The sequence below is a fragment of the Adiantum capillus-veneris genome, chromosome 7 (assembly GCF_014529385.1).
Source record: "Adiantum capillus-veneris isolate H3 chromosome 7, ASM1452938v2, whole genome shotgun sequence".
NCBI lineage: Eukaryota > Viridiplantae > Streptophyta > Polypodiopsida > Polypodiales > Pteridaceae > Adiantum > Adiantum capillus-veneris.
In genome coordinates, this window is record NC_140937.1 from 17,406,366 (window position 1) to 17,478,454 (window position 72,089).

Below are 72,089 nucleotides of genomic sequence, written 5' to 3' on the forward strand. Positions count from 1 at the left end.
TGAAATAACCCTTGAATCTGCAACAGCATTTGCAAAATTTTGTCCACACTTGTCATACAAAGTGAGCTTATACAACCCACGGCACAAAAGCCCAGATGCAACAATTTCATCACCAAAACTGAGATCATGAACTGTACATCTGTCATCCACAAATTTGACTACAAGTCCAAGTCTAGCAAGTGCGGATACAGACAAGAGATTCTTCTTGATCCCAGGTACATAAAGTGCATCAACAAGTGTGAAGGAACTGCCATTAGCAGCAGTGAGCACAATCTTTCCAACTCCCTGAACTGGATAAGAGGCGTTGTTGGCACAAGTGACTGAATTCCCATGAGGGACAGACTCAAGAGAGGTAAACAATTCACGATGTGAGGTAATGTGATTTGTAGCACCATTGTCGAAATACCACACATGTGAATCTGCAGTAACTGACAAGCATGCATCATGGACAACAAGATTGTAAGTGCACTCTGCGCTAAATGCCCATTCTGCATCAACATCAGCAACACAGTCTCCTTTCACAGAAGACTCAACAATGGCTGCATTTGTAGTGGAACCAGCATTTGCAGTGGAACCACCCTCTTTCTTCTTAGCCTCTTTGGCCTTCAACTTAGGACACGAGTTGATCAAGTGATCATTGGCTTTACAATAATGGCAACTCATCTTCTTTTTGCCCTTATCACCAGAATTTCTAGACAAAGTACTGCCAGCAGAAGCATTAGGAACATAATTTTTGCCACTCGCAGCAGAACCATAAGAAGTTGCTGCATTGTTGTAACCACCGTTTCTTTGAGAAGCAATAAAAGCCTGTTCAACTGCACGCTACCTAGTCCTGTTTTTTCTAGAAAGTGACTCTTGCAACAGCAATGTGCATAATGCATCAAACTTGACAACTTCAGGATTTCCTTGGATCATCAGTCTCCAAGTACTAGCAAAAGTCTGGTAGGAATCTGGTAAGGCATCAAGAACAGTCTGCACAAGGGAACTGTCTGAAATGACTTCACCTACAGAAATAAGCTGCTCATAGATATCCTTGACACTAGCAAGGAAAGTGTCCATATCATCTTCCTCATGCATAATCTTCGATTCCAGCTCTTTACGCAGCAAAGCAATTTTAGCCTCATTGCGGCTTGCATAAAGACCTGCTAAAATATCCCAAGCCTGTTTTGCAGATTTTGCTGAACGGATGTGAGGAACAATGGTGCGCTTCACAGACAACGCAATCAATGCATGAGCCTGCGTATCCTTAACATCCCAACGAGCTTGTTCTGCCGTAGGCAAAACAACTCTAACAGCTGCAATCCTTGCAGCAAGACATGCAACATCCTCAACATCGCCTACATTCTCAGAACCGCGACGTACATCAATGCCCTACACAATGTTCCAGACACCCTTTGACACAAGAACATGTTGCATCATATAAGCCCACATAGGGTAGTTGTCCCCATCCAACTTGTCCTCAGCAGCAAACATCTTGAACACATCTGTGTTGTTGTTGTCAGCCAAGGTAAATGTTGCACCTGATGTGAAAACTGCCCGAAAATAGGAGAAACGGAGCGGGAACAACCTGTGCTATATAGCACAAACCGTAGAAGACTATAAGGCACCTGTTATGCAGAAAATGGCACTGACAGAAATTCTGCACAAAATGACGAAATAGCCTGTGCAGTACTACCTGTAGTGGAAACGGAGGCCGAAATGAGCCCAAATCAAAATTCTGAGCAGACCAAGCTCTTCGAGTCTTCCCAAAATTTTTGTCAACCTGCGAACGCTCGCCAAAGCTCACTGAAATCGGAGAAAGTGAGCAGGCTTGTGCTGGAGCAGCTGGCGACTAAGCCCGGGAGGACGTGACCTGCTCTGATACCAATTGTTGGAATTAGGGTTGCAGAGAAACACACACATCTTGGAGAAGACGAAGGAAGCTCAAGGCACACAATAGAGAGTGTGTTACTTAGTGTGCAATGGAAAGATAGATAGCCCTAGAGTGATGGGCGTATATACAATGCACGGGGAAAAAAACCTCCTAAAGAGGGAAAAAATGCCCCGGCGGTCCTAGTGTGTTCACACACATCACTACCACATGTATATGGTAACATTCAAGAGAGAGGTAATGTCATAATAACTAATATATAATTCTCCTAAATGATTTTCTCATGTTAAACTGATCATTTAATATGGGGAAGTGCCAGGGGAGAAAAGGCTAGAATATTGGTTAAGCTGGCAGACCGGCCACGGTAGGGATCCAAAGGGGGGCCGTCTGCAAAAGAGCAATGTGTAAACAATGGGCTTCAAAGACCTAAGGTTCATCCCATTAGGACTTCCAAAATGCGAAGGTTCCAAAATTCAAAGGTTAGGTCCAATGGTCAAAACCTAGGGCAAATTGGATGCTTGTGGGAAGACTCAAAAGTCTTCCCACATCCCTATCTTGGAGGGGGCAAGCCTTTCTTGTAGGGGATGATGTTGAGATGTCGAGCTCTACACCTTGAGCTGGCATCCACTACGGGTCTTGGCCGCTTACGGCATTTACTCACTGGTGCGTTAGGTGACCGACACGGAGGATCTCTGCCAGTGATTCTACAGCTGGACTACACTTATAGTGCCAGCCTAGTACGCTTCTAGCGAGTTCACACTTAGTGACCGCATGTACATATGTGCTACTTTTTAGCTTTAGCACTTAGTCATTTTGTACTCTCTTTTCTGTGAAGAAGAAGAAGAAGCTTTCCATCTCTGTGTGCTTTGTGCTTGCCTTGTGTAGCTCTCTTGCATCCTCATTCTTTACAGATGAGAGAGAAACTCACACACACTCTAGCAAGCTCCCTTTACACAAAGGGAATAGGGGACACATGTCAGCTCCCTAGGCTAGTTGTCCCCAAGATGCATTCAATTCCTATTGGATGACCATAGAGGTGGATCAATGAGAATTACGCTAGAGTACATTTAGTTTAATTCATTTTAAAACACTTGATAAAAGAACCAATAGAAATTAAGCTCTCTAGAAGACTATTGGACAGTCTCCCAGTAGCCCAATGGCTTGCCTGATTCCTATTGGCCATAAGACTAAGGGGTCCAATGAGAGTATTAATTAATTACCTAAATCTCTCACAAAAGGGAAAAGGGGGACACATGTCACAAGGCTATCACTTATGCTTCTTAATTATCATTGGCTAAGCTTTGCAGGGTCCAATGGGGTGCCAACATGAGTAAAATGCAAGAGGGGTCAACCAAGAGAGAGAGGGGGCTGATTTTGGCAAGGCATTATCACACACACACTCACACAATCTCATGTGTGAAGCAAAGCAGACTCTCTCTCCTTCTCAAGCTTTAATGGAAAGCTCATCATCTACTCCAAGCTTGTGAGAAGGGAGGCCTATACCAACAACTCTTGGCTTTGTGATGCAAATCCAACCAAGAGCCAAGCTCCAATGCATGCTCATCTCCTGTACCATGATAATTACTAAGCTATGCTAAGCTTTTATGAGTGATTATGTGAGGAAATATACTTCTTTCTCGTAAGACTACTCCTTCCTCTCAATCTACTCTCATACCTCGCTAGCCCTCACCATCTTCGAAGGTGTGTGATGTCTTGGGTCTAAGACCGTGAGGGAATTGATGTTGTGTTTTATAAGTGAGTGCATGGTGCTTGAAGCTTCCATCTTCATTGCACCAGCAAATTATTGAAGGAACACAAAGTATTGTATTGTAAAATGTCTCCCTTGATGGGGGAAACCTATAATACAAAGCCTTGATGGGGGCATGCCAGAGATAAAATAACACGAATCCGTAGGGGTTTGTTTCTACACATGAGCAAGGAACCAGATAACGCGATCCACGAGCAGATCACGTGCATCAAGTGCCAAGAATAGTGAAAGGACTGCAACTTAAGCATGGGTGTGTGGTGGGGCGTGGTTTGAGGGGGTGTAGACGAGCGATATCTGAGTATTACACGTCAAAAATCAAGAAAGGGAGATGTATGTCGTCTAGCCAAAGCAAGAGAAAGGGGGATAAGGTTAAAAATAGAGGCCTCTGAATCTCAAAAAAGGATTATCATTAAATCTTCAACCAACCTTAGAAGGTCATGAGCCCATGTGCACTCCATTGTGTATCCCAAGGAGGTTGATACAACTGTTTCATGCATGTAGCTGATACTGCGAGTCAGAGCAAACCAATTAGATGTTCAAAGGATGTCATGATTGCATCTGAAGCTGCACGCTTCGGTTTTGTAAGATTGATATTCTTTATGAGAGAGATAGGGAGAGAGATGACCGGCAATGTGCGAGCATGACTTGCTTTATAGAGAGCATGTGTGGGTACAGACTATAAAGAGCTCTCATCTACTAAGGGTAAAAACCAACTGTCATGTTTAAATGTGTGTGTGTGTGCGCGCGCATGCAGGGGCATCACGTATTTTAATTATCCCATACTGCAAAAGCAGCTTCAGCGAGTGTAGGTTGCCGACTCTCCATGCAGTTAGTGCAGGAAGCAATAAAAAACTTTAATAATCCACTTTTCCCTCCATAAGAGAATGAAATTTGAAAGTGATTAAGTACTCGGTGAAAAAAAAATCGCTAAAAAAAGTTGACAGGGTAAATTGCCATAGGGGGCTTCCGTTTAATTTAAAGTATCTTTCCCGCTGAGGATCGGTAGGCACCAACTAAAAAGCCTGAATTGTATTTATCTCAGTAGGAGTTTCCTCTAGTGGAGTTAGAAAAAACTTGCATCTACAAGCTTGGAGGAGAGTGATTGTTTGTGAACTTCTTACAATATTTGCCTAGAATACCGTCTAAGACTTGCCGGTAAAAAGCGGTTTTAAATGTGAAAAGGCCGGTGAGTTCTTGTTGGTTTTTTTACACACACACGTTACACCGGTTCAATGCTCCTAACACCGTATGGCAATGGGAGGTAAAATTTTGAGTAGTTGTTAGTGAGGGGAGGTTTAGATTATAACTTAGTAGGAACCTTCTCGTATTTTGAACTCCCGGGTTCGGTGTCCCCAATCCATATGAAGCAATAGGAGTAATAATTTTGTGCATGAACAATGTGTGCGTGTATGTGTGTGTTCATATGTCTATGATATCTTGGAATATGTGCATTTTCCGAGATATCTGAATGACACTAACAACTAAAGAAAATAATCTTTGTATGAAGTAAATGAACTTAAGCAGATAGATACTGCATCTCTAGCCTTTGTTTTCTTCACTACCCTGTCAACTATCAATCTCTAAAACATGTCACCTTGGATACCAAACAACAATCCTCCACCGCGACCACTTCAGCTATGGAGCTGAGAGAAATTTTAACTCCACTGAAGAAACCATCAGAATCCACGATGGTTTTCTCCTCCTATAGTCACACTAAAACACTTGGTATCACAGAAGAGTATCAAGGTTGGTGATCTAGTGGGATGCCCCGCCACCAATAGAGTGGCTTACTAGAGTCTGAAACTCATAAATTATACCCAATGTAAACCACCAAGGGCAAGTTTTGGCGACGGCATGTGCAATGTGCGTTTTTTTGTTTTTTTTTTGTGTGAGAGAGAGAGAGAGAGAGTGTCTGTGCGAGAGTGGGATAAGAACTAAAGCGATGGTGGCTGGGTGATGGGCAGAGGAGGGGAGAGCGGCTTGCGCGGGCTATAATGTGAGGATGAAGCACTGAAGGTGGGAATCGGGATAGGCAGGGAGGGGCGTGCAACAGGTGGGCAGCGTCACATGGTGGGTTAGCAATGTCACTAGGCCGGGGGTTCGATTAGCGGGAGGACGGTTTGAGCACTAGGCTATAGGATGGGGTTCAAAGGCTGCAGTAGACAAATAGGGATTGCAAACATGAGCGATAGAAGGTTCTCAATTGTCAATTGTGACACTCTCTCTCTCTCTCTCTCTCTCTCTCTCTCTCAAAAATGATGGCTTGTACACTTTACATAAAGGCAAAGATGCCAATTACAACAACAACTGATAAAATCACGAGGCCTTCCATTTCAAGATAAGCATGTTGTCATAGTAGCTTTTATACTCATTGGGAACAATTAGCTCAACATCAAAGATTGGCACAAAAAAAACATGTTAAAAAATACATATGATTAGTCTCTCAAAACCTCACCTTATCCTTTTTTCTTGTGGCTTGCGAGAAGGAACAAACCAAAGGAAGTTGCGGTTAGGCCTTTGTGATTCAAGGGTGAAAGGCCTTCATGCATAGACAAAGAGAGAAGAACCGACAACAATTACAAGTGCAATATTGAAGGAGACTCGAGGAGGGGTGCTACCAACATGCTAGGGGTGCTACAAAGAGATATAACCTCAAAACCCCAAGCCTACACCAAGCTCAAAAGGTTGCCTCGATACCCATCATCCATGAATCTCCGAAGCTCTCGTCGCAATCCACCACAAACTTAGGAAGGTCACCCAAATTTTCGACAATAACATCCTCCCATAGCCAACTGCAACCTTTTGAGAATCAGTCAACCTAGCTTCATTGTATCCATTTTGTGGCAAGTACGAATAAGAATTTATTCCAAATCGATGATTCATGATTAGAAATTGAAAGGGATTGGAAGAGACACCCTAAGCCCGAACCTTGCCATTAACTTGTGCTACGCATGCGATTGCATGTTCTCCCAATGCCAACTTTTTGCTTAATCCCACATGCCTTCAACAAGCAATCAACTTTGTGGAAAGGCATCACTTTTGGACCCGATGATATCATACTAAAGCTTCTTTTCTCTGTCAAGATGGTGACCAGATCCTACAATTAGTACCATCCAAGTTTCAAGAAACAACATTCCAAGTAGAGCTCGTGACAACCTCTTGTACTTTCAAAACGTACGACATTATGCCTTCAAGTAGACCAAAGCATTTTCAACAAGAACATAAATGTACATGTTGATTATAGTTGGAGAGAAGCCCAATGCTCAAGCAAAACTTTTTCCCAAAAACTTGGAAAGCCTACATATAAGAAACTTTAGAGGAAAGAACTCATGAAAACCTACATATGCACAAGAGAGGAAGGCACATGTCAACAAATCAAGAAACAAGACAATTCAGATAGCAAGGCAACCAATGTTAAGGACTCCTTAGCCTTGAGTTGGTTCAAAACAACCAATCTAATGGATAGAAAGAAGGAGAAAATCCACTTGAAAAATTCAAGAAAATAGAGTTAGATTGTAAAATATGCCGATTATTTTGAAAAATTTCCTCTTTGAATTCACCCAAAAGGGAATTTTGTATGTTTGTGAATTGATATTTTGCAAACATTGAAGGCAACAGACGGACTCTCTCTCTCTCTCTCTCTCTCTCTCACTCTCAACAAAGTTGCCTACTAATGCCAGCAATAAGTAAACTCTTTGATTATAGAACACTTTGCTGAGAAGTTGACCCCAAGTGACAATGCTCATGCCATGCTACTCCATGAAGTTTAAGGGTGAGCAGAAATCTTGTGTCATAACCTTGTTTGTTTGCCATATTAGAATTTTTGGTTGGCATGACTGCGACAACTCCACCTTGCAGAAGAGTTGCAGGACCTCTCTCTCTATCTCATTCTTGACACAAAACAAAGTGACAGTTTTTAGAGAGTTACATACAGATATTAAGTAGAACACAAGTTTCTGTGCATGAGCAGGTATAGTTGCTTGAAACATGATGGTGATGACTGCAGACAACAACTTTCTCTCTCTCTCTCTCTCTCTCTCTCTCTCTCTCTCACACACACACACACAAACATAAATCAAAGTGAGTGCAAAGGCGATGAGAGCGAGCTACGTGCAGATGAGGAGGGATGAACGTCCAACTTTTAACTTAGCACGTGCTGCAATAAATTGATGCAGCTTCTACTGTGTGCTTGAGAGAGAGAGAGAGAGAGAGAGAGAGAGAGAGAGAGTCCAAAATGCAACACTTTTGAACCAGAAAGAGAGGCGGGCCGTAGTGCACTCGGGTAGGCACGAGCTACGATCGCGATGGTCACAACTGAGTACTGGGCTTGAGCCTCTCTGGCTTGCACTTGGAGGGCCCCATCTCCCCTGCTCTCTCCAACCTCACCTCCCTTCGTTACCTCAACCTCTCCCACAATCAATTGACCGACAAAATTCCGCCTCAACCACCTCGTCACCTGCAATTCCTCATCCCGATCCAGAACCACCTCCACAACCCACCTGTCTCTCCTCCCTCCCCAACCTCCAGGAGCTCACCCTTGACCTAAATTGGCTCCATGGCTCTCTCCCTCCTCAACTCTCGAACTGCTCACAGCTTGAAGAGCTCAATGTTGGCTAGAGCAACCTCACCAACACCATCCCACCTACCCTCGGTGACCTTCCCGACCTTAACAACATCTTGCTCCGGTTCAACATTTTTACTGGCACCCTGCCTCCATCTCTTGTGAATTGTACCCTCCTCTCTCAAATGGACATTGCCATCATCCCCACTCTGGGCGGTGCCATAATGCCAAAATACGATCAATTACAACAGTTTCTTATACTCCATCTCTCCTCCAATAACCTCTACGGCACACTACCTCATGCACTCAGCAATTGCACACAATTGAGAGACCTCTCTCTCTTCTCCAATCGCCTCAGGGCATGGACCTGTCAGACTCTTTTGGCAACCTGAAAGTGCTGCAAGTCCTCAACCTGCACAACAACAGCGTTGAGAAGACCTCCTATCCCTTTGAGAAGACCTCGTCACCACCTCCGATAATATGGTATCCGACATGGTAATATGAGCTTTCAACTCCAGAAGAGCCTCCACCTCTGAAGGAGGAACCGAGGGCACATTCATAGACAGGCTCAGCTCTCTCCGCCCAGTGCCTAGCACATCAAGGCTCCTGCTCGCCATGACTACGTTGCTCATCGTGTCTGAGACAGTAGGACACAACTGGGTATTGCCCGTATGGCACTATACCCTAGACACCATGCTTAACATCATACTACTTTTCTAAAAAGGGCAACTCAGTCACCTTCCTTTGCACATGCAGAGAAGACATTGCTCGATGCCCACCCCGTGTCACCCCGTGTAGAGAGAGAGAGAGAGAGAGAGAGAGAGAGAGAGGTTTACAACCTGCCATAGCGCCACACACGAACACTTCAACACAACAACTCACAAGTAGCTATGGATACGCTCTCCTGTATCCGGGCACGCACGAGAGAGAGAGAGAGAGAGAGAGAGAAAATGAAATGAAATGAAATGTTATATTAACGTCTTCAAAAGGCCATAGTGACCTATGAGACCAAAAAGTTACAAGGTGGTGGATCTGATACAAAGTCAGAGTAACAAAATAACCTAATAAAGAGTACAAAACAAAGATATATATTATGGGATTCTAGATAGGTCGATGTGAGCTAAGCCGAAAAACTAAGCAAGAATGGGCGGCTAGTTGGGGTAGCTGAATCACAAAAGATCTAGCATCGATCATTGGTGGATCTCATCAATTTCCTCCATGGTTAGTAGTCTGACCGGGCGCTGTGCATGCCTAGCCAGCGTGCTCTGAATCTTTTGACGAAGCCTCCGTCGATGCTGTGTAGTCCTGCGCAGTCGTGGGCGCCTAGATTTCCCAGTTCAATCGCTCGGTCAATCAATGTGCCTTTGGTGTGAGAGGGGGGGGGGGGGGAGCTCTGCTGTGGGAGTGGCTCTTGCGGCTGTCTCGTGTCTGCTCTGAAGAAGTCTGTAATCCGTCTTTGAGACTGGTTAGCCTCGCCATTCATCAGGCTCTCTCTGTGTCTACGTAGCTCGAGCAAGAACAGAGCCAGGCATCTTTGATCTTCGTATCCCATTACTCTTGAGAGTGGTCCAAAACCCTCTCTGAACAAGCAATGGAAGCGGCCTCGTATCTCGTAGTAGACGGGGCAGCGGCATGTATAATGCAGCTTTGTCTCAGGTTCCATGTCACACAAGGGGCATGTCCTGGCCTCTGCTGGTACTCCGCTATATCTCCCGGTTTCAATCCGCAGCTGGTGAGACGATGTGCGTAACTCGCCAATAGCACACCGTATCCCATGAGACAGGTGGGTATCCATGTATCTGGGTCTCATCACAAAACCATCTTCCGTAAGCTGGAGAAGGTGGTCTCTGTAGAAAGCCATCTTCGTGCCCAGTTCTTGTGCTTGTTGTATTCATGTCCTCCTGGTGTCTAGCTGGGTCAGGTCTTGGCGAATGAGCTTGGTGATCTCTGACTGTGTAAGAATGAGAGATGGTGCATCCAATGCATACTGGAATGGTGGTAGCCTGTCTATGCTGAACCCATGCGCCTGAAACCATGATGTCATCTCCCCATACCAGCATGTTGTATCTCCTTGTATGGCTAACTGTCGGGAGGACTCAAGTGCCATGCGAGCATATCTGTCTCTAGGAAGTTCCCATGTGCGGTTTATGAAGGAGACTGATCTAGTGACCGCCTCTACCACTAGTGGGGGGGGCGCCAGCTCTGCACGAATAATGGCCCGTGGTACTGATGCCTTGGCTCTAATGAGCCGCGAGATCATAGAGACGAGAGGCTTCTCCATGTTCCCCCATCCGTATGTGCGACCCGTCCTCCCGTGGTGATCCAATGAAGGTCCCCATATCTCAGCCCCATAGAGCAATGCTGAGGCCACCAAGGTGTCAAAGAGCCAGAGCTTTGTCCGGGGTTCCTGAAACTGAACCTGCGAACACATCCTCTCCAATCTACCCAATGCTGCGTGGGCTCTAGTCAGTCTGGTCTCTACTGCTCTTCTGAGTGAGAATGTGGGTCCAGTAAAAACCACTCCAAGGTAAGTGTAAGCGTATGTGTACTCCACAGTCTCCTGGCCGTATGTGAATGTAGGTGCTGATCTCCTGATCCATTGTGGGGTGGTATTAAACACCATAACCTTGGTTTTACCAAGGTTGACAGACAAACCACTTTCGTGGGCAAACGTATGCAGAGCATCCAGTTGGCGTTGCATTCCCTCTGGGGATTCGGAGATCAACACAATATCGTCCGCATATAACAACAGTGGAATCCATGTCCCTGCCAACTGTGCACCTTTATCCCCGTCCTTGTCAATGTAGTCAGAAACCTCATCCACATACATACCGAAAAGAGTAGGAGAGAGTGGGCAACCCTGCTTCACCCCAATAGTGGAGTGAACCGGTATTGAGAGTCCCTCCGGGGTGCGTACATGCCCTACTACTGATCTGTATAATGCCATGATCCCCCAAATGAGCTTTGTGGGTACTCCCATTTCCTGTAATCTGCGCATCAGTCTAGCTCTAGGTACCGTGTCGAAAGCTTTGTGGAAGTCCACAAAGCTACAATAGATCCGTCTCCCATGAGATCTACCTTCCTCGATGATGGCCCTGAGTGTTAGGATATGGTCAAGAGTAGAGAAGCCTCTCCTGAATCTTGCATGCCCAGTTGCACGCATTCCTTCCCTCTCTGCCCATCTACTCAGCTGTTGCTCAAGAATGGATGCATACAAACGTGCCAGCGTGTGCCCGATCATAATAGTGCGATAATTCCCAGGCTCCATGGGGTCTCCTGATTTGAAGATAGGTACTATCGTAGATAGGCTCCAGGTGTCCGGTAGGCCCTCACACATGGCACGGTTAAACATAACTGCTAGAAGCTCTGCTAGTAGGTCTTTGGCATGTATGAAATGCTCAGCTACTAGGCCCTTATGATCATATGCTCTCCCAGTCTTCATCCTGTCAATAGCTTTCTTCACCATCTCAATGGTGAAAAAGACACATGTATGTGGGCATGGGTCGGGGGGGTTGGGGAGGGGCGGTTGTTCAGGTGCTGTGTACAAAGATGATGCGTACTGACCCCAGGTCTCTATGGAGGAAATAGCGGGGGGGGGGAGGGGGGGGGGGATTGCTCATGAAAGAGCCGCCACGCCTCACGCGAGTCTTGACTCATGAATAGCTGATATAGATCCTGCTCGAGTCGGGCCAAAAAAGCCCTCTTCTTCCGCCACACCAGGCGTCGAAAGTCCATTTGTGACTGTCTATGAGTGACGTCCCCCAACAGCACCTCCCTTTGAAGCCTGGCTCTAGTCTGGCGGCACTCCTCATCGTACCAGCTGTTCTGAGGCATGCTCCCAAATCGGCGGCTCTGCTCAGGCTGGGTGTGTGGGTATGCTTCTACTGCTGCCTCATGTAATGTTTGTGTCAGTATAGTAGTTAGCTCCTCCAGAGGTCGCCCCGGGTCCTCAGTGCATAGGCGTCTGTAGATTCCGTCCATGTATACAAAGTCCGTCTCCCTTGTGAATGTGTAGCGAGTAGGGGCTGCTACTCGTGGCCTGTGTGCTACACTGAATTGGAAAGAGATGGTCATTGACACCAGAGCATGATCCACTTCCACCCCGGCCGGTCTAGGCCCAACTGTGAGATCCTGGATACTAGAGATGAGATTCGGTTGTGCCATGACATAGTCCACCGTGCTGGCTCCATGTCTGTGTGGGAAGCATGTGAAACTTCCCGCAGCAGGAAATCTCTGTAGGCCGTTCAAGATGGCCAATCCATGTGCAGTGCCCATGTCTATCAGGTGTCGCCCATACTCAGTATATTCCTTATCGTGTGATAGTCTGGAAAGGCCTGTACCTGCCACATCTATCTCTCTTAGCATCTCCTCTGAAGTATCATAAAACACTGCCTGGTGATGGGCAATCCTAGCATTGAAGTCCCCGAGGATGATAATGTCACCGTCTCTAGAGAACTCCCATATGTCGTCATCTAAAATAGAGAAAGGGGATTGTCCCTTAGGTGGTGCATAGAGGCTAGTTGCACAAGAGGTCGACCATGTCGAGCACATGAGAGAAGGAGAGAGAACACCCACAATGCCCTAGAGGTTGCAAAAGAGAGGAGCTGAATATAACACATGGCTTCATGAAGAGAGGGAAAGAATTATTAAACGATTCTCTCTAGTTATTTTCCCAGTGGCACCACATAAAGCCACATTTGGATTACTCAATAGCCCAATGGGATTCTATGCTAGTAACATTTTTAACCGGCCACTACCTCAAAAATCGAGCAAATAATAAAAACCTTCACAATGCTCACTATCACTTGGAACCAATCAAAAATTTTAGCGACCAATCGTCTTTTAATGAGTGTCTGCAAAGCTCTATAATCTTTATAATGAGTGTCTGCTTTGGCAACCAACCAATCAAAAAAATGTACATTAAAACAACCTCTCCTTTGTCATTAGGTAAAAGGGAACACATCACTATGGCCTTAGCCCTTTGGGCAGGCCAAAAAGCTACAACCATAGATGAAAATAGACAAGATCTTCCACAGGAATAAAGGTGTGGAGAAGACCCTAAAGAATCAGGACACGGGAAAAGGTACACGTAAATGGGGTTGAATAGGAAAACCAGGAGCTAATATCCACAGGGGAACCACATACATCGGCCTGCACCACCTCTCCAGCACCAAGGGAGGCACCAAGAAGATAAATGACCTGCTTGGCTTTCCCCACTAACCAGTGGCTAAACCACTGGATAGCATCCAGACCACGAAGACCAGCTTGTGCGGAAGACCTTGCCCATCAATCGTTAAAAAAAAACCTGGAACTTGCAAAAAAATCTTCAACGCAACAGGACAAGTAAATGACAAAACCCGCAACAACAAACTTGCATACACATCTTCACGATTGTAGAAGTAGATGAATAACTGCCTGGCATAAACATCTCCAATCCGTGGAACAAAGCATTAAGCCCCCATGCCACCACTAAACAACATTAAACTGCACGCATCTTAAAAACGAGCTTCAAATGCTGATTAAACAGGACTTTTTCTGCTTTTTTACAATCAGTCCCAACCTACAGACGAGAAAAGTTCCCCAACAATCAATTTCTTGGAAAGGAATTGATAGGCAATAGATCAAAATCTGTTGTATACAACCAGACAAACATTAGATTTCCAGAGTATCCTTTTTCCCTCAGTCCATCCTACAGGGCATTTATTAATTTTTTCATGTCACTTCTCTTCCTCAAATTTGGTTCTTTTATAGCTCTCTCTGTCAGCACTTGCTTCAGCCGGCACATTGATACTCTCACCTGCAAGCACCAAATTTTCAATTAGCCATATCAAAGCCTGGCAGCACAAAAACAAGGAACATCGAGCAAATCAGCTTTCTTTTGAAAGCCTGCATAAGATCTCGGTACTTAACCATGTCCCACGTGAAACTAGCCAAGTCAAAATAAGAGATAGCAAGCAATGGCCCAACCAGTTGTCAAAGTCGAATAAAGCTAAACATAAGAGATCGCAACAAGCACAAAGAGCATAATCAATCACCTGGGGCAGAGATCTTTCCCAAAAAAGGCAACCCTGGATGTTTATAATCCATAATGAGCCAGCCTAAAAATAACATAAACATCCTTTAACAGTTCAGTTTTAAGGCGCTCAATGATACGCGCGTAGAGGGTGGCGTTAGAGGCTCCCTTCCCGGCAGCTCTTTCAAGTCCCCCTCCAAAATACTGCATACACAACTGCAGCACCATCTGCTATAACAAGCTATAATGGCAAGCAACAGAAACCATTGCTTTGATGGTACTTTGTTAATCATATGCCACATTCACCTTCAAAGGACAGTGCAAGGTATAGACTCAGGGTAGTCATCCACAAGACAATATAGCCATCAACTCCATCGTGCATAGTATTGACTAAATACTACGACACCCCAGTGGTCAGTGCATCCCTATCAATGGCTAGTTACATTTGAGAAGCGGAGTATATATTGAGCTGCACTAGGTTAAGGCAGCCCATGATTAAAAAGTAAGGGGCAACAAAAGTTCTCACCTGATTCTCTAGTGTAATAACTGCACATTACAAAAGCACAACGAGATGGCCTGCAGGCACCGTGACTACTAGCAGACTTGGCTGCATGAGTGTGAGGGAACAACCATGATAGATCCTGCTTATGAGCCTCCATTGTGCTCTGCTCTGCAGTAGACTACATGATGAATTATCAGAACCAACTGACTTGTCCATGGTAGGTGCCCATCTGTCAGGTCATCTCAAAGCTCAACTTGCCAATCTCTCTGCTCCAAGTTCTAGGCTCCGGTAGACTACATTTGTATGCCTGAAACACTCCAGTGCGAGATGGTCAATCACAATCACCTGCAAATCAGTGAAACTAAAATTCTAACCTAAATCAAGCAGTAAGGGTGCTACTCAGAGAGATGTTCTGGCATCAAAACAGCACCCCCGGAAGGTATTTACAGTGCTCAGAAGAGCATCACAAGGTTTCTCCCATGCTCTAGAAACTACAAATATGGCCAGAGTCCTCTTGTTACAGCTCTGCATGAAAAGCAACATCAACCAAAAGCATACGGGATATTCTGGAACTGAGGGCACCTTCACAAAAAAGGTCAACAAACTCCGACTCTCCCCTGCTTTTGCTCTACATCGGCGAGTAGCCATGCCTCTTCAACGAATGGCTTCGCCTTTACGCCGAAGGGTCACGACTCTACAGCAGAAGAACACGACTATTGGCCTAGAGTCATGTATCTTGACCTATGGTCATGTCTTTTCATTGTGTCTCTTCAGTTTCTATATAAGAACACCCTTGTAACACATTTCAATCAATCAACACACATTCAGTCTCTTGAGTCTTTTAGTTTAGTTTCAGTTTTTATCTAAGTTCGGTTATGAATAAACACACATAGTAAGAGTTCTTAGCAAATGTTCTCCCAGATTGCACTCCAAAACAAACTCGTGAACCGGGAATCTCTGTCCAAGACTATCGACTCAAGCATGCCATGTAGCCGGAAAATCTGGGAAATGAACAGTCTTGCCAAATGATCGGGCTTGACCGTCTTCTTTATTGAAATAAAATGAGCTTGCTTGCTAAATCTGTCAATGACTGTCCAAATGTATCGAGCCCACTTTGAGTCTTGGGAAGATCAAAAATGAAATCTGTAGCAATGCTTTCCCAGGGGCGGGAGGGAATGGGTTAAGGCTGTAAAGTCTTGGTGCCTTATGTCTGTCAAACTTGACCTTTTGGCATACTAAGCAACTGCGAACAAAGTCGTCCACATCCTTTTTGAGCCTCAACCAATAGAAGTAACACTCAACACCCTTCAAGGTGGTATCTATGTCGCGATGGCATGAAAAGGGTAGACAGTGGCACTCTGTCAAAACCTTTTCACTCAACAGCTGTGTAACACACAACATCGTTTTCCGCATCAAGTAGCCATCCCGTATAGAATAGCCTGTAATTGTCTCCCCACTCTGTATCTGGCTAAAAGTCAAGATCTATTGCGTACTGATCTATCGTGTCCTCAAAACTTCGATACTAGATCGTGGAAATAGCCAGATCTGCCACTAAGTACTTCTGTCCCTGTATATGGACTATCTAGAATTGGAACTATGATAAGATGTTAGCCCACCTCAACTGCTTTTCCGAAAGTTGCTTCTGCGACAAGAAGAGCGTAAACTCTGATGATCCGTAAAGACTATAAAATCAGCTCCAGTAAACAGTGTCGCCACTGCGTAAGAGCATGGATAATTGCCAATAGCTCTTTCTCATAAATCTGTGCTACCATCTCTAGACATGATGGCCTTCTTGCATCAAAACTGCTTCCAGACGACGACCACAAGCGTCACAATAAACTTCGAATGGCTTTTGCAAGTCGGCAAGGCCAACACCAATCCGATAATCTCGAGCAACACTGATAACCAATCTATGTTGCCGCGATGCTTGAAAGACTTGTAGCAGATGATGTCTGTGCTCTGCTTCATTCTTGAATAAAACTATAATATCGTCAAAGAAAGTGCCCACAAAAGATCGGTACTCTCTCAAAATCCTATCCATCATTCGATTAAATGTTGTTGGAGCATTCGTAAGTCCAAAAGGCATCACCAAATATTTGTATAAACCAAAGGTTGTCCAGAAAGCTGTCTTGTAAACATCCCACGGAGCAATTTGGATATGATATATGATGATATCCACTCTTCATATCAATTATGCTAAAACAAGAGCATCCCTGCAATCTGTCGAGAATATCATCAATCCTTGGGATAGGGAATCTGTTCTTGATGGTGATTTTATTGAGAGCTCTATAGTCAATGCACATCCTCCAAGATCCGCCTTTCTTTAATACTAACAATATCAGAGAACAGAAAGGTGAAGTGCTAGGTTGGATGAGACCCTTTTCTAGAAGTTCTTTTACTTGGTTCATTATTTCTTCATTTTTGGGCTCCGCTAACTCGATATGGTGGCCGGTTCGATGGTGTACATCTGGGAATCAAATCAATCGTATCGTCCTCAGGACGAGGTGGAAGTAACTCGCCTAGTAGACCTTCACAGAAACAATCAGCCTGTGTGTGCACTGTGCAAAAATTCTTGTCGTTCTTTTTCCAATTCAGACATATTTGATTCGTTGTTCATCATTCACTTCTTTCAAGATGTCACGTGCGCACTTTACTTGCGCCACGTAGACACGCTTCTGCCATAGTCTAGCATGAGTCTTAGCTTAGGATTGAGCTTGGCACCTTTGTGAGCCTCTAGCAGGACGTGCATGTCCAGGCCGGTCATAGTTGCATCCCTCTCTTGCACAAGAACAGTCAGTTCATCATGCAGGCATTTTACCGTGTGAGCCACCTCTTATAAGTCATTTTATTAAAAGTGACTTTTGGAATTCTTTTTGTAAGTTTGTCGGAAAGTAGGTAGAGCAAATTGCTAAAGATCTATAAAAGAAACCCATTGGGCACTTAGGAGAAGCAGAAGAAGCAGGGACACAAGGAGGCAAGCAACACCTCAACAGGAGCCCTTGCGTTTTCTTAAGAAGAAGAAGAAGACCCAGATCAGCATGGCATTTTCAGATTTCAGCAGGCAGCCCAACGTTTTCAGTTTTCAACCTTGACGTCGTTGTCGTCGTCGTCGTCGTCACCATGGTCGTCGTCGTCGTAGTCCCGGACTTGACGACGACACCATCGTCGTCGTCATCACAGTCACCATCATGACATAGACCAGCAGTACCCGTTGTCGACATCATCGTCTTCGACATAGACTCCATCGTCGACATCACCGTCTTCGACACAGAACCGTCGTCGATTTCACCGTCTTCGACACAGAAACATCGTCGACTTCACCGTCTTCAACAAAGAAACGTCGTCGACTTCGTCGTCGTCAACAAAGACCCTTAGTAGCTCGTAGTCAACTTCGTCGTCTTTGACATGGACCTTGTTGTCGACCTCCCCGTCTTCGACATAGAACCCGCAGTACCCGTCATCAACATCATCATCTTCGACATAGTCCCCTTCAGTACCTCAGTACCCATTAGCATTAGCATCTCAGCATTTAGTCATTGTAGCAGCATTGTGCAAGAATAAAGAAAGTACTTGCTCTCGCAACATTGTAAGGGGTCCATTGAGGGTTGGGACCCGACATCCCTGTGTCATCTCTTTTCTCTCTCTCGTCGTCTCTCTTTCTGTCAGTTCAGTTCAGTTCTTTCAAGTGAAGTAAAGTGTCCCTTGTGTTTGTGTGCGGAGTACTAGATCCGAGCAAAATCCTTATTCTCTTCCGCTGCACCTGACATTGGTATCAGAGCTCTGTGCGTGCTTCAGCTTCGCAAACTCAAGGGAAGAACCATCAAGAACGTAAAGAAGAACCCCAAGTACCAAGAACCTCAAGAACTCAAGAACCCCAGAAGAATTAAGAACCTCAAGAACCCAAGTTGAACCAAAGAACCCAAGAAACCTCTCTCTGTTTTTTTTCCTGAAGAATCTTTGAGTCCCGACCATGGACTTACAAGATCCCATCTTCATTGCCATGTCTTTGAAGAAAGATCGACATCGGATCCACGAAAACCCAGATCTTGAGTACCAAGATCTCCTAGCTTTGTATGTGGATATGGAAGGAGTTGGAGACCGGATCCCTAACCTCTTTTGCATTCTCATTCGCATGTAGCGTGCATCCATTTCCCTCGTCATTGAACCTTTGAAAAGGACTCCGGAACCAAACCTCACTCCATCAGCACCGGTAATGTTTTAACCAAAGTCAGTGTTCGGGAAACAGCTCTTCATACAGCAGGCAGAGTCAACACTATCTGGTATAGAGCCCATGCTGATATTCGGCAATCGTAGTAAGGCTGGACAGTGACCCTTACACGGTGTTTGCATCGCCATCAGTATCCATAGCATTCGTAGTACCATCAATCCTTGGTTTCGGAGGAATTTTCATCGGTGATGCATCCACAGCATCAAAAGTACAGATAGAAGTTCGACAACTATGCCTCACTTTTAACGGGGGGGATGTCGCGTGCGCACTTCACTTGCGCCACGTGGACACGCTTCTGCCATAGTCTAGCATGAGTCCTAGCTTAGGATTGAGCTTGGCACCTTTGTGAGCCTCTAGCAGGACGTGCATGTCCAGGCCGGTCATAGTTGCATACCCTCTCTTGCACAAGAACAATCAGTTCATCATGCAGGCATTTTACCGCGTGAACCACCTCTTATAAGTCATTTTATTAAAAGTGACTTTTTGGAATTCTTTTTGTAAGTTTGTTGAAAAAATAGGTAGGGCAAATTGCTAAAGATCTATAAAAGAAACCCATTGGGCACTCAGGAGAAGCAAAAGAAGTAGGGACACAAGGAGGCACGCAGCACCTCAACAGGAGCCCTTGCGTTTTCTTAAGAAGAAGAAGAAGACCCAGATCAGCCTGGCGTTTTCAGATTTCAGCAGACAGCCCAACGTTTTCAGTTTTCAAGCTTGACGTCGTCGTCGCCATGGTCATCGTCATCGCAGTCCTGGACTTGACGACGACACCATCGTCGTCATTGTCACAGTCACCATCGTCGTCGACATAGACCAGCAATACCCGTCGTCAACATCATCGTCTTCGACATAGACCCCATCGTCAACATCACCGTCTTCGACACAGAACCGTCGTCGACTTCACCGTCTTCGACACACAAACGTCGTCAACTTCACCGTCTTCGACACAGAAACGTCGTCGACAAAGACCCTTAGTACCTCGTCGTCGACTTCGTCGTCTTCGACATAGACCTCGTCGTCGAACCTCCCTGTCTTCGACATAGAACCCGCAGTACCCGTCATCGACATCATCGACTTCGACATAGTCCCCTTCAGTACCTCAATACCTAGCATCAGTAGCATCAGTACCCATTAGCATCAGCATCTCAGCATTTAGTCATTGTAGAAGCATTGTGCAAGAATAAAGAAAGTACTTGCTCTCGCAACAGAGGAAGGGGGCCCTTGAGGGTTGGGACCCGACATCCCTGTGTCGTCTCTTTTCTCTCTCTCGTCGTCTCTCTTTCTTTCAGTTCAGTTCAGTTCTTTCAAGTGAAGTAAAGTGTCCCTTGTGTTTGTGTGCGGAGTACTAGATCCGAGCAAAATCCTTATTCTCTTCCGCTGCACCTGACACAAGAAGATCGAGTAAACAAAAAAACTGGACTTCATTAATTTGGAAATGGCCGAAGCGATACAAGTGGGACAGACTCGCCCTTCAATTTTACATCAAGTACAATTTCTCGGCCCTTCTCATTCTTCAAAGTCGCTTTCTTGGCCCTATAATCGACCACTGCACTGTTCTTGTGGAACCAAGGGATTCCTAGGAGGACGTCACATCCTTCCAAAGGCACGATGTAAAAGTCCTCGTGCCCTAAATACGCTTGACAATGCAAACGAAGTTTGCCAATGACAGGTGTAATGGCAAACATCTCGTCTGGGTGCTGCTAGAACAGCTTCTGCCTGTGGTCCCATTTTGTTGGGCGTAATTCTAAGTCGAGCCGCCAATTCAAGTAAAATGAAGTTGGCCTTGGCTCCTCCGTCAAAAAAGACGAGGGCTTCTTGATCTCGTACTTTGCCCCATGCGCAACAAAGTTCTGTGCTTTCATCCATATGATCTGGGTCGGTCCCCACACAATCTAGTATCAGTCTTGCTTTTATCTTTCCTATTCTACCACATTCTTCGGCTACTCTGGAACTCTCTGGCCTGTCTTTTGATGGTGCTCTGTGTGCCTTTTTGGAGCACCATGTGGCAATATGCCCTGGTTCGCCATAGTCAAAGCACTTGCCTTCTTTGAGATACTCATATTTCTGGTCCTCCGTCAAACGAGGACGACTATCTTTCTTCTTTTGGAATTTCTTCTTCCTTTTGTTATCATTGGTCGAATTTTGTCCGGCCCTTGGCGTCAACTGTTGATTTGTGGGGTAAGTCAAGTTACCCGAATGCATAGCAAACCCTTGCTTAGCATGTCCCATCAGTTGTTAGATGGACTCGAATTTCTATAGGAAACAGTAATCTCGAATCTCCTTAGGGAGTCTACAACGAAACCGCTCAATTTGCTGCTTAAAACTGATCTTTTTGAAGGAAGAGGCAGGTAGAAAGGCATCCCAAAACCTTTTGCAGAATGAATCCAAAGTGTCTCCCTTAGTCATCCGAAAATGATTCCAGGCTGTAATCACATCGCACTCGTAATCTTGAGTGAGCCAAGAGGAAATAAAAAGTCGCTTGAATTTGAGTCACTTGGTCGGCGCTTCTTTTTGTAAGAGAAGAGTGGACCATAATGTTCGAGCGTTTCCTTTCTGATAAGATGCCGCCCCCCTTCTAATCTTTGAGTGCTCGGAGTAGCACCCTCCAGAAAAAGCTATGTCAAACTGCTGAATGAAGGCAAGTGCTCTGTGGGCATGTCGAAACCCTGAAAAGGTATCGAACTTATCCACCTTTCTTGAATTGTTTGATCTTCTTATTCTTGTCGTCAAGAAGGTCATATTGATTTGCTCTGTAAAAATGCTTCCTCTTCGAATAGAACATCTGGTCCTCGGAGTTCGAACTCTTAGAAGAGGATGAATCCTCGTCAAAACTGTTAGAAAAGTGTCGGGATCTGCGGTTGGGTCTTCTTTTCTTGCCCTTTTTGTCCTCATCACTCGAATTAGAAGAGGTTGAGCTATCCGAACTGTCAAAAGAAGATGAGGACGAATTGGACAGTCCTTTGAAGCGTGCATGCTTCTTTTGTTTTCTTGCTTTTGCAAAAAAAGATTGACGACCCAAATAACCAGGGTAGTCAGCTCCCTTGTTGCGTTTCTTCGGTTGCTTCTTTGCCCCCAAAAGTTGGTTGACTCGTCTTTCGACAACGTCGTCAAGTTCATCAAACATCCATGGGACAGGAGGTTTCTTGAGGGCTTACTTTAGTGGGGAATCGATGGCTTTCTGCCATCGGATATGCTCTTCATCGATCGGGTGCCAGGTCAAAAATTTGGCTGCGGATCCTTTGCAAATTGGAGCATCTGCTTTGCGCAATCATCAACTTGCTGCTGACGCTGCATCACCATTAGTTGACACTTCGTAGGCCCACATGGCCATATTCTTTATTTGCTATTCCATTTGAATTTTCCGAGCTCTCTCTTGTTCTAGAAGTGTCGGGAGGGTTGGTTTGATTCTTGCGAGAATCATCACCTGAATCCATGTGTGTCGCGGGAAAAGGGATCGGATTTCCCAGTAGAAGAGAAATCGGCTAAGCTCTGATACCACTGTAACAGACTTGGGTATCCCAAGTCGAGAATCTGGCACGACACACAAGAGAATCACTTAAAAATACTTCACACGTAAATCACAGATCAATTGAGTCGACACGGCCCGGCGTAGTTTCATGCCCAGAGAGATTGGCCCAAAGACTCGTGCCCCTTTTGGTATTTATTGTTTATATTAATGCCTAAGCAAAGTTACAATGCCCGCGGGTCCTCTATGCTCGAAGGCTCGTCAGTAATCTAAGCCAGAGAGTGGCCTGTAAAGTGTGAGCTTTGTCCTAAAGTGTGAGTCAAGGAGAGGAGAGTGGATTTATCCCACATGCTATGGAGCAAGGCTGTAGAGCTACTTAAAGCTCATTTCATGAATGAATAAACACAACTCTATTTTGCACTTGTCTATGGTGAGCTTGTGCTAAGCTAAGTCAATACTCAAGATTGTGTTTGAGTCCAAGCTAATTCTATCTTGGAACCTAATTCACTTGAGTGATGATCTTGCTTACACACACACTCACGCATTGACACTGTTTCTCTTTCATCCACCATAGCTAGCTCGATCCAATTCCTAACATTTGGTATCAGAGCTACGGTGTGCTAGCTAGGATTGTTGTACTTTTGTGTGTTAGTTTGATTGGCATCTCCTAATCATCATTAGGATCCTTGGTATTTCTCTTCTTCTCTTCCCATTGCATACCTTGTGACTAATTAACATCAATTAGTCAGTGTGAGCATGTTCTTGGGTTTGATTCCCTTGGGCCACTACTCTCCTGGCTAATCCTGAGGTTAATTAGTATTATGCTTAATTATTAGGTGTTTCTCTCAATATTTTTCTTATCATTTTTTGTGTTCCATTACTCCCAAGTACGGCACTACCTTGCTTTGTCACTTATGAGCATCCATAGCCGATGTCATGAGCTTCGCAATGTATCCTCTCATGCTCCAATTGGACATCTCATGTGAAAATAATTGCTTAATTAATTTTGAACTTTTTTGAGATTTTATGCTACTATTTCTCTGTATTCTGCGGCAGGGAAGTGTGTTTAGGGGGGGGGGGGTGTGTGTGTGTGTGTGTGTGTGTGTGTGTGTGTGTGTGTGTGTGTGTGTGTGTGTGTGTGTGTAAAGTTGATGCATTGAATGCTCAAACACTCTCTGCTGGACCCGCGAGAAGGAACCCTATTATAGGGTGTTGACCTTTAAGGGGCCCATCCTAACCCTTCTCCACTTCTCCACTGGCGGACCTCAGCGTGGCGGTAAAGCGCGTTGAAGTAAATTTTCGGGTCCAAATGGACCCCGGCCGGTCGCACCAAAGCTAGGGAGTCCCCGGGCGTCCGTTCCTACCCCCGCGTGCCCGAAAAATGGCTGACTGGCTACGTCCGACCGGCGCCTGCCCGTGCTGCACTGCTTGTGCCGCCCAGCACCCTTATGGGGCCCCGCTTCCCACAACCCGGTTGCCCAAAACAAACCCCTAAGAAGAGCCTGTTCTTGTGAGCTTGCTGCCTCAAGCCTCCGAGAGCTTTTTAAGAGCCTGCTCCCACGGAGTAGCAATTCCAAGAGCACCCAAGCTCAAGGCCTTGTTCCCACTGTGTGGGCAGCTCTCCCAAGCACAAACCCAAAAACTCTTAACTCATTTGTACTCTACACCCTCTCAAGTCACTCTAACCCCCTCAAACCTCAAAGATTTTCAAAGCCTCTACACCGGACTTCAAAGGCGTCCATCAAACAAGCATCCGAAAGCTTCCGCACCAAGCATTCAAAAAGGGATCACTCCTCGTCGGCTTGGCTAAATATCAAAGCAAAGCAAAAGAAGCATTATTTCTTTCTGAAGAGGGGCTTCACCGACAGTGAAGAGGAGCTTCACAAAGAAATAGAACTTACTCTCTTTCTCATTAAAAATTTTCAAAATCTTGCAGCCAAGCACAATAACTTGCAAATAAATATCGTCTTTCTTTATTTGTGCACCGTGTAAAGAGGCAAGGCACTGGCTAGGAGAGTCTCCTCAGCTAAGACCCCTCTATTAGCACAAATGGGGGACAAGGGAATAGAAAAATTCAACGGGGTAGGGTTTCACACCTGGCAAACGAAATTTAGAGGTTACCTTATGAAAAAATGTTTGTGGTCTGTCATCAGCACTGCCTTCGAACCCGATGGAGTGCACACTAGGACATCTACACTCATAGCAAGTGCACAGAATTTGGCCAAAGACGAACAAGCGTTGGGAATCATCATCACCTCGTTGCATGACAACTACGTGCATTTCATAGATGAATGTATGCATGCACATGATGCCTGGCATGTCCTAGAAAGTAATTTTGGAGCTAGGGCCAAAAGAAGCAAAGTTAGTCTTAAAAAACAGCTTTACAAAGTTATTATGATTGAAGGGGAGGACATTGCTAGCCTAGTGAATAGGCTTAAGAGCATTGTCACGCAACTCACTTACATCCAGGTTGAAGTACCATAAGATGACAAAGTGGCCATACTATTAAGTGCACTTCCACCTTCTTATGACCACTTAGTCACAATTCTTCAAGAAAAAGAACCAACGCCACCATTTCAAGATGTCATTAACTCAGTCCAAGCAAAAGAAAGAAAGCAAAGAGGTTCACTCACCTCATCAGGAGGAGTTTTTATCGCAACATCTTCAAGGGGAAGATATTCACCATCGACATCAACAAACGGAAGAAAATGTTATGAATGTGGAAGAATGGGACACGTAGAGAAAGACTGCTACACAAACAAACCTTGCAACAAATGTGGTAAGAAGGGACACCCTCCTTCTCGATGCTACTCAAATGGAGGCAATAGCAATGGAGAAAGCAGCAGCAATAGAAGCAACAGCAGAAGCAACGAAGGCAAGAGACCTGACAGAGGATCAGCCCACATAGTAGAAGACAAAAAGGATGAAGACGAGAGCAATATTGTCTTTTATGAAGACCCATTTTGAAGATGCAGCCTCTCTACCTGTAGGGGAGGACTTTTTCCTGTGTGGATTTTTATCATCCTGTGTGGATATCACCATCCTTTGTGGATTTTTTCTATGTGGATTTTATCATCCTGTGTGGATATCACCATCCTATGTGGATTTTGTTAGCCTGTGTGGATTTTACCATCCTGTGTGGATACCAACTTATCATCCTGTGTGGATACCAACTTATCATCCTGTGTGGGTCATGCATCTTCAGTATCTTGTCATAGTCCAAACCTCAAGGGGAGGATTGTAAAGTGTGAGCTTCGTCCTAAAGTGTGAGTCAAGGAGAGGAGAGTGGATTTATCCCACATGCTATGGAGCAAGGTTGTAGAGCTACTTAAAGCTCATTTCATGAATAAATAAACACAACTCTATTTTGCACTACATGCTTGTCTATGGTGAGCTTGTGCTAAGCTAAGTCAATACTCAAGATTGTGTTTATGAGTCCAAGCTAATTCTATCTTGGAACCTAATTCACTTGAGTGATAATCTTGCTTACACACACACTCACGCATTGACACTATGTTTCTCTTTCATCCACCATAGCTAGCTCGATCCAATTCCTAACATGGCCCTGTGGTCTTATTTAAAGGCCCTTGGTCATGGAAAAGCGATTACATGAAAAGCTTCAAACTCAAAAGCTTCAAGTCCCAAAAGCTGGAAGCGTAGAACGCGGAATTCCATACGTTGTGCCACGTCAGCAGTCAACGCAATTTGCAAAAGTCAGTATGTTGTGCCACGTCAGCATGCCAGCGCAAATTGCGGCGTCTGTACAGCTCTCGCTAGCCTTTTTAATCTCCCTAGTGTCCCTTGGGGCCGTGTCGACACGTGCCCAACTCTTGGTCCTGTTAGTTGGGCATGCCACGTCATAATTTTGTGACAGCTAAACATGGCTAAACACATTTCGACATGAGAAAACTACCTCACACTAGCCGAGCACAGCCACAAAACAACCCTCACTCCCTAACACCTGTCCCTCGAAGAAATTGGGACCAATTGAACAAATCCAAAGAGATGCTTGAACTCTAACATGTCCTTATCCTTATCTTTATCACTCTTTAGATTGAGATGTAGATGGAGAATTAAACTCAGAAGAAAAATTTAGAGAGGTCTTTTTATTGGTACCATTCCCATTAGCATTTTTGTCTTTGCCTTTAGAGGAGTCAGTAGAGGAAAAGTTACCATTACCGTACGTTGTCTTGAGCTTACCCTTGTGCTTCATTTCTTGAAGTTGAGCCAAGCATATCACCTCTTGTATTGTCTTTGGATCACCAACTTCCATGTCAAACTTGTCGATAGTCCAATCCAAAGAGAAAAGCCTACAACCTTTCCTCATCCAAGTTCCTCGATTGTCCACCTAACTGGGACACGCGATTAGCATACAAAATCATAGGATTACCTTGTTGAGACAAAGCCCGAAAATCCTCTTTCCATCGCTTGAGATACTGTGGAGGCAAGAAGCGCGTCTTTAGATCCTCCTCGAACTCCTCTCAACTAAGCTTGAGAGGGAGAATGAGGAGAGGGCCACCTTGTGGGGGTCCTCCATCCACATCCTTCCAGGTGATGGCATCACCCGTGAGATGCATGGAAGACGAGAACTTTGTTATTGTTAAACTTTCGAACAACGGCAAAGTAAGATGTAAATTGATGCAACCAAGAATAGATGACAATCGCATCCATCTTACCGTCGTACTTACTGAACGTAATCTTCTCGAGAATTGATTCGTTGATGGTTTGTGCAGCAAAGTAAGATGTAAATTGATGCAACCAAGAATAGATGACAATCGCATCCATCTTACCGTCGTACTTACTGAACGTAATCTTCTCGAGAATTGATTCGTTGATGGTTTGTGCAGCATTGGTCGCCTCCGCCATGGTCTTGGTATAGCTTTTCATAATCCGGCTCCGATGAGGAGGAAGCGGATCGAGCTGCAAGAGAGGTGATGAGATCACGCATGGCTTCCCTCTCCTATTGTCTAACCTCCGCGTCTACCTCCACTTCAGTCTACGAGCCTCGGCTTCAGTCCACAATCGACGTTCCTTTCGCTCCGTCGCTTTCATACGCTTTGTCGTCGTGCCTCATCTTGCCACATCATCATCTCCATCATTATCCGCATCATAAAATCCATGAAATTGGGTGGCAAGGGTGGAAGGGTAGGCGGAGAACTGGTGAAGTATGGGGAGGGCTCCTTGGAGGATCCAAAGGAGGAACTTGCTCGCCTTCTGGATTGTGTGAGGTCTCCATACCGCTACAAGTCTTGACCATGCAAGGATTTCCGCCCTTGTGTTCAAGGAAGGTCGTAGACTTATCTTAGGGACGGTCATCTACCCCCTCGTCGGCGCACCAGCATGCAACACCCGGTATACACTTAGCTGCTATTTTCCAACGCTCAAGGCACACAGTCCTACGCGCAATGGCAAGCATGTTGTTCCAAGAGTGGCACGAGTGTCCCAAAACACTGCAAAACACAACCACAAACACAAGAGAGATTTTTTTTTTTGGGATTAACGGATTAGTGCAAAATCTAGAAATAGTTGACAAGATCTAGACTTTACACTTCCATAAATCTTTACTTCTTTCCTTGCTTGAATGTGTGCTACTTAGCACGAATGATGGTTCATTTTAGAAAATGAGAGAGAGGTAGAGATGTGTAGAGAGAGAGAGAGAGAGAACGACACCCGTCGTCGATGGGGTCCCAACCAACCCTCTCAAGGGCCCCCCACATCATTGCCGATGTGGTATTTGCTTTTGATTGCGTAAATGGCATGTACACACATGCAATACCTCAAATGCAAACTCTAATAACTGGAATGGGGAATGTCGCCGTAGTAACTCTGTGAAATGAAGCACCTCCGGGACTGATTTGACGCACCTTTGGATCCGTGTCACAAACTGGTGACGTGGCATGGCCTTGGACAAGTGGGACAGCAAACCCGGACACTCACTAGCTAGACAGGCCCGAAAAATGCGGAAGACAGGCTGACGTGGCAGTCCGGAATTTCCGACGCAAAATGCAGAGGCATGCTGACGTGGCAGAGCATACGGATTTCCGCTTTTTACGCTGACTGTACGGACAAATTCCGCAAAACGCGTTGATAGCTGTATATGGCAGCTTTTGGGCTAGTTGCTTTATTTTTGGAGAAGCTTTTGATTATAGCTTTTGGGGCTCTGATTTTGGGGATCCCTTGTAACCTATAAATTAGTGGGCAGGGCCTCACTTCTCAGGGCATCTGGACGCAGAGTCTGAGAGTGAGAACCCTCCCACTCTCTTGTACTTTGAACACATATTGATACAAAAAGAAATACCGAAAGGGGCGCCAGTCTTTGGGGCCAATATCTCTAGCCACGGAACTCCGCTGGGCCGTGTCGAATCAATTGTGAGTTGTGAATTGTTTTGAAGTGAACCTCTGCTGTGTCGCGGAAGAATCTTGACTTGGAGTGTCCAAGTTTGTTACAGTGGTATCACAGCACGGCCGATTTCTCTTCTACCGGGAAATACGATCCTTTTCTCGCGACACTTATGGATTCCAACAAAGAACGATCGACTTCCTCTGCATCTGGGGATACGGGAAGAGATCACGAAGAAGATTCGCATGAAGAGTACAGCCCACCTCTGCCTACTCAGGCAGAGATTGAAGAGATGGAACGTTGACAATTGGTTGACGACACGACAAAGATGATGATCAACCTTGCAAAGGACCCAAAATTTGCAAAAATTTTGACTCAGACATCCTTCGACGAGGTGCACACCCAGTGGAAGAAGGCCACAGAGCCACCCCTCAAACCGGCAATCAAGAAACCTCCTACTCCAAGGATGTTTACAGAGCAAGAATTGGAAGAGGTGGTGTCACGTGACACATCCCAACCCTATGTGTCCGTGGACAAGCTACACCACAGCAAGGTTCAGTTAGTCCGATCAATTTAGATTAGTAGTGATCTGGCACTTTTGTGAGTCTATTCGTAGACCGTGCATGCTCAGTCACTTAGCATAGATGCATATCCTCCGGTTGCACACAGCATGATCATCGGAATTCCCATCAGAATCCATTAGCATCAGTTAGGGGAATTTTCCAGTGCATTTAGCCTATTTTCCTATTTATTGGTATTTTCACTTATTATTTTTAAGTGACTTTCAAACAAAAATAGGTAGGGCAATTTTGCTAAGTTTCTATATAAGCAAACCCAAGTTAGCACTAAATGGCTGAAGAGGCAGCAGGAGCACCTTGCTCAACAGGTAACTTCTCAACAAGACCAACCCCCGCGACTACTCTGGCGTTTTCTCCACAGAAGACCTAGAGTTTTTGCATCAGATCAACCTTGGCGATTTGTGCACAGCAGATCAGCCCCGGCGTCATCACGACACAACAGGTCAGCCTAGCGTTTTGCATTTGCAGAACCCCGGCGACAGAAGGACCAATTTCAGCCCTGGCGTTTTTGGATTTCAGCAGCAAATTAAGACCGGCATTATTCACCTAAAGTGTAGCAGATTCAGCCCGTAAAGACCATCAGTTTTCAGCCCTAAGAAACCTCATTTTCAGCCAAGAAAACACAGCCAAATCAGTCAATTTCAGCCACCGAACAGTCCCGAAATTCAGCGACTAGAAGATCTCAGATTTCAGCCATCGTCGTTGTCGTCGTCGGTATAGACCAAGTTGCATAGTCCATTGCATTCGCATTGTACACCGTTGTGCAATCGAAGTAGACCACTCTCGCCAACGTGAGTGGGGCCTTCAGAGGAGGGTTTTACAAACTCTCGGGTGTCGTATCTCTTCTCTCTCCTTCTCTCAGTCTCATTCACTTGCACACACAATATCCACCCACTTTGTTTGTGACCATAGCACTCTCCCCAAGACACAAAGCTCTCTCTTTCCCTAAGAACTAAAAGGAACCTTGAGCAATAAAGATCACTAATCTTGAGAAAATACAACATTCATTCAACTGCACCTAACATTGGTATCAGAGCTTTGGGAGTGTTCTGCATTACTCAAGAAAAAAACCACAAGAACCACAAGAATTTTTTTGCTTGTTGAGATCGCACGAACCCAAGTTTACTTGGGCGTGGCGATTCCTAATCGTGTTTTGTTGAAGAGTGACAGGAATCCCAAGAAAGAAGGGCTTGTCCAGCCTCCCCTTGTGTCTCTTTTCACTCATTGAGAGCGGACCGTGCACTTAGCGGCCGGCCAATGGACGTGAGGTGGGAAAAAGCAACCTTGGTGTGAGCGCAAGGCCGCGAAGGGGTGCGCCCGCAAAAAGGAGTAGAACTCGAGTGAAGAGAAGATCCTTCTCCAACGCGATTTGCAAGCGAAAGAAAACCTCAAGAACCTCAAGAACCCAAGACCCTCAAGACTCAAGAACCTTAAGAACCCAAGTTCCTCGTGAACTTAAGAACCCAAGACCCGCAAGAACCCTAGTTCCTCGTGAACTTAAGAACCCACAAGAACCCACGATTGTAGAATGGTCATCACTCGAAGCGGAATGGATACTTCGCTTGGAGGTGATGAGCATGAGAGAGGCGAAGAAGAATTTTCCCCACCAGGAGGTTTTTCCGACCCTTCCCCATCTACGACAAAGATTGCACTAACTCCTATGGAGGAGTTGGACCAAGAAAGAGAAGCAGAAAGAAAAGCCTACGAAGAAGATATGGCAACCATCGAGCGTAAGTACCAAGAAAGAAGGGCAGCCATAGAAGCAGAATTTTATCGCGAGAACAAAGCACAAATGCAAGAGTTATTGCGACTCTTTTCTCAAGCTCAGACACAGATGCAACAGAATCGGAAAAAGGAGATTCTCTCAGTCTCTCTTTCTCCACAGCATGACACACAGGATTTGCATGATTGTGTGAAGCATGATGATGATTTGATTGACAATGATTTGCATGATGTTTTGATTGACAATGATAAGCACAATGATTTACATGATGATTTGGATGCCAATGATTTGCATAATGATTTGGATGACAATGACAAGCATGATGATTTGCATGATGAAGATGTGATTTCTCACGAGTATGATGAATTGCATGAAGATGATGTGATTGTTCACAACGATGATGTGTTAGTTGATGCTTTTTCTAGCGAAGTTAACCTCGTTGTAGATTCGATCAATCACCAAGAATCGATCTTGGCTTTCGAGTCGAGGTCCACACATCCCCCACAAGATGATTTGATAGATCTCGAAGAAGCGATCTTGGCTATCGAGCCTTGGTCCAAAGAACCATCACAGGAGGTATTATGTGTTCGCATGATTGATACGCACGCAATGTTTGAGTGTTTCATTCGTGACGGTTTCCTGTATTTTAGTCAACATCGTTATGTGATCCCTTTTACTAGGCATGACATATTGTATGTTGAGCACGTTTCTCTCATGAATGAGCACGAATGTATGCGGATTGTTCATGAAAAGTTGAAAAGTTTGTATGTCAGGAAGTCACGTTCCATGTCTCTTCCTTGGCATGACACAGTTTCCGAAAGATCACATGAAAGTATGAGCACCAAGCATGGGCATTTCCGTGGTGAATTGCCACAAATGATTGCTCTAGATCCTAAGTGAACGATTCGATCTCATTGTTTGCATGTGTTTGATGAACGGTTTGTCACTCTGTCTCTATGTTCATCGACATTGCATACACAGTCTTTAGAGAAGACAAAAAAAATTTCCTTCACTTTACATGGAATGGGTATGTTCATGGTTTTGTGTTGGAGATGGTTTCAGGAATTTTCAGCCATGGAGATTCTTGAAGATGAAAGAAGCAGGACTCTAGACAGTTGAAGCATCGAAGGAGCCACAGAAGACTTTGTGTCGCTTTCGGTGCGGCCCAAAGAAGCAAGCGTTGCAGACCTTTATGAAGTTCAAGTACCGCACGACCCAAACATCAGAGTGGGCCGGCGAAGAGTCCCTTCCAGGATTCCGGATGCTGTTGGCGATCTCCCTCGACGCCATACAGTTCGGTACCAGTACCTCACTTTGAAAAGGAGGGGATGTCACGTGACACATCCCAACCCTATGTGTCCGTGGACAAGCTACACCACAGCAGGGTTCAATTAGTCCGATCAAGTTAGATTAGTAGTGATCTGGCACTTTTGTGAGTCTATTCGTAGACCGTGCATGCTCAATCACTTAGCATAGATGCATATCCTTCGGTTGCACACAGCATGATCATCGGAATTCCCATTAGAATCCATTCGCATCAGTTAGGGGAATTTTCCAGTGCATTTAGTCTATTTTCCTATTTATTGGGATTTTCACTTATTATTTTTAAGTGACTTTCCAACAAAAGTAGGCAGGGCAATTTTGCTAAGTTTCTATATAAGCAAACCCAAGTTAGCACTAAATGGCAGAAGAGGCAGCAGGAGCACCTTGCTCAACAGGCAACTTCTCAACAAGACCAACCCCCGCGACTACTCTGGCGTTTTCTCCACAGAAGACCTAGAGTTTTTGCATCAGATCAGCCTTGGCGATTTGTGCACAGCAGATCAGCCCCGGCGTCATCACGACACAGCAGATCAGGCTAGCGTTTTTGCATTTGCAGAACCCCGGCGACAGAAGGACCAATTTCAGCCCTGGCGTTTTTGGATTTCAGCAGCAAATTAAGACCGGCATTATTCACCTAAAGTGTAGCAGATTCAGCCCGTAAAGACCATCAGTTTTCAGCCCTAAGAAACCTCATTTTCAGCCAAGAAAACGCAGCCAAAACAGTCAATTTCAGCCACCGAACAGTCCCGAAATTCAGCGATTAGAAGATCTCAGATTTCAGCCATCGTCGTCGTCGTCATCGGCATAGACCAAGTTGCATAGTCCATTGCATTCGCGTTGTACACCGTTGTGCAATCAAAGTAGACCACTCTCGCCGACGAGAGTGGGGCCTTCGGAGGAGGGTTTTACAAACTCTCGGGTATCGTATCTCTTCTCTCTCCTTCTCTCAGTCTCATTCACTTGCACGCACAATATCCACCCACTTTGTTCGTGACCACAGCACTCTCCATAAGACGGAAAGCTCTCTCTTTCCCTAAGAACTAAAAGGAACCTTGAGCAACAAAGATCACTAATCTTGAGAAAATACAACATTCATTCCGCTGCACCTAACAGGTGGTTGATACACGGATTACTCAGCTTTTTGACGCGAACAACAAAGCCAAAAAGCACGAAAAAAAGCAAAAGAACTGACTTCCCGAGTTATTTGGGTCGTCAATCTACTTTTGCCTTGGCAAGAAAGCAGAAGAAACGTGTGCAATTTAAAGTAGTATCCACTTCTTCTTCTTCTTCTTCTTCTGACAGTTCTTCTAGCTCTTCTGACTCAAGCGAAGAAGACAAGAAAGGGAAAAAGCGAAGCAAAAAGCAAAGCTTCGAAAAGGACAAGAAAAAGGCAAAGAAGCCTAAGTTTTGCCCAGTTTCTGACAGTTCTACAGAGGACTTGTCTTCAGATAGTTCGGACTCCGACGATCACAGATTTTACACAAAGAAGAAGCATTTCTATAAAGCCAACCAGTATGACTTCCTCGAAGATAAAGGCAAGAAAGTTTGAGAATTTAAAGAAGGTGGACAGTCAATTAAGTTTGACACTTTTTCTGGATTCCGAGATGCTTCGAGGGCTTTGGCCTTCATACAGCAGTTTGATATAGCTTTCTCTGGAGGGCATTACTCAGAGCACTCCAAGATTCGAATGGCTACCTCTTTCTTCAAGGAAAATGCTCGAACATGGTGGTCCACCCTTCTATTAAACACGAAAGCGCCAGTTACATGGCTAAAATTTAAAAGGCTTTTTATTTCTTCTTGGCTGACTCGGGAGTACGAACAAGATATATGAACTGCTTGGAATCATCTTCGGATGACCAAGAGAGATTCTTTGGACGCATATTGCAAGAGATTTTGGAGCTCTTTTCTACCAACTTCTTCATTTAAGAAGATCTTGTTTAAAGAATAGAATAAGCGGTTTTACTGCGGACTTCCTACAAAGATCCGAGATCACTGCTAAGAACAAAAGTCAGATTCTATTCAAGAACTGATGGGTCATGCGAAACGGGGTTTTGCCATACATTCAAGCAATCTGACTTACCCCACAAATGAGATCATGACTCAGAGAACCGAGCAGACTTCTAATAATGAAAGTAGAAAGAAGAAGAGCCCCCACGAAAAGAAAGATAAGAATGCACGACCCCGGCTCACTCTTCAGGAGAGAGCCAACTTCATCAAAGAGGGAAGTGTTTTGGATGCGGGGAACATGGGCACATCTCCACGAAGTGCCCTAAAAAGGCACAGAAAGAACAAGATGAAGAAAGGCCAAAGAGTTCAAAAGCAGCTAAGGAACGTGGACGAAAAGGTAAGATGAAAGCAGGATTGGTTCCAAATTGCATGAGTACTGACCCAAGCATGATTGATGAAAGTACAAAACTTTGTCGAGCTTGGGGCAAAGTGAAAGATCAAGAAGCCCTGGTTTTCTTTGATGGAGGGGCCAAGGCCAACTTCATTTCACCTAAATTGGCGGCGTGGCTCAAAATTACACCCAATCAGATGGGACCACAAGCAGAGGCACTTCTAGCGGCACCAGGCAAGGATTACACCTGTCATTGGCAAACTTCAATTGCATTGTCAGGGGTATTTGGGGCACGAGGACTTCTACATAATGCCCTTGGAAGGTTGTCATGTCCTCCTGGGAGTCCCTTGGTACCATAAGAACAACGCCATGGTCGATTATCGGATCCCTTGTAACCTTTAAATTAGTGGGCAGGGCCTCACTTCTCAGAGCATCTGGACGCAGAGTCTGAGAGTGAGAACCCTCCCACTCTCTTGTACTTTGAACACAGATTAATACAAAAAGAAATACCGAAAGGGGCGCCAGTCTTTGGGGCCAATATCTCTAGGCACGGAACTCCGCCGGGCCGTATCAATTGTGAATTGTGAACTGTTTTGAAGTGAACCTCTATTGTGTCGCGGAAGCATCTTCACTTTGAGTGTCCAAGTTTGTTACAATCCATCTCGACGTGGGGTTGCACATGGCCACCAAGCCGTAGATCTGGGGCTGAATTGCGCTCCCGATGTGAGAGAAATGAAGGGCTGATGGCTGGCTACAAAACGTAGCAAATCTGCCGCGGAGGCTCGATGGGCTACCAAAATGTCTAGGCTGCAGCAAGGAGGTTAGCGTTAGTGGATGCGAGGCGTTTTCGGCGAGGGAACTAGGCCAAACACCAAAACCCTGGGCTGCTGGCTGATCCGACGATGTGCTTGCAAAACGCCGGGGCACTGCTAAAAGCAAAAACGCTAGGCTGATCTGCAAGCGCTCCAAATTGATGAAAAAACGCTATGGTTGTAGGTTCCTTTGTACTGACTTTTTAGGTGCCAAGTTGGGAAAATGTGCAAATGTGCGCATATATGAATTTCAGGCAATAACTCACTAATTTGTGAGCCATTTGACAAAAGAACTAGACCCACACGTTCCTCTAGCCTCGACCTACATGCACATCATGTCAGATGGCCACCAAAATGTAATAACATTTGTCAAAACCCATGTACAAACCATTTATGCAAGAGGGTTCAAAAACTGGAAAACCTAATCTAATAGACTCGTCCGGACACGTAGGTCCTACAAGCAAGCTCCCAAAATACTGGTACTAATCCTCCTAGGATTTTAGACACCCCTATCTAGAGATATGTATTGAATTGGCTTTGGAAGTCAATGAAGCATGTCCACGTGGCACACAAAGCCATGTGCACGTGACAAGATACAACACAAGGAGCCTCTCTACAATCTGCAATCGTGCACTCATTAGTAGAGTGCTCCCAAAGCACTAAATATAAAACCACTCAACATGCAAAAGCAACTGCTAACAAAAGCTCGCACCCCAAAAGTTGGCACCAAAAACGTCAAATGATTTCATAATTGGCCAAAAAGCAACCCACATCACCAACATCCGTACTATAACAAGCTTGGACACCCAAGCAAGAAATCAATAGCAACACATGAACAAAAATCAAATTGAACTGAAGAGAGAGAGAGAGAGAGAGAGAGAAGTCGACATGAAGCGACAATGTTCCGTTGCCCCAAAGCCTGGCACCCTTTCGGTATTTCTTTCTTGATTGAAGATCACAAAGTACAACTACTCGGAAGTATAGACATCTTCATTCTTGGCACCATTCAAGTAGGATTCTAACATCTCACTAAAATGGGCATATTAATCATTATTAAGCATTTTATAGCATAGTGCCCTCCCTTATCGAACAAACTTACCCTTTTACGTCATGCTAGAGGTAGGATGCATGGGGACAAGACCTACGAACCACACATAATACCCACATCATCTTGCCACTCGTCTCGTCTCATAGGACAATTTCACCACCTACAGAAGGCCATGATTAGACAAATTGGGAAGTGCATACTCTACAAACCAAATGGACTGATAAATCATATACCCAACAAAATGATTATCACGTCACGGGGACATAAAGCTTCCTACTTCCAAAAGCTGGTAAAGCCTTCAAAGCACAAAAGTGGATTACCTTTGGCATTCTCTCTGGATTAGGAAAGTTCATGTTGTGGGAGGTCAAAATCTGCTTCTGTGTCAGAAGCATATTCTTCTCTTTCACCAGGACATACCAGAGTTTGTGCAGATCCTCCCAAGATTTAAGGCGCAACTCTTTTGCTCTCCAAGCTCTACCTGCAACAAACCCCAAAAAAATAAAAAAATCAATATAAATATATAAAAAAATTTAACACAATTCTAAATTTCAGGGTGCTTGCAAATCACGCCAATTCAGGCATTCGATCCAACAGCACTGAAAGTGCATAACTGCAGACCAAAAAATAGGCACTAAATGTGCATAAATGCAGGCCAAAATTTCAGAAGAAGGGATAACTGCGACATAGTGCAAAGAGAAATCAGACATTATTCATACGCCTTGCTGCTGCATCTCTCATTCAGCTGATTCCAGAATGATGCTTCCGATAGAAATTCTGTGTGGATTCATCTCCTCTCCGGATGGTGCATGTCTTTACACTTTTTACTAGTGATCTCTCTCTCTCTCTCTCTCTCTCTCTCTCTCTCTCTCTCTCTCTCTCTCTCTCTCTCTCTCTCTCTCTCTCTCTCTCTCTCTCTCTCTCTCTCTCTGACAGAGTTGCCTGACAATATAAACTGAAGTAGAATGCAATTATGGGGTGACACACACAGATTGAAGAGGCAAACCGTAAACAGGAGGCTTATCGAACTCGGGCCCGCGTCCAAGTTCAAAGAAATCTTGAAGGCCCGCCCTGAGCTTGTGGGAAGCTGTGGAGGACGCTACAACAGGCCGACGAAACACCCTCGCCAGAAACATACTTCCCGTCTTCTACCGTAGCCCGCTACTCAGCATTTCTTCATTACATCGAAGAATTCTGCATATTTCACTTGATAGGAACCTTCACTTTAAAATTCACTTAATAGTGAATAAAAGGTTCAAACCTTCCAAAAGGATAACCCTCTAAGGGTCCTCAAGAGTCTGCATATTTCACTTGATAGAAACCTTCACTTACATTACCCTTTAGAATTTAACGAGCGAGACTCCCACCGCCTCCGGCAACAAAAAGAGGGAAGTTATGCTTTTGTAAAATACATTGAATAAAAGAAAAATAAGAATTTATATCCTTCAAAACTTTCCATCCACAATACCATTGCGAGTGAACAAATACCACTTGCCTTCATGCTGCAAGAACAAATGATTGTGTGTGTGAAGAGAGGCCCTCACTTACCTAGAGCTTCTTTGTGGACTACCCATGTTGAACATACCATATCGAAATCTTGTCAACAACTTGTTGGGAATATCAATGTACTCCAAGAGACAACAGTCCAAACATGACGTTTGATAAACATTTTTTTGTGCTTTCAACGTGTTTAAAAACCATACATTTTTATCCAAGATGCCTTTACTAACAATCTCATCATGGATTTGTTAGCCACTATAACTTCTTCAATAATGCCACGTCCCTTTCAGGTGGAAGCATAGGTAATTCCATCCATAGATAAAGCCTCACTTTGCATTTGGTTACAACAACCCAATCTTGCACTCAGGGTCCTACCAAGTTGGACTTATCTTGAAGACATTGTTAAGATTGATGATGCTCGGATTGGTGTAAATCTCTCTCTCTCTCTCTCTCTCTCTCTCTCTCTCTCTCTCTCTCTCTCTCTCTCTCTCTCTCTCTCTCTCTCTCTCTCTCTCTCTCTCTCTCTCTCTCTCTCTCTCTCTCGTGCGCGCGCGTGCCACCTTCATATCCATAATCTTCAAGCATCAAGAGTCAACAATATAGAGCATGTGGCATGTTTCATTTGGTCATGCATTCAAATAAAGTGGCACTATTTTTGAGAGGATATTAAACCAACAATAAATAATAAGGTGTAGTTGGAGATAAGCAATTAGGAGAGACTATCAAAAAAGCCTCAATGTCACTGCCATCTCCCATTTACCATATTGCACCCATCAGGCACCAACGCCTATTTGAAGTCTCCTTCCTCTCTCTCTCTCTCTCGTGTTGTAGATGGTTGCTCTAATTTCCTTTTGAGTAATAGATCTTGAACCCAAGACTCGTAATATAATTTTTTTGAGGTCTCTTAGGATTTCCGATCAATATATTGTGTGGTAACCTTGCATGTTCATGTTAATAAGGATGATGAGGGGGATGAAGCTGTTACCATATACATGTGGTAGTGATGTGTGTGAACACACTAGGACCGCCGGGGCATTTTTTCCCTCTTTAGGAGGTTTTTTCCCCCGTGCATTGTATATACGCCCATCACTCTAGGGCTATCTATCTTTCCATTGCACACTAAGTAACACACTCTCCATTGTGTGCTTTGAGCTTCCTTCGTCTTCTCCAAGCTGTGTGTGTTTCTCTGCAACCCTAATTCCAACAATTGGTATCAGAGCAGGTCACGTCCTCCCGGGCTTAGTCGCCAGCTGCTCCAGCACACGCCTGCTCACTTTCTCCGATTTCAGTGAGCTTTGGCAAGCGTTCGCAAGTCGACAAATATTTTGGGAAAGCTCGAAGAGCTTGGTCTGCTCAGAATTTTGATTTGGGCTCATTTCGGCCTCCGTTTCCACTACGGGCAGTACTGCACAGGTTATTTCATCATTTTCTGCAGATTTTCTGTCAGTGCCGTTTTCTGCATAACAGGTGCCTTATAGTCTTCTACGGTTTGTGCTATATAGCACAAGTTGTTCCCGCTCCATTTCTCCTATTTTCGGGCAGTTTTCACATCAGGTGCAGCATTTACCATGGCTGACAACAACAACACATATGTGTTCAAGATGTTTGCTGCTGAGGACAGGTTGGATGGGGACAACTACCCTATGTGGGCTTATATGATGCAACACGTTCTTGTGTCAAAAGGTGTCTGGAACATTGTGCAGGGCATTGATGTACGTCCTGGTTCTGAAGATGTAGGCGATATTGAGGATGTTGCAGGTCTTGCTGCAAGGATTGCAGCTGTTAGAGTTGTTTTGCCTACAGCAGAACAAGCTCGTTGGGATGTTAAGGATGCGCAGGCTCATGCATTGATTGCGTTGTCTGTGAAGCGCACCATTATTCCTCACATCCGTTCAGCAAAATCTGCAAAACAGGCTTGGGATATTCTAGCAGGTCTTTATGCAAGCCGCAATGAGGCTAAAATTGCTTTGTTGCGTAAAGAGCTAGAGTCGAAGATTATGCATGAGGAAGATGATATGGACACTTTCCTTGCTAGTGTCAAGGATATCAATGAGCAACTCATTTCTGCAGGTGAAGTCATTTCTGACAGTTCCCTTGTGCAGACTGTTCTTGATGCCTTACCAGATTCCTACCAGACTTTTGCTAGTACTTGGAGACTGATGACCCAAGGAAATCCTGAAGTTGTCAAGTTTGATGCATTATGCACATTGCTGTTGCAAGAGTCACTTTCTAGAAAAAACAGGACTAGGCAGCGTGCAGTTGAACAGGCTTTTATTGCTTCTCAAAGAAAGGGTGGTAACAGTAATGCAGCCACTTCTTATGGTTCTGCTGCGAGTGGCAAAATTTCTGTTCCTAATGCTTCTGCTGGCAGCACTTCGTCTGGCAATTCTGGTGATAAGGGCAAAAAGAAGATGCGTTGCCATTATTGTAAAGCCAATGATCACTTGATCAAGTCGTGTCCTAAGTTGAAGGCCAAAGAGGCTAAGAAGAAAGAGGGTGGTTCCACTGCAAATGCTGGTTCCACTACAAATGCAGCCATTGTTGAGTCTTCTGTGAAAGGAGATTGTGATGCTGATGTTGATGCAGAATGGGCTTTTAGCGCAGAGTGCACTTACAATCCTGCTGTCCATGATGCATGCTTGTCAGTTGCTGCAGATTCACATGTGTGGTATTTCGACAGTGGTGCTACAAAGCACATTACCTCACATCGTGAATTGTTTACCTCTCTCGAGTCTGTCCCTCATGGGAATTCAGTCACTTGTGCCAACAACACCTCTTATCCAGTTCAGGGAGTTAGAAAGATTGTGCTCACTGCTGCTAATGGCAGTTCCTTCACACTTGTTGATGCACTTTATGTACCTGGGATCAAGAAGAATCTCTTGTCTGTATCCGCACTTGCTAGACTTGGACTTGTAGTCAAATTTGTGGATGACAGATGTACAGTTCATGATCTCAGTTTTGGTGATGAAATTGTTGCATCTGGGCTTTTGTGCCGTGGGCTGTATAAGCTCACTTTGTATGACAAGTGTGGACAAAATTTTGCAAATGCTGTTGCAGATTCAAGGGCTATTTCAGATGCAAAACTTTGGCATGCACGTTTTGGTCATCTGAATTTTGCCAGTTTGCTGCGTTTGCAGAAATCTGATATGGTTGCTTCTTTGCCGCCTCTTGAAGCACCTATCAAACATGTTTGTGAAGGCTGTATTCTGGGTAAAATGCAGCGTTCTAAGTTTCCAAAGGATGGTTCAGTTAGGGCCACATGCAGGTTGCAGCTTGTGCATAGTGACGTTTGTGGGCCCATGCAAACTCCGTCCTTGGGCAATTACCTGTACTTCGTGACTTTCATTGATGATTACTCCAGGCATGCGTGGGTATTTCCGCTTAAAGCGAAGTCCGAAGTTTTTATGTGCTTCAAACAATTTTTGGCTATGGCTGAAAATGTCTCAAAATGTACTATGGGCACCCTCCGTTTCGATCGAGGGGGGGAGTATATGTCTCATGAATTTAATGCATTTCTGGCTAGTCGTGGGATAAAACACCAATGTACAGTGCCTTATACACCTCAGCAAAATGGTGTTGCTGAGAGGAAAAACAGGTCACTAACGGAAATGGCACGATGTATGGTCAAAAGTCAAGCTTTGCCGCATTCTTTTTGGCTTGAGGCCATCATGTGTGCCACTTATGTACTTAACAGGTGTCCTACGAAAGCTTTGCAGTCTATTACTCCATATGAAGCATGGCATGATAGAAAACCTTCTATTGAGCACATGCGTGTTTTTGGCTGTTTGGCATATGCTTTGGTGCCACAAGTGCAGCGCAGAAAATTGGATGATAAGGCTGTCAAATGTATTTTTGTTGGTTATAGTGCTGAAAGCAAAGGTTACAGGTTGTATCATCCGCAAACAAAACGTATTTTGGTTTCACGGGATGTAGTGTTTGTGGAAGATTTTGTTCAACCCTTGCTGTCATGTACTAGAGACAGTAATGTAAGCTCACAGGACATTTATGACACTTTGTTGCCTCTTTTCAGTGGTGGAAATACGAATGTAAGTTCCAATGAGGCAAATGTACAGCCTATGGGGGTTTCTGAAAATGTTTTAGAACAGCCTATTACTGATGCAGATGTACATGATGTACTTGATGAGGAAAGGGCTGAAAATGAGCAGGCTAGAGGTATGCCAAAATGGCTGGTGCACACTTTGCGTGACAGTAAATTGGATGCACCTTTATCTAGTCGTACTCGTTCAGGCTCTCGCCATGCATCTTATGCATCAGATTGTTATGCTTTGGCTGTGTCTAGTTTACATGATGTTGAGGAGCCTCTGTCTTTTGATGAAGCACAGAATTCAGAAAATTGGATTGCTGCCATGAAATCAGAATATGATGCACTTATAGAGAATGACACATGGACTTTATGTGATTTGCCTCCTGGCAAAAAGGCCATTGGTACGAAGTGGGTTTACAAGTTGAAACGCAAGCCGGATGGTGAGATCGATCGCCATAAGGCTCGACTTGTTGCAAAGGGTTATGCACAACAAAAAGGCATAGATTATGAAGAGACTTTTGCTCCCACTTGTCGTATGACTACTGTGCATTTTCTATGTGCATTGGCAGCTCATTTTGGTTGGGATGTACATCAATCAGACATTGTTACTGCTTTCTTGAATGGTGACATATTTGAGGAAGTTTATGTAACGCAGCCTCGCGGTTTTGTCATAAAAGGACAAGAAGACAAAGTGTGCAAATGTAAGAAGGCTTTGTATGGGTTGAAGCAATCTCCTCGTGCTTGGTATGAGAAAGCTGACACTCATTTGGTTAAACGAGGCTTTCGTAACAGTCCAACAGAAAGCACATTGTATGTAAAGCGTGAGGATGATGTATTTCTCATTGTGGTTCTTTATGTTGATGATTTGCTGATCACTGGACCAAATGAGAGACATATTGCTGAATTTAAGGCTGATTTGAATGCTACTTTCAAGATGAAAGATTTGGGGCTGTTGCATCATTACTTGGGTATACAGTTCAAGCAGTGTGATGGTGGTATTGCCTTGTGTCAGAAAAGTTACATAGAGACATTGCTATGTAAGTTTGGACTTGAGGATTGCAAACCTATCGCCACTCCCATGGAAACAGGTTTGAAGTTGAGTCTACATGATGCTGGCGATCCTGCTGATGTCACTCTTTACCAAACTGCTGTTGGCTGCCTCATTTATGTATGCAACACGAGGCCAGATATTCAGTTTGCAGTCTCGCAGGTCAGCAGATTTATGCATAGCCCAGGGTCTAAGCATTGGCAGGCTGTCAAGAGGATTTTCCGCTACCTTAGTGGCACTTTACATCTTGGCTTGTTTTATCCCAAGGGGGGATCATTGCCGCCAGACTTACATGCTTTTTCGGACTCATATTGGGCTGGTTGTTTTGACACGCGAGTGTCCACAAGTGGTTTTTGTTTCATGCTTGGCAGTTCATGTATATCATGGTTGAGCAAGAAGCAACCTACTGTGGCCACTTCGAGTTGTGAGGCTGAGTACAGGGCAGTCTTCACAGCTACGGTTGAGTGTGTATGGCTCAGACGCCTTATGGCTGACTTGGGTGTTGGACAGGACACTGCCAACACTATCTACACTGACAGTCAGAGCGCATTGGCAGTTGCGAGGAACCCAGTTTTTCATGCTCGCACAAAGCACATTGAGGTGCATTACCACTATGTCAGGGAGAGGCTCTCAGCAGGAGAGATCAGCTTGGCTTATGTGCCAACACAGGACAACCTTGCAGATCTTTTCACAAAGGCATTGTCTCGTGAGAAGCTTGAAGCTTTCCGCAAAGCTTTGGGCTTACTCCCCTTTGTGGACTGATCCTGTCCTCAGGGCATGGCACTTCCCTTTACTCATGTGCCAGCTCTCGTTCACCGCATCACTCCAGGGGGGATTTGTTACCATATACATGTGGTAGTGATGTGTGTGTTCGCCGGGGCATTTTTTCCCTCTTTAGGAGGTTTTTTCCCCCGTGCATTGTATATACGCCCATCACTCTAGGGCTATCTATCTTTCCATTGCACACTAAGTAACACACTCTCCATTGTGTGCTTTGAGCTTCCTTCGTCTTCTCCAAGCTGTGTGTGTTTCTCTGCAACCCTAATTCCAACAGAAGCCAGCATAGCGTGCTAGCCTTGGCATTCTTCATTCACCAAGTAAACCACTCCTTCATAGCTTCGGTCTAGGTGTTCTTCAAGTCCTCCACGTTGCCCGTCTTTCGTTTCCTTTCCTCACCTTTCCCTTTCAAATTCGCATGAGGTGCCATTGATTCAATTAATCTATATACCAACATGAAACGCCAAAATATACATCTCTCTCTCTCTCTCTCTCTCTCTCTCTCTCTCTCTCTTGCGTACATACAATATGGGCTCGCTGCAGTATTGGCTCAGGGGAGACTTGAAGGAGAGAAGACCATTGGTAGGGTTATTTTGAGAGAGCTCTCTCTTGCGTACATACAATACGGGCTCGCTGCAGTATTGGCTCAGGGGAGACTTGAAGGAGAGAAGACCATTGGTAGGGTTATTTTGAGAGAGAGAGAGAGAGAGAGAGAGAGAGAGAGAGAGAGAGAGGTCCCCAACCCACCGATACCAAAGTCGAGATGGGGTCCTTGATAGGTCTCTAGGCCTATTAAAAGTCAGAGTCTCTAAATAAGAAGGGTCCAAGGAATAGACATTTACCATTGGCAATGGTTTGGGTCTATAGTCCTAAAAGAAAACCTAGTCCTGTCTCACAGCGGAAATGGGATAACAACTTAAAAGTCCAAAACTCTTTTGGCCCTATAACTTCCACAAATTGAGCTAAAGTATCCTCAACCAACTCTTTTTTCCCACCAACAGATGTGAGGGCACAGCCGTATATGGACTCCTCTTCTAGGTGGAGAAGTTTTCTAAACATTTTTACCACGCGAGGATGGATAGTTCCCTAACTAATCAAGTCCACCCGTCCATTATTGACAACCTTAGTCAATCCCCACTTACCACCCCACACTCACACATGATTCTTTTGTTTTCTAATTACTACCACATTCTTTTGACATTTAAAATAATTGTTTTCCTTGTAACTTTCACGTACAGTAATTCATTAAGACATATCATGAAAATCAACATTAAGAACGGTCTTTAAAAAACCGAACATCTTTAGACTTAAGACAAGTTACGATCACTTGTAATATTTCCTGACAACCCTGACACGTACTCCACTTGTCTCAAGCACACATATAAATAAGTGAAACAAACATCACCCTTCCTTATTTATAATCCGGGTGGAAATCCATCACCCAAAGTTCGGGGCAGCCATATGCCAAACCACTTGCCCATACAACCGGGCGATTCCCCTAGGAAAATAACGATATCCTAAGTAGTATCCACAAACATACACATGTAGGAGGTAAAGAATCCACAAACATGGGGGCAACCGACTCATCCATGGCTGACAAGCCATCATTACTCATCACTTGAAGTGAAAATACTCCAAGGAATCAGAGGTGTCTTGAGACAAGTTGACTTAAGGATGACCAATCATTCTTTCCTAAATCAACCAACCTTAACCCAAACAATTCTTGTTTAATTTACAAACAAATGCATGTTGATTTCTTGGAAGATGTCTTTCGTTTTCAACCAGTTTTATTTTTCCTAATTCCTTACACTCTCTTTTCCGTATGCAACGTTAAAACTTAAAGAAGAACTTGAATTATTCATCTTAAATTATAATGAAGACCCACCTGGGACTTGTGGCGCATTTGCTACAGTGTTGGGGCCTGAATGCTTTCATCTGTAGGCCTACTACTAGGTCCGGCCTCGTGGTCGTGCGACGCTCTAGTCCTCTTGGGAATATTGCCCTTCTCATCAGATTGAGGGTTTTCTCCGGTTCTCTTCGGTGACATGACTTCTATCCTTAAAAAAAGAACGTCTATTGATTAGGCGAATCATCAAAAACTTGACTTTACCTTCGTATTGAATCTAATTCCTCTTTTTACCCTCGCTAAGGTTAAATTTGTAGTCATAAATGGTAGTTTTTTGACCTAGTAATTTCTTACTTGCTTATATAGGTAAGATAATTTTATTTTAGCTTCCTTAAGGATTTTCTAAGCACCCTTAATTTATTTATAAATTTTTGCATCTTTTTTTATATTTTCTCTTCTTTATTAATCGTGGAATGTGCTTATTTTTTGCTTAATATTTATTAGATTCATTATCTTCTAAATATTGAATTTTTTCAACTTCCTATCAGTGGTTTATACATTCAATAATTTTTTCTAAAAAAATTTAACCATAATTTTTATTTATCCTAATTAAATTTTAGCTTAAAATAAGGTTTTTAATCTATTGTAATTACTTAAACTAATTAACTAATTATGGTATAATCATCTCGGCTTGCTAATAATATTTTTTAACTCAAATAATTACCTTGTAAGTATCTAAGCTAGTTAAGTAATTTCCTCCTTTGATTTACAACTAAAATCTAAGAAAATTGCTTAAGTAAATAGCTAAACTAATTTTTTGGTCATGATCTAATTATCTCAGATTTTTAATGATATTTATTAACTTTGATAATCACCTTATAATTATAAGCTAATTAGCTAATTTTTCCCTTTAATGTAAAGCTAAAATTAGTCAATTTTAGCTTAATTAAATAGCTGAAATAATTTTTTACACTTTGTAATTATCCAAGTTAGTTAACTAATTTTTACCTTTATTTTATAGCTAAAATTAGTTAATAGCCAAACTAATTTGTTTTGCTAATGAGCTAATTATCTCGGCTAGAATATGATGTTTCTTAACTCTGATAAGTACCTTGTAATTATTCAAGTTAGTTAACTAATTTTCCCTTTAATTTATAGCTAGAATCAATCTATTTAAGTTGTATTAAATAGCTAAACTAATTTTTTGTTAATGAACTAATTATCATGGATAGCTAATGATGTTTTCTAACTTTTACAATTACTTTGTGATTATCCAAGTTAGTTACCTAACTTTCCTATTTAATTTATAGCTCTTAATTAAATAGCTAAACTAATTTTTTATTAATGAGATAATTATCACGCCTAGCTAAAAATTATTACCTTGTAATTATCCAAGTTAGTTAGCTAATTTCTCCCCTTTTATTTACAGCTAAAATCAATCAATTTTAGCTTAATTAAAGAGTTAAAAATAATTTTCTATTAATGAAATAATTATCGCGTGTTCTTAACAATGTTTTCTATCTCTAATAATTATCTTGTGATTTGTTAAGCTGGTTTACTAAGTTTCCAATTAGTTTTATAGTTAAAAATAGTAATTTTTTATCTTATTAATTATAGAAATTGATCAAAAAATTATGATATAATTTTTCTAGCTTTTTAAGAGTATGATTAAGCTCTAATAATTATCTTAGAGCTAAGTAAGTTTGTTTAATATAATTTCCATTAATTAAGAGCAAAATTAATCAATTTTAGCTCTAATTAGGATTAATAATTAAGTAGATTATTAATCTTAATTAAGATTAATTAATCAACAACTTAATCATGTAAAATAGAGTGATTAATAGTAGAGAATGGTCTAATCTTTTTTAAGTAATAGATTAATTAAAATATATATATAAATTGCTAGTTAATTGAGATTAGCATAATTACCTCGCTTAATCACTTAGATTTTTCCCTCTTTGTGATTTTTGTGAAGTATCTGTCTTGCACGAGTGATTTCTGGCCAAGATTCGAGTCTGCTTGAATTGTGAGGTAACAGGTCCTATGTATAGTTTTTATGGGCACTCATAAGCTCTCAAAGGTTGAAACTGGCAGTTGCTGGCAGCTCAAGCACTCCTAGGCTCAAGAAGGCGCCATCTACGGCTAAATCTAGCTTGGGCAAGTCTAGATGTTTTCTCCTAGTAACTGTCTACTTTGAAAAGCAAGCCTGCTAATTTTCTCTGCTATTTTGATAAATATCTTGGAAAATATCTAAGGGTTATAATGAAAGTCCTAAGCTTTAATGATTACTAAAAATGATCCAATTATTTTTGCAATTTAAAGTGGCAGTGAATCTTCCAGAGAGGATAGTGGTGTCAGTTTTTACCCAAATTTAGTTCTGAGAGTTCATAGCTATAGGTTTGTCCTACTTAAGATTTTAAAAATACCAAGTTTAACTGCTTTTGAGATAGTGCTTTACCTGTTTGTACGCCCAATGATTTCTCCTAAGCTTTGTTCATTTCCCTGCAGCTAGAAAGGTGGAAACCTTACAATCACCCCAACTTAAGAATTTGTGATGCCCTTATCTCAACCGAAATTGGGAAAGTCTTTAAGAAGAGAGGTTTCATCTTACCAAGTGGCATCTTCGGTGGGATAATCTTTTCACTTTACCAAATGTTTCGTGATTACTCTATTTCTAAGAGTTATTTCTCTAGTTTCAAGGATACAATATGGCTGAAGTTCATGCACTCCTTGTTGTTGCATTACAATCTACTCGTCATCCAATGCATGATTGGGGTTTTGAATGCAGGGTTTTAGTAGGCTGATGTGAAATACATCATGAACTTTGATATGCTCACGTAGCTTCAATTTGTAGGCTTGATCATTTCATAAGGACCGTAATACCTGGGACTAAGCTTTTTGAATTTTCCCAAGGATAGGTTGCTTCTTTTTGGACGCACTCAAAGAAAGACCCTGTCTCCTTGCTTGAAGGTTCAATTAGATCGTTTTTGGTCCGCATAATGCTTTTGACAATCCTTACCAGCATGAATATCTTGTTGTATGGCTTTGGTTTAGGCTTCCATTTCTTCCATCATTTTCTCTGAGGCCTCTACCCTTATAGTAGGGTCAAAAAAATTCAATGGTGATAAGAATTCATGCCCATATAGAGCATTGAAAGGTGACATCCCAATTCTTTTATGGAAAGAGGAGTTGTAGGCAATCTCTACCAAGGGAAGAAATTGAATCCACTTACAGGGTTCTCTCAAGCTCAAAGGATATCTTCAATTACTTGGTTTACCCGTTCTATCTGTCCGTCCATCTGAGGATGATATGCTGAGCTAAAGCATAGTTGTGTTTCTAAAGCTTCAAATAGAGCCTTCCAAAGCTTGGAGGTGAACTTTGCATCCCTGTCACTGATTATTCTCTTTGGAAGCCCATGTAATCTAAAGATCTCTTTAACGAAGATCCGGCTTATATTTGATGTGGTGTAAGTGGTTTTTATTAGTATTCGGTGAGATGCTTTGGTGAGCATATCCACGACTACCATTAGAGAGTCATACCCTCCCTGAACCGTGGGAAGATTCGGGACAAAATCCATGCTAATGAATTCCCACTTCATTTCCAAGGGTTGCACTTTTTCTGGCTCATCACTCGTTCAGCCTTGTTTCTTTGGCAAGAAAGGCATTGTCTGATGTATCGAAGTACATCCCCTTCATTCCGGTCCAGAAGTACCTTTTCCTTAAGGTATTAAGAGTTTTTGTATATCCGAGGTGTCCTGCTACTAGGGTATCATGACCTTCATGAAGAATGAACTGCTTTAGAAGGGTATCCTTGGAAATGTAAAGTCAATGTCTGTAGTAAAGAAGGCCATCCTCCATAGAATGGTCCTTAACTATGGATTTTTTCTTTTCATTGTGTCTACCTGGATGAGAATTTGAATGATTTAAAGATAGGCTTCATCTTTCGGTGAGCATTCCCTCACCTTATCAAATATTGGATTGTTGGCCATGGAGATGGCTCCAAGGAAGGTTTTTAGGCTAAGGACATCAGCAAACCACATTTTCCTTGTCGGGTCTATACTTTATTTGAAATTCGTATTCCTGCTAAAGAAGTTTTATCCAATGTCTTTGTCTCATTTTAAGAGTTGGTTGGGAAAAGATCCATTTTAGACTTTGGTGATCGGTGATCAGTTGAAACTGACATCCCAATAGATAATGTCTCCATAGCTTGAGGGTATGAATAACATCTAATAATTCCAGGTCATGAGCTGGATAGTTCAACTCATGAAGCCTTAATTTTTTGGAAGTGCAAGGAACTGGTTGGCCTTCTTGTGTTAAGACTCCTCCTACAACGAGTCCACTTGCATGTGTTACCACCTCAAAATCTTGAGTAAAATTGGGTAGCTTGAGTACGGGAGTGGAGGTGAGATATTGTTTCATTTTTTGAAAACAATCTTCTTGCAGTTCTCTCTCCCATGTAAGCTTGGAGGGTTTCTTGAGTAGCCGAGTTAAGGGTGCAACAATGAGTGCATAATCTTTGACGAATATTCTATACCATCTTGTAATACCTAGAAAACCTCGAATTTTGCTGATAGTTTTGGGTTGTGGCCATTCTCTTATGTCCTTAACCTTTGCATGATCCATTGAGATTCCCTTAGAAGATATGATAAACCCAAGATAACTGGCTTCAAGAGTAAAAAGGACACATTTGCTCATCTTGGCACATATATCATCAAAGAATACCAGAACAAAATCATCAAGGTGTTCTCAAAATATATCCTACATGAGCCGATTAAAAGTTGTCGGCACATTTATAAGGCCAAAGGGCATGACTATGAACTCATAGTGCCCATATCGAGTGTTGAATGCGGTCTTGTATATGTCCGCTTATTTGATCCGAATTTGAAGATATCTTGATCTGAGATCGATTTTGTGAACATTTCTTCCTCGCGCAATCTATCCAGAAGCTCGTCTATGCGAGGGATAGGGTACTTGTTCTTTACGGATACCTGATTAAGGCCTCGATAATCTATGCAGAGGCATAAGGATCCATCCTTCTTTTTCTGAAACAAAATAGGTGCTCCCCACGTCTGAAAATTTATTAAGCCTCTATGGAAGTTGGTTGGTTGACCTTGTTTAGTTTGACCATGAAGATTTGTTGTCCCTTACATTGTCGTGACGCCCCACGTTTATTGAGAGAAAAACACACGTAAAAAGAAAAAAAAAAGGTTTTAAGGTTTTAAGGTTTTCTTACGAAAGAGCCGTAACTTTTTGCAGTATCGACGATTATAGATAAATAATGCTTGGGATTCTTTGGGTGAGATAATGATGTCTCTTGAAGTTTAATGATTATGGGTTATGTCAATGTGATATGGTTGGCATGGCATTTGGTGAATTTAAAGAAAACAAAGGTGATTGAGGAGCTTCATATTCAGAATGTTGTTTCTAGCAGATGCAAAGTGATGCCTTGATCTTGAACACAATCAGTTGTGCTTTAGTGTTGAAGAATTTTTGCATTATGCAAGGCATTGATGTGCATTCACGATGCGATTGGTGTCCACAAAGGTTGCAGTCGAGGAGGGTATCGTTGTTGGCGGAGGCTCCGCACTTCTAAGGCTTGCGTCAAAGTTGGCCACGTTTTTTTAATTGTGCCTCGGTTTAGATGTATGCCAAAGTTGATGGGGAGTTTGGGTCAAGCGAACAAGGGGCGTGTGAATGGCCGCTTAGAGTATGAAACTAACAATAAAGCAAGGCTTTTTATTAATATTGAGGAGGCAGTAAAAGAAAAAGCTTTCCGTCAAAGGGGGTTATAAAAGACCAGCATGCGACGACGGGTGCAAAGGTTTTTTCAAGCAACTGTAGACAAAGCAAGCAGGGAAAGCAGGCAGGAAGCCGCCGTCGAGCAGAAGTAGGAGCGCGGGCAGAAAATAGCAGGGAGCGTGCAACAAGAGAGAGGAGTTGGCGTGCCGTCGATTGTAGCCTTGAAGGGGACGGGCGTGAGCAAAAGGGAGATCCAGCCAGAGGAGAAAGGCTGCATTTACTCTCTTTGCGCTTTGCTGGTGCTTTTGCTGCTACGAGACATGCGAGTGCTGCCTCGACATCCTATGTTGTTTCTTCTAATTACAACAAGCATCATATTCAGTCATGGTAGAGCCCCCGTATTACCAAGAGATGTCATTCAGCTACCATGTCTGCGTACGTAACCAGGAGAGGCTTCTGTAGACGATGGGAAAAACACCTCCGTCAACTGCAGAGCCATGGAGTTGAAGTTGACAAGCATAAAGCGAGAGTCGACTCCAGGGACGAGCAAAAATAGGACCGAGAGAAGGACGAGCAGAAAACGAGAAGCCAACAGGCGACTCGGGCAGGAACACTGTTTTTTTTTGTTGTATTAAAACTCAAGGTTGTTTTTTTTTAAAAGTGAACCAAGGGGTAGAGCATACCAAAGTAGTAACTGTGATCAAAATCTGAGGAGCAGCTTCATGAAGTTAGAGTGAGCAGGTTTATCGAGAAAGTGCACTACTGATAAGAAAGGCAAGTTCGTGTTCGTAGAAGAGGTCGAGAAGAGCAAGGGAAGTGTATTGAGGCCATAAAGCTTTGGCTTTGCATGTCTGCTCAGAATCTTGGCAAAGTTTAGAGTACTTCATGCCTATTACAATGAAGTTTCTTTTGTATCAAGATTTTAAGCTCATTTAGTTTAACAACTTAAGATTCTAAGGTGTCGTTTGTGTCAAATTATCTTGTGTTGTATCTTTTCTCTCACCACATTCCCAGTGTTGATCCCGGCTCACTAACCACACTTATTTTCCCCCGACATCTTTGGTGAACCCGACGCGAAAGCGAGTCGGGGTGGGACTTGGTAGCAGAAGATGTTGACACCACAAGAAGTAGCAATGCAACAGATGGTGCAGTAGTTTGCAACCTATATGCAGCAGCAGCAGGCTTCTCAAAAGCAGTACCAACAAAGTGAACGTATTCTCAAGCGAGGTATACAGTAACCGAAAAGCTGCAAAGATTTGAAGGTTGTGATATTTCAAAATTTTGTACTGTTTATGAACAATCTATGGAGGATTATGGAGTTAATGATCATGACTCAGTGGAAGGTTTTCACTTAATTGCGGCTCCTGAGCTTAGGGCTCGAATTGAAGAAATTCGGATAACACATGGTGCAAACTGGCAGGAGTTTAAGAAGGCTTTACAAGAAGAGTATTTTCTCGAAGATTCTCAATGGGTTACCAAGAAAAGCTTTATGAAATGGATACAGCAGAAGGATAAAGGATTATCTGCGAGAGAATTGCTACGAGCTTTTGAAAAGAAATTTGAAAAGTTATCTACTGTTGAGCAGAAAACAATGCAGCCGGAAAAGGTCGAGCTATTTATTCAAGCAGCAGATTTGCGCCTTCAGAAGAGCTTGGTACACCTGCTTGAGGACCCATCTGGTGAGTTGGGCTTAACTTCTGATCAGAAATTGGTTACAGAAGCTGTTAATATGATTGTAAAGCGGCAAAAGAGGGTGGACAAGTTCATAGTGGCTGATCCTATGGAAGCGCTCGAAGAGGATCTAGTGGAGAAGCCCAAGCCCAAGCTGGAAGAGCCAGTCGTTGATGAGCTGGTAAAAGGTATACAAGAGTTGAATTTGAATTTGAAAGCTGTTAAACTTGATGGTTTGAGTGCAAGTGGATCTTCTTCTGAACCTAGACAGCGTCCTCCACAACAAGATTGGGATAAAGGATGCATGTGGTGTGATAGCTTAGATCATATACGCAAAAATTTTGATGATTTTAATGAAGCTTATAAGAAGAACACAGTTTTTTGGAAGGACGGAAAGCTGCATCTTAAAGAAACTGGTGAACGTCTACGTTTTAACTATTGGAAGGGCGGTATGAAGAAGCTAGTTGAGGAGATGCAGCACAATGCCTCTAGGGTTGATGCAACAACTTATGGATTACAGGTATGCAGTGCGGAGGAAGAGGAAAGTACCAAGGCTAAAGGGAATCTATGGCCTTATGCTTTGAGGACAACTGACAAAGGTAAAATAACTCGTGACACATTAAGTCAAGCTCGGAATTGCATTCGACAAACTACGGGGTGGTAAGATCCTGTAGATTCTCTTTCTGTGTATTGCCTTTCTTGCAAAATCTCAGGCTAATGAAGCTATGGTGGAAGAGAAGAGCAAGAGAGATGAAGACATTGTGGGCTCATCAAAACAAGCTACGAGGACTAGCGGCAAGAAGGAAGAAAGCACAAGTTCTAAAGCAATTCCTACACCTGAAGTGGTTATGGAAGAGGCATCTAAAGATAAAAAGCAAGGTAAGCCAAAAGGGCCTTCTTACAAGTTAAAATCTGATATTGAATTGGCTACAGATCTGAAGAAGGTATTTGAGGAACGCATTCTCAATAGCAAGGTGGAACTTACTTTGGGCGATGTCTTGGGTATTGCTAAACGTGAATTTCATGAGGAGATCATTGATATTATAAAGAGAAAGCGACAAGTACCAGTCGTACAAGAACCTGATGCGGTCAAGAGCGAAGTGATTCAACATGTAGAATCAATTCTGGATGCTTACGAGTCAGAGATTGAAGAAGAAAGTTTACAGTCTATAGTGATCTCCAATCAAGTTACACCCGAGGGAAGACATGTTCATTTAATGATGATGGTGAGGAAGCAATACTGTTAACCCTCACGGCACACGGACACCCTATGATCTATAAACGTTGTATTTGGTAGAGTCAGGTACCGGGCTTGTCGGACCAATAGGGAAAGGTAGAGTGATCGTCGATGAGAGGCGCACTTTAACTTGGACATTCAAGGGATTAGTTGGTTAAGCATGGGCGCCCAAGTGTGAATGGGGTGAGCTCCTATAAAAGCCAACTAAACCTAATTTTTACTCATTCTCTCATTTGTGCAATTGAAGAGTGCTCTTGCTCCATCTCCATCTTCTTCTTCTTCACCTCCTTGTGTGTGTGTGTGTGTGTGTGAGAGAGAGAGAGAGAGAGAGAGAGAGAGAGGGAGAGTGTGTGTGCGATCGAGCATTACGAAGGCACGACGGCGGCGAAGCGGTTGAGCGCGGCATGACTGCAGCTTCTTCTTCATCGCGGCGAGGAATCCACCACGAAGGCGAGCGTAGAGCGGTGAGTGACACACCCTTTGTTTTCTTGAGATTGCTAGTTTAGGCTTGTTGTGTGCTTGGAGCCGTTTGTGGCTCGCACACGGTATATTGGCAAGTCCCTTGCTTCGACAGTGCGGCAAGGAGCGCACATTTTTGGCGCCGCTGCCGGGGATATGCCCTACACTAATGTTAAGGCGGTTACGCCGCTAGCGGAAGCTAAATAGCGAGAACTCAACCAACAACAGAATTTGTCAGACGAGGACGGAGCTTGACCCACAGGCGCATGGAAACAACTAGGTGGGTGTCAAATCACCTACTCGACCTTCTAATGACAATCACTACTAAGGAAATCAAATCTAAGTTCTAAAACACGCAAGTGACTGAAATCCGTACTACGAACGAATGCTATACGAAACAGGATCTAGAATCATCGAATCGATCTCAAACTCAAGGGGAAGTCTATACACTAGGTAAGAACAACACCCTAAAGACTTGAACTGCAAAGTCAACCTATAACCACTCCGTGCGATAAACGCGTATGAAGACAGGCCGAAAAATACAGGTGACCGAAACTTGACCCCGATGGTACTAATGTGTAGCTCTACTCGTTGTGGTTCTATAGATATGCTGCACGCTCTATTCCGACACACGAGTTGGAAGAAAACTCACACCGAAGCTCGTAGGAACTTACCACACATAGAAGCCGATAGCGCGCACTCTTGGTATCTGTACGTAGCTCTCACCGTTGCTAACACAATGGTGGTGTCGCTTCTCCAATGGCGGCCCCGTAGCTCGCGTAGCAAGGAGATAAGACTCTCTCTCTCTCTCTCTCTCTCTCTCTCTCAGACACAGTCACCGCGCTCAAAAACTCACTTTGATTAATAATTGAATCCCTCCCTTTTAGGTTACAAAACTTTGGCTTATATACCTCAGCCTTGGAGGTGAGAACATCTCTAATTATTTACATCAGCAGGTGAAATTACGTCGGGATTACAAGCTGGAAACTCAATTGAGTCCCGTTACTTAATGAATGGCTCAATTCAAAATTAATGTCGGAAAGACATTTATTACAATCAATGGTTACAAAATGATGGGTGTGAGCAAAAATGTGGGTGTGATCCTCTGCTGGCTCAACACTCCCCCCCTCCGCGTTCATGTCGTCCCTGACATGACTTTTAGGCTTGATCAATAGAGTCCTGTCGTCTTGAGCATCTGCAAATGTGATTCGTAGCGTAGGTTGCCGATGGTCAAGGTTGGGCCGAATATTTTGCTTTCGTGAGCGAAAAAGCCGGTGTAGAAAGCTTCTTCGAATGTTTGCATGTGGAAGCCAGGCAAAAACATGATTCTTTGGTATAAGAGATGTAACACCTTTGGTGATGGCTGCAATGAAAGATCATACATCATATCCGTCACTGTGTCGGCCGTCGATAGTAGACTCGAGGTCGTGGCTTTATCTGGCGCGAACACTTCAATGCATGCTAAGAGAGTCCTGCAGATTTTCTTTAGCATCTGACACGAAAGGTCAGGAGAGCCAGTAAAGAGTTTGATGGTGCCCGTTAGGGTTTTCACCATGTAGGCTTTACCTATTCTCTCTCCTGCCTTTGGTCCTGGCATCCTTGGGTAATTAAGCCAATTTGGCTTCTTTTCTGCAATCCTGCCATGCTCTTTCCAGCTTTTGACTCTTGGCACCGGGCAGAAGGTTGCATCCTCTCGAATCTCCTTTGGAGCCTCTACCAAGTAGATGAGGTAGGCTGGGTATTTGTTCAGCCAACCTTTCCTCCATCTAGGTTGAGAGTCTACAATCCTCTTTGATTGTTCATCCTTTGTGATGTCGCCTTCGTAAAGAGCGACATACTGCTCCTCCTCTATTCTCTTTTTCGTCTTTATCACTTCAAATTTCATCAGAGGGAAAGGCAGGGTTGGTTGCATCCACTCTTCATGGAGCACTTTTGTGTCTAAACCTTGAAGTCTAATGGAGATGAGGAGTCTCCTTTCCCATTCCATTTCCGCCTTGGCACTTTCCTCTGTTGACTTTTCTATTTGGTCCTGGAGCCTTTGTTCTTCTTCGTCAGAGATTCCTGAAGTTGAGGCCACTTCTTGAACTGGGGCTGGATCTTCAATTGTGGTTGCCTCTCCAGTTTCTGGTAGCTCTATGGCTGCTCCCCCTGCTTCTTCTTGTGGTGTCTCTGTTTCTCTTCTTTGTTGCTCTTGGAGGTCTTGGAGCTGTTTGCGGAGGGCCTCATTTTCTGTCCTTAGTGTTTGGTTTTCTGATGTGAGTCTCTCCTCTGCAGCCAATGATCCCTCCGCCATGTGCAATCTTTGCACTTGCTCTAACCTCAGCTCTCTTTGCAGACTTCTTACCTGATCTTCCAGAGCTGGTACGAGGGCTCCCTCTTGTTCTGTTCCTGCTCTGCTAGCTCTAGGGGTGGTCCTGAGTCTCATGATTGTCCTTTCTTGAAGGTTGACTCTTTCCCTTAGCTCAATGAGCTCATCCTTGGCTGCCTCCAGCTCATCTTCTATTCGCTCCTTTGCTTCCTGTGAACTTGTTACCTCTCTTGAAGCTTCGACTAGTTGGAGTATCAAGCCGTCTCTCTCGTTTTCTGCGTCGTAGAGTGATGCTTTATGACTTTCAGATTCAGTCATAGCATTCTCTAACTTCTTCTGCAACTCTGCTTCCTTTTGTTTTGCTGTCTCAAGTGCTACTTCCTTTGCTCTGGATCTTTCTTTAATCTTGCTGAGCAGTTCATGCACCATGTGCATGTCTTTTTCATCTTCATCTGTCAACTTGACAGCTCTTTCTGCCACCACCTCCAATGGCTTCGGCTCGTCCATTTTTTCTTCACTCTCCATTGTACCCTTTGTCTTTTCTTTCGTCCCTTTCTGATCATCTTGCTTCCGTAGGGATATCCCATAAACTGCCTCCAGGGCCTCTTCTTCACTGTATCCGATCGCGACCAGATCCTCATAATCATCTTTCTTTTGCTGAACTGGATCTATCTCCTTTTCCTTGGTCCCGTCCTCCGGCTTTTCTATAACTTCTGTTTCTATTTCTATTGTGGTTTCCTCCACAATAATTCCCATCTTCTTCGGGCTTGGTACAACAGTAAAAGAGGGCTGATTGTCCTCAGTTATCTTGGCTTTCCCTTTGTTTGCTTGCCCGTCTTTCTCTTGAGGTTCAGTAGACTCATCTACTTTCTTCTTCCCCTTGTCGTCCTTTTGCAGCTCAGCTTTTAAAAGCTGTACTTCCTCTTCGGTATAAGGTTCGACAGGTTGTTGCTCCAGTATGGCCTCCGACTCCTCATAAGCTCTAATATATTGATCATATTGATCAACATGTGGCCTGGCTGAGCTGGTTCCGACTTTACTGGGGTCTGGCACCCACATTTCTTTGAAGTCCCCCTTTAGAGCTCTTTCCGCTCTAAACTGCTCCACCAGCCTTTCCATTCTTGCGGCTTTTTGACTTTTGGTTTGCTTGGGATCGGCCTTCTTCTTCACTTTCTTCTTGAGCGGCTCGTCCACGGCCTCCTCAGGTTCTGAAACTATTTCTAGTTTTCGACGTGCTCTTGTGGACGCCCTCTTGGATACTTCTTGCTGTGCTTCCTCCTCATCGGCTTCTCTAAGCCACTCATTCTGGGAGGGAATCTGTGGCCCTTGATCCCTAGCTCCAATAGCTTCATAAGCTATTCTTGTTAGGATTTCTCCTCCTCCTATGTACCTTGGCTTCTGGTTGTGCATGGCGATTACTTGCTCGTGGATGTATTGAGCATAATTCACCTCTTTTGGCACGTTGCTCTTCAGTGCCCATGTGATGGTTGTGGCAATGGCATGGGGTGGTGTAGTATACTTCTGCGGTCTTTTGCTGCACACATGGAAAAACTGGTTGTATAATCGGCAAAGGGTTTCCGCTCGTTGATCTGCCATATCTCCGTAGGTTGTATTTTGTTTCTTTGATCCATAGACCTCTATGGCCTCTCTTCTTTCTCTGACAGAACTCCCTTTGTTGTGCAGCTTCAGTGCATCTGCAATGAGCTGTGGAGTGATCTGTACTTCAACTGTTTCTCCATCCATGGCTGTCAACGTGGCTTTCCCATCCTTCTGAATGGATGTTGCCAACTCATACACTCTTCTTGTGTCTACACCTGATGGTCTCGAGGTGAAGAACCTGTGTAAGTCAGCCTTTTCCAGGTATCTGCTTATGTTCTCTGATCTGCTATAATCCACTAATTCTCGTGGGATCATAGGTACATCGACCGATTGCCCTTGAGGATCTCTGAAAGTCCCCTGGTAGATCTTTATTCCCTCTTTTTCTAGTACTGCTTCCTCCACCCAAGTCTTGGTTGGCTTGAGGGTTTCTGTTGGAATATCAAAAGGTTCTGCTTCTGCAAGAGCATCCTTGATGGTTGGTCTTTTTCTCTTAGTTGCCGATGACTTAGCGGAATCCATGGATCCTGTAACTCCAATTACAGAAGTTAGCGTCTTTTTAGTACTGAAAGCCGAAATGAAGCTTTTAACTATTCAAATGACTTGAAAATTGAAACATGAGCTATTCAGGGCCTAAGGATGCAATGTAGGTGAAAAAATGTGCAAACTGGGCTCAGAAACATGCTTGAGACATCATACGCGTATGATGTCTTTTGTGTCAGAATGACTTCATATTGGTTGTGCTTGTAGCTGATAGTGTATACATGAGTATCATATGCTTGGATTTGAGTTTGGATCCCATTTGGTCAAGTTTTGGCCAGTTCAGTCCAGTTCAGGCTCTTGGCAAAATTTTGAAAGGGAAATGGATTTTATGATCCAAATTGGGTAAAACTTGGTGGATTACCTTCAAATGGCATGTAGAACACTTCTGTTTGGTGGTTGAAGCCCTTAGATGCCAAAATCACATAGTGAGACATAATACGCGTATGATGTCTTTTAGTGCATTTTTTGACCAATTTTCTCTATAAGCTTGGTTTTGGCTTTAGATAGGCTTATTCAGTGGATTTATCAAGTTTGGATAGAATTTGGACTAAAAATGGCTCTGGAGACATCATACGCGTATGATGTCTTTTTCATCAATTTTTCATGGGATTGGTTCTGTGGACTCTCCATGTGCTAGTGAAGGACTGTTTATACTCAAATCTTGGTTTGGACTTGAATATGTTGGATTTGGGACAAAAATAGGCTTTGTATGAAGGATTTTCTCTTAATTGGGCTAATGGGGTGATCCACTTGACCAAATGGTTCCAAACTTCATATGTAGCATGTATTAGATATATATAATGGATGTATGATGACAAATGAGCATTTTTGGCTCTGTAAGTGCAAATAGACATTATACGCGTATGATGTCTTTTGTGTCAAAATGGTGCTTTTTGGTTCCAGATAGCTTGTAGATGTGTTAATCAACAATCCTACAAAGTTTCAATGAGTTTGGAGTTATTTTGACAAAATTAGGACCAAAAATCAATTTTGTGGCCTACTTTGCGTCTTTTTGGTTTTCCTTGGGTTTTCTAACTCCAATTCTCATGATACTTGGTTCATAGGATGTGATTAACATGTGGAATGAGGCTATGCACTCAAATGTTGAAATGGATGTGAAAATCATGCTGTGAGACATCATACGCGTATGATGTCTTTTCTTGAAATGTTGGTCTTTTTGTGCAAAGAATGCTTTGTGCTAGTGCCCTAAGCCCTGCTAACTAGTTTTCAACTTAAAAAGTCATCAGTTTAGCTAAAAAGCCCCCTTATAGGCATTTCAGTCTCCGAAGTCGTCTTTTTGCCTTGGAGTTGAATTTCTTCAACTTTTCTTCTTGAGAGTTGCATTTCCAGCTCATTGGATATGTTGTGAAGCCATCCAGTTGGTTGAACTTGACTTTGGCTCCCCGTTTTCCATCTTTATCCATTTGGTTTCCCGAAAGCGTCTTTTTCACCATCGGTAAGTGAATCAGCTTTCTTTTGGGTTTTGCTTGCAAACATAAGTCATCCATGTATAGTTGAAACTGCTTGTGAAGTTTCATGTCATTTGGTCGTCAATTTTAGCCGTTATGCCAAAATGACGCTTTGTGTATCCACAGCCGAATCGGTTGTTCCGACCTACTTTTGGTGGTCCAAACCTAGAGATACTCCATGGTTGCATTGCCCTCGATGTTGTTAAGCTTCCTGAGAAGTTTTGTGTCGTTCCGACAACTTTTTTCTGTTTGCCTCTTGCAGGCTCTGTTGACCTAGGGTTTTTCCAGTAGTTCCTTCTTGAGCTTTGAGTGCTAGAAACTCATCTCCTATACTAGGGTAACCCACCTCTAAGTTCTTGCAAAGTTTGGTTAGGCGGTTGTGCCCCTACCTAGCGTTCTTCCCCATTCCCCGTCTGCTCTTGTTTCTTGGTTTTGGTGAGTTTTCGCGACAAAAGTTAACGATAAGCATCAAAAGCTTATGGCAACGAGTCTACCTCTCATGTCTGGTGTCCTCTGAGCTCTCGTAGCAGTCGTAGAAGGTGGTAGAAGGTCGGATGCTACTGTGTGCTCTTTGCTCTCTCCAAGAAGGTAATAGTGGAAATGAGCTTGATAGTGAAGTGAAAAATACTTAACTTCGGGCTTCCCGGATCACTTGTTACCAAATTTGACATGTGCTCCTATCTCGTCGTGAAATGCACTTTAGGATTTGAAATTTCTCAATTCGGACTCCGTTTGACCTGTTTCTGAGAAATTTATCCACTTTGCCAAAATTCTGTCATTTCGGGCTTTCCGCAACTTTTCAGAATTGTACCCCATTTTTACCATGGGTTGCCCTTGTCATTAGGACCATCACCGTCTATTCTTTTCTTTTTTCCGATCTCATTTCACCTGCTTTTTTATTTTTCTTTTATTTTCTTTAAGAAAATCATAAAAAATATAGGAAAATAGCAAATTGAAGCCAAAAAATTCCAAACATACACGATAAATATCTGGTAACCCTGTGTATATGAATATACACTTCTTTGTGATTTCTGGACTTGGATTACCACTTTTTTCCTCTTTTTAGCTCTAAAAACACTCTTATTTAGTGATATTTACACATCTAGAGACCCAAATTCATCATTTGATCTCTTCTTGTTGCAAAACAAGGTATATAAGGGCATAAATATTATCAATATCTGCAATCAAACATAAAAAATTGCAAAATCATGTAAGACACTGCCCTTGTAATATAATTTTTGTTTTTCTTTGTTTTTTCCGCTTGTAGCTGCTTTGTAGCTCCTGTATACCTCCCCCCCTCCTAGTCTGAGTCCTCCCGGACGACTATGAAGTGTCTGTGGGTGAAGCATTGTAGTGGTTTGGGTCATAAGTTCCCAATGTAATTGTAGAGCGATGATACAACAGTCTTTCCAATAAAGCTGCTCTTTGTTTGATTGAAGGATTGGTGGTCGGGTTTTGGGTTGGTTTTGGCCCTTCGGTAGTAGAATCAGTAGATGGGTTCTTCGTTACCTTGTTGTCTTTCTTCACAATCCAAATCTGCTTCCGCTTTGCTTGTGCTTGCCACAAACTCTTTGCGACCCAAACCTGCTTTGTTCTGTGTGTTGATTTCCTCGCCTTGAAATACCTAGGAGTTTCCGTTGATTGTATTGAAGGGAGTTCCTGTTTACAAATCTTTGGGATCCAAATTTGCTTGCTGTAGCTTTGTGCCGTCATGAACTTCTTTGGAATCCAGATCTGTTTCACTGTCCTTGATTGTCGGGGATCACTCTGTTGTCTGGTATTGAAGACTCTGTTTTCCACCTTTTTGTTCTCTGGCACAGCCTTTTTTGGTCTCCATACCAACTTTGACTCCGTTGTTTTCCAAGGTTGAGCTGTTATAATATTGCTTGTCTTCCTTACCCAATGTTGAAAATTCCTCGTCGAAGAGTAATCCGGTTGTATAGAAACTTTTGGTTGCCATTGCTTCTTCTTTTTCTCTGGTTGTTGTTTATCTTTGTCTTTGGATTCGTCCTTTGGAGTTGGCTCTTCTCCTTTGGTGAACTTAACTGATTGACTTTCACCTTCGTATTTGATAAGCACTGATTTAGAACTCCAGTCAATCATTGCATTGTATTGCTTCTGCCATGGTTGTCCTAGCAATAATGGATGTTGTGTAGCTTGGTCTTCAACCACGTAAAACATATGAGGATACACATACTGGTTAATCTGTATATGTAAAACTGTGCATCCGACAGTTTTGATTGAATTCTCAGAGTAACTCTTTAACTCTTGCTTGGCAGTTTGTAGTTTAGTGTCATTTGTCAATTGTCTATACAAACTGAGTGAAAGTAGGTTAGCTTGAGCTCCTGAATCCAATAGTGCTCTGGCTTTGATTTGGTTGGTTCCTACTTTGCATTCAATGATGGGTTCTTCTTTGTCATTATCCATTTCTGTTATACTGACTGCGTTTATTCGTGTTGCTCCTTCATTGCGCTGTTTCTGACGCAGTAGTCTTCTTTTCTCCATTCTTTCCTTCGCCTCGGCTTGCGCTTCCTCCTCAATCTTTTTCTTTTTTTGGACACGCAGCTTTTCTTGATGTATTTTGAGAAGCATGTCTTGTGTTAGCGGCAACAGATACTTTTTCACTCTGCATCCACTAATCCAATTGGGCATTTCTTCTCCGTCTAATGTAGCAAGCTTGACGGCTCCACTTGGTGATAGATCTTTAATCACCAGAGGACCCATCCCTCGCTTTTTAAGCTTCTTAGCATGCTGTTTCAGAGTGTAAACTAGGACATAGTCCCCAACTTTAAACTCTTTAGTCCGCACATGCTTATCAAAAAATTCCTTTTGTCGCCTTTTTTGAACGTAGATGGAAGCTACTGCTTTTAGGCGAAGCTCATCTAGCTTTTCCAGGTCATCTATTCTATCAGAGAGCTCGTGTCCCGTCCACTCTAGATCCTTAGCCACCCTTAAGGTTGAAATCAAGAATTCTATTGGCAAGATAGCATTTAGCCCAAAAACCATGTTATATGGGGTCGTTCCTATTGATGTTTTATACGCCACCCTATATGCCCATAATGTTGAATGTAACTTTTGGTCCCAGTCAGTTCTCGACTCAGATACAATCTTCGTGAGGACCGTACATATGGTTTTGTTTGTTGCTTCAGCTTGTCCGTTTGCTTGTGGATGATACGGGGCTGATTTCCTATGGATTACCATGAATTCATCTAGAAGGATCTTTATCACTTCATTTATGAAATGTGTGCCTCGATCACTCACAATTTCTATTGGCAATCCATATCGTACAAAGACGTATTCATACAGAAATTGTGCCGTGGTCCTGGCATCTGCTTTTTGAGTTGCCTTTGCTTCGACCCACTTTGTTAGATAGTCTGTAGCCACAATGATGTATTGTGCATGAGTCTTATATGCAGGAGGCGAAATGGGTCCAACATAATCAATCCCCCATTTTGCAAAAGCTCTTGCCCCCATCATTGGTCTAAGTGGCATATCATCTCTTTTAAGTGGTACTTTGGTCCGCTGACAGTCATCACACCGTTTAACATATTCCTCAGCGTCCATATGTAATGTTGGCCACCATATTCCTGCAGCTAAGACAAGTTTTGCTGTCTTATCACCTGAGAAATGGCCTCCACCTACTCCTCCATGAGCTTGCTCTAGGATTGTCACATACTCAGACTCTGATGCGCAAATCCTAAGCTGGTTGTCTTTACCTCTCTTATAGAGTTGATCTCCTATTAAAGCGTAATCTCTAGCTTCTGTCTCTACAGATTTCTGACGAGCTTTTGACGTTCCTTCTGGGAAAGTTCTATTTGTGAGATATTCAACAATATACTGACTCCATTCTGGAGCGATCATTATCTGATATAATGTCGAATACTCGGCTGGAGGTTTTGATGAACATACAATACATACAGTGACATATTCATGTACGCTTTCTTTCATTCCTGGCCAATAGACTCCCAATTGTAACAAATTCCTATATGTGTTCCTTCTTGAACAATGAAATGCACATTCCTGAACATGTGCTTCGCGCAGATATATATTATATTCCTCAAGATTGATGCATAGTCGTAAAACATGATCATTTCCTAATTGATACAACCTTCCTGCAATCAATTGAAGATTCTTGGATTGCTGAATAGCAATATGTTTCAGGTTGTATTCTCTTCTATCAAACTCTCCTCCATAGGTTAATAGGTCAACGACATTTTGAGACCACTTAGGTATCATTTCTATGTTGAACAAGTACGCGTCTGGCATGTCGTCGTCTACTCCTATAGGGTCTTCTCCATTCGTTAATCGCGAAAGATGATCAGCTCTAAGATGTGTTTTTCCCTTCTTCACTACTACCGTGAAGTCGAATTCCAGTAAGATAATGAACCATCTCACTATTCTCCCGGTATTGCATGGTTTATTCACTAGGTAGAGCAAGGCTTGGTGATCCGTAAAAAACACAAACTTGTTGGCTAGAAGATAATGCCGAAATTTCTTCACAGCATAGATCATTCCTAATCCTTCTCGCTCTGTTGTGGTGTAATTCTTCTCTGCATGGTTGAGTTGTCGACTGGCGTAACAGATAGAAAAATCCATGTTTCCTTCTTCTGGCTGAGCCAGAATGCATCCTATTGCATATGCAGAAGCATCTATATGCACATGGAATATCTTCTCCCAATCTGGTGATTTCAAGACTGGAGCAGTAATGAGTGCCTCTTTCAATTTCTTGAACGATTCCTCACACTCCTCTGTCCATTCAAAGTTCACTATTAGCCTGTAAAGTGGTTGGCCTATTATAGCGTACATGTAAATGAATCGTCTATAATATCCACAATGTCCCATAAAGCTCTGTACTTGTTTCGCATTGGTTGGTCTAGGCATATCCACTATAACTTTTATCTTCTCTAAATCTGTGGATATTCCGTTTTGTGAGACAATATGTCCCAGAATTCTGCCCTGTCGGACCATAAACACACATTTCTCAGGATTGAGACAAATGCGATATGTCCTACATTTCTCAAATACTTTTCTTAGGTGTTCTAGATGCTCATCTCTCAGTAGAGAATGTACACATAAGTCATCCATGTATATTTCGAGAAACAGCCTTAAGTATTCTTTGAAAGCATGCGTCATCAGCCTCTGGAAGGTTGCGGGAGCATTGGTTAGACCAAAAGGCATAACCCGATAAGCATAAATTTCCCACTCCGTTGCAAAAGCTGTTTTATGTTGATCTTCCAATGCTATGGCTAGCTGGTTATATCCTGAAAAACCATCAAGAAAGGAGTATGCTGTTTTCCCTGATACACGCTCTAGAACATGATCAGTTATCGGCAGGGATAATTGTCCCTGATTGTTGCAGCATTCACTTTCTTTAGGTTGACACACACTCGGAGTTTTCCGTTCTTCTTAGGTACTACCACAATCGGAGATACCCAATCAGTGTGTTCAATCTCGTATATGAATTCAGCTTCCATTAGCTTATCTATCTCTTCTTTGATTCGCTTAGCAAACGTATCATTATATGTGTATGGTCTCTGTCTGCTAGGCTTTGCGTCTTGTTTCAGTGGGATTGTGTGTTGGCATATCGATGGGTCAACTCCCTTTAAGTCCTTATAAGACCATGCAAACACATCCCTATACTCTCTGAGAAGACTCAAAAGTCTCTCTTCCTCGCCTGGAGACAAATCTGTGGCTATGTATACCGGTCTAGGTGGCTCACCTGGAGCTGCTAAATCAACTTTTTTTGCATCCTCCGGTCCGTCATAAGATTCGTTCTCCTTCCTCTCTCGAATAGGTGGGGTTAATATCACCTTCCTATCCTCTATTGTGAATTTCCTATAGTGAGAGGGAACATCCATGTTTTCCTTGATTTTGGCGTTTTTGTCCTCTCCACTCTCAATTTCTGTAGTCCAAACTTCTTTCAGAGTTTTCTTGAGCTCTCTGTACTTGTTTCTACGTTCTAGCTTGACTCCGTGTGTTCTCTGTTGCGCTTGTTCTTTTCTGATTTTTGTGTTTCAGTTTTCGTTCCATTCTTTTGAACTTGATTTCTTGAGCCTCTTTTGTCTTTTCGTAAGCTCTTTTGATCACTGCCTCTCATTCTTCCAGAAATCTTATCCTTAACACAATCTTCAGCCTTTACTAGCATTAGGAATTGATTTTTTCCTCTTATTCTAGGCATCGGATTGGTTCTAACCCCTTTTGTTTTTTTCTTTGCTCTATAGTGTTTCTGGCGTTGTTTTGTTTGGTTCGGAAAATCATAAAATCGGACATCCGTTATAGTTTCGTCGTTTCCGCTTGAATTGTCCGTTGACTCGTTGTCTGCTTCATTTCCCCACTCTGGATGATTGGGAATGTCGTGAAACACCTCTTCTTCATCTTCTTTTTCCAGTGTATCGTTTTTTTCAGTTTCTTTTTCGAGTACAGTTCTCAACATGAAATACGGAACCACGTCGTACCCGTCCTTGTCGCAAAATTTCGTTGTGGGACCATCCGGAATTGCACAAACATCTAGGGTTGCTAGAATGTGTGTCCATTCTAATGGTTCAAACGTGTCCTCTGGAAAGGGTTCTCCTATATAAGTTTCGTCTTCGATAGCCCTTTCTAAAACACATTCTTCTCGTTTCAGACTTCCACATTTCGAAGCTCCACACATCCATAACTCCTTGGGTTTACCTAACCAAGCTGGAAATTCGGATCCCGCCAAAGTAGCTGAATCAAATTCCTTACCGGTGTTCGGTTCACATCTTTGTAGCTATGGTCTTTCAGGTTCACACGTGTAGTGGTTTCCATATTTCTCAGGTATATGTGATCGTAGCCCCAATCCTGGACCATTTTCAACTGTCTCATGAATGGTCTTCCCAGTATGATATCATAGTTATTCTCCTTGCCAAAATCGACAATAGCGAAAGTATGTTCGTATTCAATGCCGCAAGAAGTCACTACAACTTTCTCTAATAACCCCATAGGTTTCTCCATGTGTCCATCTGCTAATTGGAGTTTCAACCTAGTCTTCCTTATTGCTGGTTTCCCCCATTTTTTCCAGATTTCTTTTGTAGCAATGGCTACCCCAGCTCCGCTGTCTAGTATTGCCATTGTGTTCACTCCTTGGAATTCAACTGGTAAGGTTGTATTCCCCTCTTCACCTTCGCAATACTCTCCGACCTTGTTTAAGGGTACAGGCTTAGCGTTCTTTTGTGGCTTGCTCAGCTCCTCCATGCTCTCTTGCAATCTCGATGTTGGATCTTTTATCCCGAATTTCTCCAAGCATTTTCCTACAGTGGTCCACATATGTGGTCTTAGCCTCAAAAGCTCAGCTAGAGTGATAGTGCATGTCACTGGTGTTGACAAAATCTCTATCAATCCTTGCGAATCCATGACTTTTTCTGATGAGATTTTTCTTGAGGGAAGTGCTCTAATCTCGGATTTTGCTTCATACTCTCCTAAGTATGAAGGTAAGGTTTTCAGTGAATGAGGTTTGCTCTCCATTGTTCTAACAGAGCCCCCATCTCCCCAGTAAGATTGCAGATCCAAGTCCACTTGAGATCCTGCCTCAAATTCCACTATGGGAGGATTCCTGATGTCCTTTTCCCAATTTGTCTGATTAGCTTGGCAACTTAGCTCGTTTGCAAAGTTTGCCTCTCTCACTTGTTTCCAAAATTCATTGTAATCATCATCTCTTCCGTAAGACCTCTGTATGACTGGATGAAAACTCTCGACCTCCTGATCGGTTGTGTTCAACACTATGCGGTCATCCTTGTGTGTATTTTCAGGCTTTTGTGCACTGGGAGTCTTTTCAGCTACCCGTGAAACGATAGTCTCTTGCTGAATTGGGTTTTCCGTTCCACAATTCATTGTTTCTCTTGGTGGTTCTAATAAAGCTTGTGCAGTCTCGATCATTCTCTGGCACATTTCAAGTCTCTGCTTTTCCAATTCCGCGTTTGGGTATGTCATCCACCTCTGTTCTTGTGTTTGGTTGTTCTTTAACCTAGCTTCGTAAGCTCTCATCAGTGCGTCCAACGGTTCGTGTACCTTGTCGACTAGCACTGATCCCCCTGAGCTTAAGCTCGTTGTTTCTTTGATACTCTTTTGTTTTGTTCTTTCCGGGCTCATCTCTCGTTTCCCGTTTTGACTCTCAAGTTTTTCTAATCTAGCTTTAGTTTGCTTTAGTTCCTCAGCTAGAATAGCGTCTTCACGTTCTTTTCTCAACTTCATGCGTGCTTTTCTAGCTTTCCATGTGTTTTTCTGACTCCGCGGTCCTTGACTAACCACTTCAGTCGCTAACTTTCCATTCTCAGGTTCTCTAGTGGTTTTCTTAGCTTGAGCTCTAGTAACAACTTGCGTTGGTATCAGAGTTTCATTTTCAGACCCACTGCTGGTAGGAATAGTTTCTAGCATATTCAATGTCGTCTTTTACACTTTGTTTGGATTCTTTGAACAATCCTCAATGAAGTGAGTAACCCCACACTCAGTGCAATAAGCGTTAATTCTAATGATTTCCGTATGTGGGCAAACATTCATCAGATGGTCACCTCCACACTTGTAACAGGGTCCTAGTGCTGGTCTTGGTCCCGCTTGATTCGTCCTTTGTGGATATGATGGTCTTTGTCCTGTTAACCCTCCATGAGCTATGAACATCAAGGTTCTTGCGTCCAAATTGTATCTCTCTTCATCAGAAGCACTTGTAATTGTTGGTATTCCAACATTCCCCATCATGCCCCATGGTTCTGGTTGTTTTGGTTCTTCTGGTGGGTAATAAACTGTCGGAGACATGTGTGCACCCGATTCTTCGTAATAGGCTTGAACAGGCACTAAGGCTTGTTCTTCCTGATTCTCTAAGGTTGGTGCATATCTAATGCCCACTGGTCTTGCTCCTGGTAAAGGTGGTTGTTGTCCCAATACCGATTGCGGTCTTTCTATCCCCATAGGTCCAGGTACATTTCCCGTTGGGTATCGAGGTACTGGATGTACTTGAGGTGGTGCTAATTGAGCAGGAGGTGCGTACTGGCGCTCCCTTACATACCCTTTGTTGTAATAACACTCCTCTGTTGGATGATTTGTCCATTTTTGTTCAATAGCACACCATTTCAGTGTTTTTGGCAATGGTTTTTGGTATGGTGCCATCCTTTTTAGAGCATCTTCTATCATTTGCTCTACATTTGGCATGGTTGTTTGAACATTCTTTTTAGTGGTAGTCTCGCTCGCTACGGAGGAGGAGCTACTGGATGCAAAATCTGTATCCGCTGACACCTCTCCATAAACCGTACAGTTATCCACTAAGTACAATGCCTCTCTCATTACTTGCTCGAAACTTGTACAAGCTTTCAAGTGCAAGTCCTTTTTGAGAGTGTCGTTCCTCAGTCCCTCAATAAAGAGAACAGATAGTCTGTCATCTTGTGGTCGTTCACGTACTGAACATCTCTCAATGTATTGTTTGAAGCGAAGTGAAGCTTCCTTCACTTTTCGTGTTCTCTCTGTTTAAAAGCATATATTTGTGAGACCGTATTGTGCTTAATCCCTCGTTTTGAGAATTCCTCAGCAAACTCTCTTAGCAAATGGTCAATGTCATGGAATCCCCCTATGTTCATTGGTTGAAACCATGTCAATGCAGTACCTTCTAGAGTAAGACCAAATCCCTCGTATTGTGTATGGAAATCTGTTATCTGCTCAGCTCTTAAGACTTGCTTAAAGAGTGACACATGTGCATACGGATCTCCTGAACCACCATACTTCTTTGGCATACACTTGGCTACTTGAGATGGTCTCATACGTCTATGATCTGCTACCAATCTCATTGCTCCTGTGTCCCGGCTAAAGCTTTCTCTAGCATCATGGACTTCATGGGTTACCCTTGTCGGTTCCTCTGCCCTGAATCTACTACTGGGAGGTAAATGTGATGGTTCCGCTTCAAACCTTGGACCTGGAGTGGTATAGGTGGGGATTGGAACTGCACTACCTCGATTCGTCTCCATTGACTCTCTGGAATGTAATGATCCCATTGGTCCGAGCTTCGAGTCCCAAGGTTGACTGAAAGAGTCAGCAACCTGAGTTCTTTGTCCTCCTGTTGTCATTGAGTTTTGCACTCCATTTGTTGGTGCTGGTCTATGTGAGCTAGAAGTAACATAATACTGATGTAGTGGTCCCCCAAAGTATGTATATCCTTCTAATTCTTTCTTGCCCATTGTTGAGTATTGCCTGCCATACTTATCGTAAGCGGCAATTTTCACTTCCGATCCCTCTGTGTAGGTAAAGACATAAAGTCTTTTTGGTCTGTCAACTCTCCGGTGTAGGGTTCTTCACATCTATAATAGAGATCTTGCTCCCCATTATTATATTTGTACAGCCCCACATAGATGTTATCAGTGTTGATCCTTGTAGTTTCATTCTCTCTTCTTAACCTCGCATTAGGGAAGTTCATTATTGGTGCTTTCTCCTCAAGTTCTTCATCTATTTTGGCTTTGGTGCCCATCAATCCCCACTTGTCCACAATGTTAGGGTTTAGGACTACCAAGTACATGGTACCCTCGTCATCTAGATATCTATCTCCGCTATAGCTCACAGGCACTAAGTCCTTGAACTCACTAGGTCTATCTTCTATCTTTACACAATAGCGGTCCATTCCATCTTTGTAGATCTTGGCACCTTGCTCATTGTCGTACTGGTATTTTATGAACAATAGCTTCATGGTGGCGGAAGGGTTTGATGATCCTGCTGCCATATTTACTCTGTTGTTCAGGTTCAAGTGTTCCAAGTTTTCGGTGAAAATCTCGTAAGATCTCTCCGAAGAAGTATCAGAGACACTTCCTTCAAAGATCGGCTCTAATGGTTGCACCCAACTTTGGTTTACACTTCCCTCGGTTGATATGACACTTGTTGGTTCCCCTTGTTTTGGTTGATTATCCTGGAGATTCCTGCCCGATCTCAAATTCATCAATTCCCCTGAAGGACTTTAACTTTTCCGTCTCGGCAATTTGTTTTCCCAGGTTTTTGTGGTCAGAATTGATCCAAACTGATTGATTCTTTGTCAATTGTTTAATCTTGTCAGTGGGACAACTTCTGTTTCATCAGGTGAGAATTTTGTTACTGTTATGCTGAAAAAGACATTATACGCGTATGATGTCTTTTTTTCACAGATTTTGACTATTTTGGTTATGCTCACTCTCAATGACCCCTTTAAGCTCTGTTCACTCACAAAATTCAGTTTGAACTCTGTTTGAGCAAGTTATGGCTAATTTAGGCTTTTCTTGGCAATTTTCCGCTTTTGACTTGTTTTTTGGGTCAATTGTGATCCA

General features: G+C 43.3%; 1 protein-coding gene and 2 pseudogenes across 2 annotated transcripts; 2 read left to right on the plus strand and 1 right to left on the minus strand.

Moving 5' to 3' along the window:
- Window positions 1–13,694: 13,694 nt before the first annotated feature.
- On the minus strand, window positions 13,695–37,772 carry LOC147453496 (ribosomal protein L29 family protein). Of its 2 annotated transcripts, none has more exons than XM_086515675.1 (3): window positions 37,571–37,763; window positions 36,888–37,045; window positions 13,695–13,996 (listed from the first exon to the last, which is right to left on the minus strand). In XM_086515675.1, exons 1-3 carry the CDS (start codon window positions 37,698–37,700, stop codon window positions 13,889–13,891), a joined length of 396 nt encoding a protein of 131 aa, XP_086371801.1. In that variant the 5' UTR covers window positions 37,701–37,763; the 3' UTR covers window positions 13,695–13,888. The 2 variants fall into 2 exon arrangements, with proteins under 2 accessions (XP_086371801.1, XP_086371802.1); XM_086515676.1 differs by lacking the exon at window positions 13,695–13,996 and adding an exon at window positions 36,671–36,727 and having other exon boundaries at window positions 37,571–37,772.
- Window positions 37,773–51,420: 13,648 nt separating this feature from the next.
- Window positions 51,421–52,153, plus strand: LOC147453497 (uncharacterized; annotated as a pseudogene).
- A 531-nt stretch (window positions 52,154–52,684) lies between these two features.
- LOC147453498 (uncharacterized) lies at window positions 52,685–54,436 on the plus strand (annotated as a pseudogene).
- Window positions 54,437–72,089: the final 17,653 nt, after the last annotated feature.

Bases quoted from the DNA above. Each gene is read 5' to 3' on its own strand.
- LOC147453496 (XM_086515675.1), bottom strand. From the start codon at position 37,700: ATGTTTCTGGCGAGGGTGTTTCGTCGGCCTGTTGTAGCGTCCTCCACA. The intron at 37,046-37,570 runs GTTTGCCTCTTC...GGTTTGTTGCAG, and splicing joins CGATAAGCCTCCTGTTTACG to GTAGAGCTTGGAGAGCAAAA. The intron at 13,997-36,887 runs GTAATCCACTTT...TGGTGCTTGCAG, and splicing joins ATCCAGAGAGAATGCCAAAG to GTGAGAGTATCAATGTGCCG.